The following is a 72,089-nucleotide window of genomic DNA, read 5'->3' on the forward strand; positions in this document are numbered from 1 at the left end:
AAGAGCAATGATGAGTCTTTTCCATTAAGTTCCAGGGGTGCGGTGAATATATTAACTTACTATTGCCACTGCAAGATCAGCATGAGGCAGCACCAATGAGAATGGAGTTGTTTATCCACCCTATCCTAATTGGCCTCCTTAGGCCATTGCCAACAGAACTGGCTTTCTGATTCTAATGAATAATGAAGGTCCTCTGTATCTCCTGCCAGTATCTGAATGGTGGCCCATCCTGGTCCTGGCCAGAACAAGAAGTAGTATAGTTTAATCATGGCTAAGCATCCTCATACAGCACTATCCTGAAATTAACTCTGTAATCATGGCTTATTCCTAACCACTCAGTGAAACAAATATTATTAACATGTGGAAAATGATATCAAAATATTCATATAAGTGATTTTAACAAGTTACTCAAGGCTTCATATTTAAAATATCTTATTCAGTAATTGGATGACAAGTAATTGCATACACGTAACATAAATAGGGTCTTCCAATGTAGATTTTGGTCTTTGCTATAGGTGTGGAGAGAGTAGTTGTAAAAGCTACCTCTGTGTTCTTCCTCCCAGTATCCCACATACTTTATATATAGGGAGTCATCTCTAAAGATTTAGTCTGTGGTCCAAACTCCTTACCGTGTTGTGGCTTTAAGGAAAGCTTGGTGAGTTGGAGAGATGCTCTTGAGAATTAAATATCCAAGCACTTACATTCTATTTTATCATTGTCTTCACTCTTCAGCTCATACATTTGATAGTCTGTTCATAAATTCTCATGATATAGTAGAGCCCTAGCCACACAAATCTTTAGCTTTCTTCACTTCAAATTACTTTTCTCTCTTTTTTCCTTTCGCAAACTACTTTCATACTAAAATATAGATTTTGGTCATCATCTGGAACTGTTGGAAACCTTGAACTTTCTAGCCACATTTCTCATCTCTCTACTTGTTCATTTTCCTTCTTCTCTAAACTTATTCTTTGATTTTAACATTCCTAATCTATGGACCCACCCCTGTTCTCCCAGTCACCATTTTCTGCCTGATTCCTTCATAGTTTTCATTTATCCTTCATGCCTTAGAAAATAATTTCAATAGCATATTCATTAGAACATTCAATTTAGCTACCTTTTAAAAATCAATATTAAAATCAACCCAAATAATCTCTCCCAGTCTTGCTTGTGGTTGAAAAAATTATTTAATGGAGACTGTTGAGCCCATGGTAAGTGTCCTTATTTGTGGCAAGCAATAGCTGCAATGGGATGCCTCTATACACCCACCGGAATGGCCAACATTTGAAAAAGAGTGACAACATCATATGTTGATGAGGATCTGGAGCATACATTGCTGGTTGTAGTATTAAACAGGGACAATCACTTTTGAGAATTGTTTGGCAGTTTCTTAAAAACTTATGCATTCACCTATTTTAGGATCCAGCAATTGTACTCTTAATTATTTGCTAAAGAAAATTGAAAATATATGAGAATAAGACTTGCATGCAAATGTTAATAACAACTTCATTTATAATAATCGAAAATTAGAAACAACAAGAAAACACACAAACTGTGGTATAATAATACAGTGGAGTACATCTCCTTACTAGAAAGAAAAAATGATATACAATGCCATGGATAAATTTTAAACATTATGTTGAGCCAAAGAAGCCAGATATAGAAAAGTACATACTATACACTTTTATCTATATGAAGTTCTAAAACAAGTTAAACCAAATATGGTGAAAGCATAGAATAGTGTTTCCTTGGCGGGGGCGGGGAGGGTAAAGTGTAGGAGAAAAATTTGAGGGGCGATAGAAATTTCTATAACTTTGGGATATTATTATATAAGAAATGCATTTGTCAAAACTCTGCAAACTGTATATTTAAGGTCTGTACAATTCACGTTATGTTTTTTCAATAAAAAAATTTATAACATTGTTTCAAGCACCCCTACCCTTTTGCAAATTTAATCTAGTTACAGGGACTTTCCGTTGTCTTAATCCTCTACTCCTTCAATTTTGCCCATCTATACCATCTTTCTCTACCTGTCTATAGATAAACAGAAACATCTTCTTTTAGAATTATTTTTATTTGACCTACCTATCTTTATGAAATACATTTATATTTACATTTCTGCAAACTTTTTGAAATGATAATATCAATTTCCTTCACTTCTAACCTCATCACACTACAGACTACTGCAATCTGATTATTGCTTCCAACAGTCTATTGAGTCTGCTTTCAATAATTTTATTAAGAATCTCCGAATTTGTACATTTACATTGTCTTTCCTTTCAACTCTTATGCTATTTGATACCGTTGTCTCCCATCTTTTTTAAATTCTTGTTTCCTTGCCTCAGTTTCTTTTCTATCTCGAATACCTTTGCTCTATATCTTTGGTCTTAACAGCTAAATACTAATGCTTGTGTTTTCTTTAGATTCTGCCTTTGGGCCTCTTTTATGCCTGTTTTGAATACTCCTACAAAGCACAAGTACTTTGAACTTTGATGCCATTGACTACTATGTGCCTAGCTTAACTGGCACATTTTGCCTGAGATTCACCCATACATACCAACCAAAATCAAAACTTGAACTCCTTGCCTTATCAGCTAGAAAATCTCTTCCGTCTGAACTATTCCCTTTCCTGCCAATGGTTTCATCAGTTATTGACAATGCAAAATAATAATAATAATAATAATAATAATAATAATAATAAAAAATAATAAACTGAATAAAAAACAAAAAAGAACCACTTTAGCTAACTTGACTCTTCTTTTCCTTCTCTGCACTCTGTCACATCTAACCAATCAGTAACTCTTAATACCATCAAGAAAATATTATTGACACCTTTATTGTCTTCTCTTCTTGATTCTACCTGGTTTAGACTGATCTTCTCTCTAAGCTGCTATAAACCCTTCTGAGTTGTTCTCTCTTTCTCTGTTCTTTTTCTTGCCCAGGTTACATTCTACATTACCAACAGTATTTAAAATTATAAATATTGTCATGGACATTTTTAACTCTTATCTTTTAATGGTTATTCATTCACTATTTGATAAAGCCCCATTCACTTAGCATGTCAAATAAAGATTTTATAATCTGTCCCCCAAAATACATGGCATTGTTTATTTCTCATCCCAACCTCTCCCCTCTTCTTTGTCTACAAAACCTCATTTTACGGGATGTCTGAAAGAGACCTTTTTATCTCATTTGTTCAGGGTTGGGCATGTGTTCCTATTTTGTCATGTAATGAATATATTTGGAAGAATTATCTGGGTGCTTCAGGCAGAAAGTTTCCTCTCTTACTGGAACCACATCTTCTTTTATTTCAGCAATAGAATGCAATGACTTGGGGACATGATGTTTAAAGGTTCTGCAACCATATTGCAGCCACAAGGGAAAGGCAAAGGCCAAGAGAATAACAGAGATGCCAACTCAGATCCATAATGTAGTTGAATAACACCAGCTACATGCCAACTCTAACACAGTTTTTATGTGAGAAAAAGTACCCCCTTATTTTTAAATTCCCACTAGTCAAATAAATGCCTTCCTGAATGACACATTGTCTTCATAGTGGTCCCCTCCTGTCACTCCCTCCCTCAAATCCCATTATCAAGTCTCACCAAAGTCTTTACTGTGTCTAGGGCACAGGGTTACTCATTTTCTATTTTGAATTTATACATTATTTTTATCTCTTAGTCTGAAATGCCCTTCTCTGCCATATGGCCTCTTACTCATCCTTGAACAAACAAAGCTTGCTCCATGAAGCCTTTACACAGTGTTAGCACAGATTTTCTCCATGTTTTCATAACCCGTGATACGTATCTTAATTTTTACCCTCATCTCTTTTTAATGTCATTCGTTATTCATGTGCTTACCTACCCTCTAAAAATTGTGTATCTTGTCATCAAGGACTGTAGCTTATTATTTTCTGTATATGTTTAAAATAATGGTCTGTAAATATTTGTGTAATAAAACAGAAAGGGAAAAACAGTGAACATCTAACTTGTATATATATATATGCATTTTTCTACCAATTTATTCATTTAATCTTGAAAAGTATGCCTGTGTGCTGGTGATCTAAGTTAGCAATAAATATGTTTTTGGTCATGGTGATTGGTTTGGTGGTCTTATGCTACTTTATAGTTTAGCGTAACTATTATTAAATTCCATTTGTAGTTTTATTACAAATTTTACAAACATTTTATGTATATAAATTTTGCACATCTTGTTATTTTTTTGTGCTCAGCTTTCAGATGAAGAAATTATTGATGCCATATGCCAGACACACTTCAAAGTTATTGCAGAACAAAATAAAAAAAATTAATTGATTTTATATTCTAATAAAGAATATATCAATATACATACACGTATAATGCACTAACTGAAGGTATATATATATATAGGGTCATATCACAAATGTTTGTATAATATTTTTCTTCATGATATATTCTATGAAAGACATTTACACTCAAGATTTACAACTCTAAAATGTCTTTCTAACCTATAACACACCAAATAATTCGAAAAATAAAGACTTTATTAAATAAAACATACCAATATTTTAGAGAGAATCAAGAGATTAAAAAAAAATCACCTGTTACAAGAATATGGCATTTACTAAGAAGAGAGTCACCCTTACATCTGCTCCAGAGTAAAACAACACAGCTGGGAAGATGCTTGAAGGGTTCCCCTTTTCTCAACACTGTCAAAAAATTGTTGTGATTTCATAAGGCAAGTAATTCCTGGAAACTGTAACACATTTCTTTAACATATTATGGGGAAAATGCATGATGGGTTTTCAGGAAGTCATTGTTCTCTACCCCCATTCTTCTAATATACAACATACTTTACCATTTGTAACTCCTGAAATCTCAGTAATCAGAATGTTGCTTCTTTTTATTTGTTTTTAAAGATGGAAACAGTATTTCTTTTGATAAGAATGTGGAGTCATAAGAGATGTTTAATGAATGCAGATTGATTGAAAAACTAATATCATTGATTGCAAGAGAGGTAGAAAGTAGAGGAAAAAGAATTTTCAGGACAACTCTTGGATTCTTTTGTTTTTAATAAAAGTGCTTTCTTGTTGTGTTTTTACTGTCTGTCATGTCATTTACCAAACTTGTTTTCTACTTGCTTAGTGCTGTGGAATAACCACTGATGTGGAAATTGGAAGACCTGGAACCTAGTACAGATGAGTTCTTTCACCTGCAAAGGTTGCAATTTTTTTCCCCAGAAAATAGTTGAACTAGATTATGCAGATGTACTCTTTAAGCAATAAAAAACTCAATTGAATTAAACATTTATTCTATGCCTGATTCATGTCTGGACTATTTGAAGGAAACGTTTTTCTTCTATATTTATTTTCTTTAAAATAGTAATCAGAGACAATTTTACATTTTGTTTTTTATCTGCTCTCTTTCCAAGTGTAGACACTGACTTTGAGGGTTTGGTACTGAGTTAGGTAGTTACATTCTCAATCTTTTCCAAACCTTCTCTCCTTTTCTTCCTCCTTATTCTAAACTCTGCTGGTTTCACCAAAAAAAAATATTTTTAACACTTACTTAACTAGAGCTTATAGTACTCTGGTTCTTATGATTTTATGATATTAGTCATAAGAATTAAATGCATCTAGGAAGAAGTTTTATTTAATCAGAAAATGCTTTGGAGATCACTTATTTTGGAGATTCTCTTATTTTTATATATGTATGTATTTTTCCCCAGAATGGTTTTTGACTCTCAACACATTTTTTTGTGTGTGTGTGAAATTATTTATACAGAAGTAATTACTGTCAATAACCAATTTCTGTTCCTGTATCAATGACACACTGGGTGCTTAACGAAGACAGTTTCATGCTCTCTAAAAATAAATACAATTAATCTAACTTTTTCTTTTATTAGGACTAATAAAAAATAAAATAAATTTAAACATTAAATTGAAAAACCCATTCAGAATAATTTGTGCAAGTGCTTCTTTTGTGTACATTTGGTCAGTTTATATTAGACTGCATCTTTTTCTCAGAGCCTCTGTAGAAGCCAACTTTTCTTCATTTATCAATATTTGAATCTGACATACAGAGTCCGAGCAGTTACAGAGAAATAGCCATGACCTAGGTTTCACATTCTTCTCTGTCAATTAAGCAAAGATTTTTTAAAAATTGAAAAAAAAATAACCAGAAAAAAATAGTTCAGTAGTCAGTATTAAATTTTTACCTGTTGGACCCAGAAAGATGATTTCAATAGATAAAGGTTAGAGAATGCATATAATCCCTCCTTTAAGAAAATAAAAACACTTAAACTTTACACTATGCAAAAACATTTCAAGCATTTTTATTTGTTTTATTTATTTCTATTTTTACCAAATTTGGTGGAGACATGTAATTTTTGTATGTTGGTAAACTATGGAGAGCTGCATGAGGATTTTTTTTCCTTAGCTCCATATTTTAATGACGTTACTGTATTGTGGTTTCTAAGAATAACATTTCTGTGCGAGTTGATGTGATATAATAAACTCTATTGGATTTCAGAATGCCTCATTCAGGGGCTGTCTTTAGCATGCATTTGCAATGAAAACTTAGACCAATTATTTACTTTTTCTAAATTTTGTGTTTTTTAATCTGAAAGCTAGAATCATAATGTAACTCCTGGATTTGTTTTTGTAGGAGAAGAAAAGAGTTCACAGACACAGTTAGATACATAGTATTATACATAGTATAGATGCATAATATTAAAGACAAAGGCCAAATATTATAATACTATTTTAAAGATAAAATATTTATAGTTTTAAAAATACAATGGACCCATAAAAAATAAATTTTTGCTGCAAGACCAACCTTCCTCTCAAGAAAGCCATGGAAGTGCTTCTCCTTCATGGTGCACTAGCTGTGCATAGCAATTCCTCATTCTGAGACTGATGTAGGCAGAATGATGCCCCTATCCTCCCTCTCAAAATGCCCATGCACATTTGGAACCTGTGACTATGTTACATAATATGGCAAAAGAGATTTTACAGATGTAATCAAGATCATGGACCTTAAATATAGGTAAACTATTCTTTCTCAGGTCTGTTCAAACTAACACATGAGCCCTTAAAAGAAGAGAGTTCCCTCTAGTTGGAAGTAGAGGGATGCAGCTGAAGGGGAAGTCATGGAGATTCTAGGTATGAGCAGAATCTGAGGTGCCCCTGTTGGCTCTAAATGTAAGGACCAGGGAAAAGTCTCTAGTAGCTAGGAGCAGACCCAGCTGACTGACAGCAAGCAGAGACCTCAGTCCTATGACCTCAAGGACCTCGACTCTGCCACACCCCAAGACACCAGAGATTCTTCCCCCAGAACCTTCAGATAAGAGCCCAGCAGGCCGTCACCTGGACTTTGTGCTTGTGAGAACCAGAGTGGAGAAACCAGCCAACTTAGATATCTAACCTACAAATCTGTGATAAAACAAATGTGTCTTGCTTTAAGCCCTGATGCTGTGGTAACTGCTTATGGCAGCAATAGAAAGCTAATACAGAGAGGAGACTAACTTCCCCAGGATTAACCAGATGGGACTTCCTGCTCCAGTATCTGGGGGCTCCAAAGCAAATCAAACAGCTATTCCACCCATAATCAACAAACAATAAGCAAACAACCTAAATGGGGAGTATTTGTGGAGCACACACTTAATAAAATTAAAACCTGTAGAGAAATATTGTTCTGTTTGCCAAGTGGAGTCCACATAACTAACACCATAAATTTGAGATCATCACAGAGGACTAAAACTCTTCCTTCTGAGTGTTAGGACTATTTCAAATAAAGGCTCAGCTTAAACTCTGGAGAGATTTTAAAGCAGCCTCTTACTGCCTGAATCAATCTTCACAATATCCCTGCATTTCTGTAAATGATGTATCAGGCTTCTCTGCAGGGCCAGATGCTGATGTGGATTTTATTTGCTGGACAGGAGATGATAGGGAACTCACAATATAAAAGTGTCCACTCTGGATTTCGTTAGGGAACAAGTGAGCTATGGCCAGTCTTGAGGTTTAAACAGACACCCAGGCTCAAAGCACAGCTGTTTTTTTCATTTCCAGGTCAGGGAAAAAAAAAAAAAGTGCTGCTCAAAATTGAACAGGTACCTTGTCTACCTCCTACTGGTGTTCGGGCTGCCCTTTGATTTCACCTGGTCCCCAGCTGTCCCTGTATCCTGCCTTCCCCATACTCACCTGCTTTCTTCACAGTCCACCTCATTTAGAAGAGATTAGGACCAAGAGATAGTGGACCTTTTCCATCCATTTCAATCATAGTTAATGTATCTTTATTTCCTTCTGGTAAGGACCCCAAAATTCTACTTGTACAGTGGATTACACTTGTGAACCCATTTGACCTGATTTGGCAACTTGTTTTCCTGTCTCCCACAGTGGATTCAGTCAGACTTTCACAGTGTTATCTGGGGCATGTGTTGTTCACTTGTTTATGGCTATGAATCACTGTGGGGTAAGGACTCATTTTTTATTCCTATCTCAGCGATCATCTGCCCTACTCTGGGTAATATACAAAGTGTACTATACAAAGAAGCACTTTAGTTTTACTCATCCTAAATGTATTGCCTTTTTAATTTCATAGCATCTTTTGCTCAATGCATTATGCATAGTTTCACTTTTGGCAGTCTCAATGTCTACCAGGACACGTGTCCAAAAATCCAGTCCTGGTGGTAATCGATAAACAAGAATAGCCTTTGTAAGAGTCATTTTATTCTTTCTCAGCAACATATTCCTAAAAAAAGGCAGGGTGAGCAAAAACCTTTAAGGCAAGGCCTGTGGGTGTTACTGTCCAATCATTTTCCTCTCTGTTAAAAACTTTTATTTTTAATCAAAGCTTTTAAAAATTTTTTCTCTTCTAGAGATCGATACCCTTCTACACGGAGTGGGTATACTCTTTCTGATACTTACATGAGAAGTTTTTAAAGGAGTCATTTAGTTATTGATGCTACAGTTCAACAGCTGAACAGAATGTGTTTAACTGTAATTGGCTGTACGAAATCACGACTTTTATGTTTCCCGAAGTCCTCAGTTTTCCTAGAATTTCTCTCTCTTATGCCTTTCATTTATCAACTTACCTCTTATCCTGAAATCTAATATAGGGCTTCTCAAATCTTACCTTGCATGTGAATTCCTCGGGGATGATGTCAAGAATCAGATTCTGATTCGGCAGGTCCAGGGGAAGGCCTGAATGTCTGCATTCCTCGTGCTCTCACAGGAGAGGCCCACACTCCTGTTCTGGGCCACATTATGAAAAGTGAGGCTCTGATATGTGTGTTAAGAGCACGAAGTGTAGACTCAGGCCAATCTGATTCTTCCACTTGCTGGCAGAATGACCTTGGGTGAATTATTTACTTTTTATCTATTTTAGTTTATTTATATGTATTATTATCTATCTAAAACATTTGCAGTTAGGATTACATGAAATAATGTATATAAAGCATCTAGCAGCGTGTTCAGCCCATAGAAAACACTCAATAATGGACAGTTTTAGTTATTTCTATTTTATTTCTATCTCTCACCCACCTACTCCTGTACAACTTTTTTTTTCTCATTTACTCAAAAGAACAGCAAGACAGGAAAAATGTCTGTGGAGGGGGCATTCCAATAACAGTGGGAAGGAACTGGGAAGCATCTGTTAACCAGATAATTCTGGAACCGTAAGAGTCTAGGCAGGGGAACTGCTGCCCTTCTCATCTGCAAGGAGGTGAGCAGAGCCAATGAAGTCATTAGGAAAGGTGGCATTAATAAATTATGTCCAGTCCTGATAATGGTGATAAGAGAGGCTTGTGTCCTGAGAAATACCTGCTCTAGATTACTGTTTACAGTCAGGTGCATTCCAGGACAATGTTACATTTGAGGCCAATGTTACATTCCAGAGACAGATCAGACTGGACCAGTGGTGCTTGTTCCAAGGATGACATTGTGGAAGGACTGATGTTGACCCACGGATGCATCATATATGTTTGTCTGGCTCTGTATTATTTATGACACACTTGCATACATTTTGTCTTGCTTCATCCTTACACTTCTGTGAAAAAAGAGGCATTGTTTCAATTTTCATGGATGGAGACAATGAGTTTAGAGCAGCCTCAAAACCTCCGATAAGTGGCACAGCTGCCCACTTTCAGAGCATCTGTCTCCAAGCCCACGGTGTTCCATGCCTCCTCTGCATAGAGAACTGGAACCATCTCAGAAATACAATTTGGTGCTCATAGTCTATAGTAGATTAGATTGCAGTAAAAATTCTTCTCTATGACTTTGTTTATGTGCCCCAACCTCTTTCTATTTACTTTTTCAAAATGGGAGGGGAAAAAATGAAAGAAGGAAGGTGAACTGAAGAATCAAATAATATAGGCAAAGTGGTTATGAAAGGGAGTACTGATCATTGTGGCAGACTGAAAACCCTGGGTCGTAAGCACTGATAGACTTTTTTTTTTTTTTTTTTAGTGTAAGGTAAAGAAAGAGGAATGGACAAACTTTCCTTCTTGTACTTGCCAAATTTATTTCTTATTGCCTCATAGAGAAAGAAAATTTTAGAGTTGGAAACTGGTTCAGAGATCATCTCTGTATGTTGACTCATTTTCCACATGAGTAAGTAAATGGCAGAGGTGAAATGGTCTGACGTAGGCATCCACGAGAATGGCACCTCCCCATTCTCAGTCCATCTCTCTCCATTATAGAAAGCCGTTCCCCTCCTGCCTTCTTTGCTTTCATTCTCAAGGGCAGGATTAAACCCAAAACCCAGAACAAGCCAGCAGTGTATCTATTTAATGACTTTAGTAGTGGAATGTGTTAGCTATTGTTTTTGTTTCTTGTCTGCTGCACAATATTTCTCCACCCATTTCTCTGGATAATTAACTTTGACTGCAGGAAAGGACATGACACTCTGCCTGGACCAATTATAGGATTTCATTGTGTTCTTATTGGGTTGTAGATGAATTACCTGACTCAAATAGGCCAATTAGGTTCTTTCGCTGACATTGATATAAATAAAATGGGAGACAAAGAGCTGCAAGAGTGAAGAACTTGGGTATGAAGGGAGAGTGTGAGTTCGAGGCAGAGCAGCATTATGGAGTGGCTGTTTGTGTCCATGGGACCAGGGCTGCCTGAAACCACCCCCACCTCTTGAGTGGAGTGACCATTGGTTACTTTAGTTGAGTTGCAACTAAGGGTCTTAACTGATATGCTATTCTATTGGCCAATGGTGTCTGAGACAGCCATCTGATTTTCAAGAGCCTTTGTCAAATGTTTTTAGGGTTTTTTAGAGTCAAGCTTCATTCAAAGTCACCATCTTCTCACTTAACATACCCACACTTGGCTACATCATCTTTTATTACACGCATAATCATCATGTTTTATTTTATCAAATATGTTTTCCTGCTAGACCAGAACCATCCGGAGTACTGTGCTCCAAGTTATTTTCACAACTACATTTTTAATGGGCAAAAAGTAAACCCAGGAGGAATAACAAATTTGGATGGACAAAAAAAGTGAGGAAGAATTTGGAATATAGCGTATATTGAGAAGACCATCTTTTCCCAGGGAGACCCATGTAGAGATCCTTGTGTGAAATAAAAACAACGACACCTTCAAGGGGTGGAGTGAAAGAAGTTTGTTGAGAGAGGAGGGGAGTCACCAGAAACAAAGAGATCAGCAAATAAAGAGACCCCCAAAGAGTCTTTGCTTTCTTCTTTATTTGCCCAAAAGCCATTCCTCTTTACAATTTAGTACAGTAGATCTCCTTATATCTTTATATCTATTTTAAATCTCAGATTATCTGAGTATCATTTCTCTTGATCTGAGCAGAGCAGACAAGTTATTATCTTGTTCTAAGACCATTTTACGCTAGATATTAAAAACTGTATATTCATGTTGCTCAGGAAAGGCAATAAATATTTTAATATCAATAGGTTTGTCTACAGCTGGCAAGTTACCTTTGCAGAATTTGACCTGAAATACCATGAATCATATTATCCCTTTTCTTATATATAAATGTCTGAAGCTCACGAAAGTAACATAAAAATATACTGCACCTTCTTATGGAAAATACAACTTTATTGTGCAAAATGTTTTATCTGTTTTACTTTGGTGACTCCAAATGGCTTCATCTAAAGCTTTTTTTTTCTCCTTAGATAGTGAATGATTTATTAGTTCCAAGGCATTTTGTTTCTTGTCACTATGAACTTTAGGTTTTGTTTGAGGAATAATTATTTTTAAATTAATAAATTTTTTTTATGGTGACATTGGTTAATGAAATTCAATGTTTCATCTATATAATTCAAAACTAAATCATATATATATATATTGCATTGTGTGTTCACTGCCCATAGTTAGATTTCTTTCTGTCAGCACATATTTGACCCCTTTTTACCCATCTACCTCCCTCCTCTCTTGCTTCTTTTAAGACTCTCTCTTTAACCTTTGTATGAGCGTTCCTTTTTCTCTCCATCCTCTCCAATATTTGTTATTACTTGTCCTGTTGATTGTAGCTATTCTAACAGGTGTGAGATGATATCTCATTGTGGTTTTGATTTGCATTTCCCTAATAGCTAGCAATGTTGAGCATCTTTTCAAATATTTGTCGGCCATTTGTATTTCCTCTAGGAAGAAGTATCTGTTCAGATCCCATGCCCATTTTTTGATTGGATCATTTGTTTTATTGTTGTTTTTGAGTTGTATGAGTTCCTTGTATATTTTGGATATTAGACTCTTATCAGAGGCATTGCTTACAAATATATTTTCCCATTTAGATGATTGGTTTTTTTACCTTGTTTCATCTAAAGTTTAAGTCTGTGCTGTTTGAAGGAGGAGGATGCACTTTTGTTAATGTGCATAATTCACTACTATTTCGAGGTAGAAACTTAATTGGTTTTAGTACTATAAAATAGCATTATATATGATTTGAAATGTGCTAAATTCTTTGATTTATTTAAAATATTAATTTGGCTGTCATTAAAAATATGTTTCTTTGATTGGGTCATTTTATATCTTTATGAGGTTAATTAAACTGCATAATGGATTTATCCATGTGAAATTTTTGTTTTTCATTAAGATCAAACTTTCAGGGGAAAAGTACATATAGTTATTTAGAGCTAATTTAGAGGAGAGTTTATATTCTCCTAATCCAAGTGAAAAGAGAGAGTGTTCACTTGCTAGCCCCACAGACACACATCTACACACTTGCTGAAAACCCTTCTCCTCACACACATACTTACTTGCACACATTCTCAGACAGGAGTACACTTGCACACTTTAGCCAAAGAAATTGACTTATCTGGTTCTTTTTATTCTCATTAGTCACGTGTTCCTTTTCTATTTGTCATATTTATTTGTTCTCTTTCGCTTCTTAAACATATATATTTTCTGCTAAAATGGGCAGTAGCTAAGGCATGTACACAAACTGGAGAAATTAAATGGATGTATTGTTTCTAGGGCTATTTAAACTGGGTAAAGGAGTTGTGGGTAGCTCAAAAGTACTTCTTAACTTGGCAATAGTTCTCAAATGGAAGAGTAACTGATATTTGAGTGAAAATGTTAAGTGTAGTATGATGTTATTGACTCATATGCAGCAAAAGAAAAAAAATAATTTTGGCTCACCCTTTCCTTCATATGCAAAGGGTAAATGTTTTCCAGAATATTCCTGGGCTTTCTTGAAGTAGACTTCTAAGAAAGAAGAGGTAGGCTTGGAGAGGCTGTATGTGGGGGAAGAGAAAGAAGTAAGCAAAGGTCCCTTAGGAGAGGGTTGAGTTAGTAGAAGATGAGTTTGTGGAGCGTGTGAGGGGTCAGTGAGGAAAACGCTCTGATGCAGCTTAAAGATGTCTAAGAACTGGAGAAGAAAAGGAAGTAGTTTTGAAGCATTGCAGCAGGCTATGAATTGGATCTCTTTCAGTGTTCTTCAAGAAACTCTCATAATGGTTTAAAGATTTTTTTTTTTTTTTTTTTTTTTTTTGTTTTTGTTTTTTTTTTACACTATGGGGAAGAGACCCTGGCTTATATTTGGATATTTTACCTTATAAGCATTTAAAAATTTTTATTCTTTTGAATCCAATTCTTCCTTTTTATGGAAAACAAGTGGAGATCATTTTACAACTTTAAAAAATATTACATTACAAAGTTTATTTAACATTTTTGCAGTATCTTCCCTGTTTCTCCAGCTTTAATCAAAGAAGGATCCTCCCTTCTTTCCACTGTGAATCTCTCCATTGACTCTTTTCCCTAAGCCTGAAAACACACCCAGAGACTTCCTTTACCCATAATGTGGAGGCTTCATTTAGGACAGCTTTTTGCATGCAAGGTGCTTCAGGAAAAGATGGGGTATTTACAAAGCAGACCAGGCACCAGCATTGAAACATAGTCTGGGAAACTGCCTGGAAAGCTGGCAGCTGGTCAGCGCATCTGCTTCTAGGATCTGCCCACATCTCTCTTCCTCCTTTACTGAGAACCATTTTGCCACCACACCCCACCCAGGCCTCCTCTGCTATTCTTTCTCTCTACTCACTGCTTCTAGAATCTCACTACCTTCACTGTTTAAATGCTGACAACATAATGTCTGTTCCTGATACACTCCTGAAACTGCTTTTGAGAGTTCCAGATACTTTCTTTGGTTCTGTCTTTTAACTCTGCGTGTTTGACACTCCTGACAGCATACTCTTCCCTGAGCCTTTGTTTTCTCCTTCACTATGTACTATTCCTCCTCTCTTTCTCAAAATGTGATTGCTGTTTCCTAAGATTTTGTCCTTTATCTCTGCTGTTCTACTACCTTCCCCCTTCCCGCCCCGCTACCCCCCGCAACACACACACTGGCCCCCTTCACCACCATGGGCCCACGGACATGGCTACTACATTTATACTTCTAGTGGTATAATATTTAATATCTCTGGTCACTCATTCACATATTCATTCATTCAAATGCAGTATTGAAAACCTCTGAGTCTAGCATTGGGATAGACACTGGGGACACATTGTCTTTGGAAACAATTAGGTTAGCATAATAGGAGTCAAAGGAGAAATTTCCCTTTGGTGTTCACTACCAACTTTGCTTCTTTTATTTTAGTTTATCCATATTTACCTCCTTATTATCATTTTAAGAGATAATGCCCTTTGTTTCTCAATATACCTTATTCAACTTTAAGGCCACGATTGATTCAAAGATGGCATGGCATTAATTGTGATCAATTGTAGCAGTAAATATTTAGATTCTCTTATTAAGGTTAATTTACCTTCTTATATTTTTATATCAATTGAAAGAAAGAATTCACCTATTTTATTATTATTTAAATAACATAAATCATAAGCTTTGATGCCTGAAAACATTAACTCTTTTAAGTTAGATATCGGGTACATAAGCAGTGACTCAGAATTATGACTTCATATGTCCAATTGTTTATTAATTTTTGTCAGTAAATTTCCTGTCATTACTTCCATCCATTACACTGTACTTTCTTCTATCAAAATTCTTGCTCTCAGCTTCATCTGAGTCATTTTATGATTATAAAATTTGTAAATGGTTAATCATATCCTGTTGGCATAAAATCCTTATTCAGTGGAGGGATTCAAAAGCTTAATATGGTTGAACCTCTCATCCGTATTATTCAAATTTATGATTGGGCAGCCAATTTTGAAAAGACTCCTGATTTTACACAATGTACTATTAAAATGAAACATTTCTTTACTCTTCCTCAAGTATGTTAATGCAAGAAATTAGAGATAATCTAATCCAGCATGCTAAGGATATGTATCTGGATAGGTCAATAAAGACTGATTCTTAATATATTATGATATTCTAAATCATTTCTTTCATGAACAAGAAGAAAAGTAATTACTTACCTTTTAAAGTTATCTGAGTTTTATTTGATGCACAGTTGAATCCATTTGAGGATAAACTAAAATTTAATAGGAAAATTATTTGTTCCTACAAAATTTTAACGATACATTTATATATATACATATATATTCTTTTTTGAAATGACAAATTATTGTATATATCAAGAAAAATGTTCAGGTATCATAAAAATCACAATAAGTAAAATTTAATTTTGCAACAATTTTATAAGAAATAAACACAAAAAAATTATTTTTGGACTCTCTGGGTGTTGCTGTACCATCTTTAAGGCAAAATATAATTCTTATCACCAGTTAAAGAATGTAGAAAATTTCTAAAAATAATAAAGTATTCCCACACATTGTAAAAAGTTTAACAGCAAATTTTCCCACTAGATTCATAGAATGAATTCTCTTAAAAGAAGTGATGATTTGTCATTGGGGCACCTGCATTGGTGGTTGGTTGTTGTAAGCTTTTCAGGCTATTTAGGATCCAAGGTTTCTCAAGATTCTATTTTTAATTTTTATTTTTTAAATAAAAAAAATCACATCTAAATTTCAAAGGAAATATAGAGTACCTGTTCAGGCCCACTTCTTTATGACTTGAATTTCAGTTTGGTTTAGCCTAATTTAGAAGTTAAATATTAACAAGACTGTTTGCCTCTGAGAGTTATAGCTATGTTTTTATCTTCATATTTGATTTTTTTCCTCAATTGATTTCTCAGTTTCTTAGGGTGTGGAAGAAAGAACCTTTCTTCCTTCCTTCCTTCCTTCCTTCCTTCCTTCCATTTGTTTTTAAGTGGGGACTTTCTCTAAAACCTCACCAATATTAACTTTTATTTATTTTTCAAATAATGGATTGCCATAAAAGTTGATTTGAAGAAATTATTCTGCTTCTTAAAAAATATTGAAAAAACATATTATGCAGATATTCGAGATGTAAAAGAAGCATAACATGTCAGAGTTTAAAGGACTTTAGAGACCACAGAAATTCAATAATTGCAATACCCTTAAAACAGATGAGAAAACCGAGGCCAAATGTTTACTGAAATTGAGTTAACAAGGGCTGCAACAGCTGAGTTGACAACTATAGTTGTCAGTCTTTATTTCATTCTACCATTTGCTCCTCACAGTCATTTCTCAGTAATATTCTGTACCACTTATCGCAGCGTTATCATTCTTTTATCATTTACGTATTTAATTTCTGAGACTATGGATATGAAAAACATCCAGTACTATTTTCCCATTTCTCCAAGATATTATCAGTAGTCTTATTGGCGTTTGTCTCTTCAACAATGTCCATTCGACAATGACAGAATAAACATTTTCTATGTTCTTGGCGTTTTGTTAGGTCCTGAGAAGTACAAAATCATGACTATATTTATTGTCTTCTGAAATCATATATATGTGGACTGAAAAATCATTCAAGATATGCTAGAATAATGCCTTCCTATCCCCATGCTTATCCATATTTGGTGCTTCTTTATCTTTGAAAAATGCTCTGCTCAAGAATGCATGGAATAAAGTGTTCAGTGTGGAGAGGCAGGGCTGGTAGAGGTGGGAAAAGAAGATCTAACATTAACAAGTTTCAAGAGGCCCAGGACATTTTTATTCATACTGATTTCATCCTATTCCTCTGTTTAAGGATGGAAGGACTGTGTCTGGGAGCAGTGCTGCTACTCCTGAGTTGATGAACTAATGAGATCTATAAATGTCAGTTCATAATGCATCGATACACCTTAACTTATGAGATTTGAAATAATCAAGTCATGGTGTCTGTGTAAAAATTATTTCCTAAGATGTTCATTATTTCCAGCTCTATTTGCTTGACAGGTAGGGAAGAGGTGAGTAGGAGAAAAATGATGGCAGAAAGGGGTGGTAATGGCAGGAACTTTTGGGGTGTTCATGGAGGGTCAAATTTGGCAATACTTGCTGAGGAGAGATAGGGTGCCCTTGCTGCTGATGCATCATGAATGTTTATTTAACGGGTTTTGAATAGATGAGATACTATTGGTAGTATCTTGGAGAAAGGGGGAAATGAGTGAGTATTTCCTCGTATCCATAGTCTCAGCAAATAAACAAGTAAGTAATAAAGAATAACAACAATACGACGAGTGGCACACAGAAATGACTATGAGGAGCAAATGATAGAAATGAGGACTGAACTAGTTGCCAACTTAGATGTTCCAAGTCTCCTTTAACACGGTCTTTGTGCCTAGCTGAGCATCAACTGTGTTCTGAGGTTCTGTCCTAGAAACACATCTTGTACCTGGAGAACCTCAAGCTCAGTACACGGGTACCACACTTAACTTCCTAAGGGAAAACTGAGGAAAGTTCACCACTCTAAGGGCAAACTGAAGAAGGTTTACCCAGGAAAGAGTATTTGACTTGGATTTGGAAGAATGATAAAGATGAGTGTTCAAAGAGTAGCTTCTTATCAACTTGTATATTGTTTGGTGACTTTATTAACTGTTTTTGGACTATGAAATGATGGTGGAGGGAACCAAACTGAAGCATTTTGAGGAGAAGGAGAAAATGGAGGTAGAACCATAGACCACTCCCCAAAGAAGTCACATTCTTTTGTGTGCACTCAGGGTGCTTATCCATGGGCCCCCGTCACATGGCACAGTTACAAGGTTGCTTGTGGAGGTGTCTCTCTCATGAGACTGGGAGAATGTACACCACCTGATATCAATGCATGCCCAGGGCTTTAGCTGGAGATCTCGCACATGGTAGGCTCTCACTAAATGGGCTTTAATGATGAAATCAAAAACCCTTCCTCATATTTCTTGGCTGATCAAGCTAGGTAAATTTCCAAAAATAATCAAACTTTCAAAAATTCCAACTTCCTGCATATGAGGCCTCTTTCTCCCTTCTTCTCATCTTTTGCTTACTTTCAGGTTCCCAGGTTTCTGCATCATACGAAAACCTTTAATTTGATATACTTAAATATATTTGAATATAAACTTTACAAAATGTTACCCTTGAGGCATTTTATGTCTTATTACTTACTTACTGTCGGGAAATCTCAGACTAAATCTGTGAGAGAAATTTTAAGCATCTTCACGGGACATGAAGGTATGAGAGTGAGGAGTTTGAAGCTGTTTCATTGTAGCAGATTGGGCTCAGGAAATGACCTATGTAGGTGAGGCCATTGCCCAAAACAGCTGTGGCCTTCTGAGGGAGCATCATTTTTGAGTGAGAATCATTTTTAATCTCTGCGTTGCCCTAATTACTGCTCTCCCTGATCTCCACAGCACTCACTTCTCTGTTGGTTTCCCAGTATGGCCTTCTCATTGACTCAGTTCCCGTCTCTTGTGTATTTGTTATTGACTCTGATTAAAACAAAAACTGAGTTTTTATTGACTAAGCTTAGCCTGAATATATATATTCATATATGTATATATATACATATATATACACATATATATGTTATCTAAAGTTTGTACATCTTTTATTAAACTCCCTGAAACCAGCAATATTTACATTATTTAAATTTTTTGTAAAATCTCTGATCCAGATTAGGATTTTTTTGTCCCCAAGATACATTCCATTTCACTCTAGTTTTTGCTCTACTTGTCCTGTTTGATGTTATCTGCGGGAATCCCATGGGATTTTGGGGCTGCTGGAGTTGGTTCACTGCCAAGGCTAAACTGCATGTTCACTAGCTACACTTCCTGGTAAGTTAGTAAAAATGTGGCTTTTGAGTTGAAATGAAAAACAGGATAACATCCCTTCCCACAGCTTCTCCTTCATGTAATTCCCCACGAACACGACTTAGGCCCACATGAGCACTTCCACTTCAAGGCAGAGGCAACGTCTCTGGATACATTCATGCTGAGTCAGCTAAACATTCATGTGAAAAACAAAGCTCTTACCTAGAAAATGGAATGCAATAACTAGTTACCATTTGCAAGAAAAGCCTGAAATATGTTTCAGATTCAGTTTGGTTGATGATATAAGTTTCTTTTCTCACTTACAGCAGCACAGAAAGAGACACTGTTGAATGTAGAGATGGCATGAAAAGTAAGGATTACAAGGAGCAAAACCTACAGCTGGGGCTTAAAGAATCCGATTTCTCCCATCTGGGCTCTAGATTTGCAAACTGCTCTCCACAACAGCAGCAGGCTTGGCTTAACCTTGTGGAATTTATGTGGAATTTATGTTCTTCAAATGGAGTATTTAATTGAGGGTAGGCTGTGGAGTAGGCTGTAAGGCGTGCTTTTCTACAGTGTGTTTCTTTCAGTTGGGGTTCATGTTTTTTGAAATGTTCTCTGCATACCAAAGTGTGTGTCAAGATTTATACTTCATGTGGCTGCTGTGGGGAAACATGAATATCAGAGCAATAAAATTGACTAAATAACCATTTAAGAATCATTCATAAAAATATAGATAAAAAATTTTTCTAACCATCCTTGTAATATCTTTAATAGAAAAGAGCAAATAATGAAGAATCTAACAAACCATTTGAAAATAGCAACAATTAGTTATATTTATAAATTAGTAAATTGACAAGTGTTTCTACAACTCTTCACATGTTCTTTCTACTATGATACTATAAGAGTTTCATAAAAAGTACAGACATCACCTCTGTCCCCAAGGAGTTTACAATCAAATTTAGGATGAAAACTACATGATGTAGGCAAGTGCTTCATCACACGCTAAATTTTATGGTTCATTTAATAAGTGTTCTAGTGTTTCAAAAGAAAGGGAGAACAACAAATAAATAATGTATTTTATTGCTGTGAAGCATTTTTAATTCAATATATTTTATATCAATAACTAGCATATACCAAGGAGCCAGGTGAGAAGAAATAAAATTAATCTATGTCAGCTGTTTCTCTATTTCTCTATTTTCTTAAGGTAAGACACACATTTTTTTTTTGAGAATACTTTCCTAGAGTTGTCCTTAGTAGGCAAAGTCTTTGCTTTGGGACTTAGGGATAATCAGGCTTTGGTGTGACACAGCCGGACACTCCTCCTTATTGTGCTGAGTTTGTAAGCTGTCCAGAGGTGGGTAAAGAGAAAGAATTAATTTTTATTATGAGCTCTTCGAATGGGAATACTTTTTAATATAGACCTAGGGCAGCCCTAACCAAAGACTGCTGACAGGAAAGTCTTCAGTTTCCACAAAAGAAAGCCCGATGTCACCCCCAGGAAGAAAGTCAGACTCAGACTCAATTAATGGCCTGCTCTTAGCATAATTTTAGACCTCAGTATTTTAGAGGAGAACTAGCTTCTGCAGAACATGACATTGAGACTGGAAACCATTTGAAGATCCAGTCATTCTTGCTGTGCCGAGCTTTGGAGAGCAGAGGCTGGACTAAGAGAACAACAAACTCGGAACTAATATTTGCTTTCCTCTATTGAAGGCTTGTCAAAGATGGTAAAAAAATGCGTTATCTGTATTTTTAGTGGCTATTATGATTCCCTGTGGAGTGTTAGTTAATGTCCCTTGACACTTGTTATTCACTAATCCTCAGATAGCCCTCTGAGGAATTATCATTTACATACACATTTGTTGGCTTCCTGTATGTTCAGTAATATGAGCCCCAAACAAATACCAACTTTCAAAAAACAAACTTGACAGTCTTCTATAGAGTTCTCTCAATCAAATAATTATAGCAGAGGACCTATACTCCAAGACTTCCATAATAACCACAAAGTATACTGCCTCGTTTTCGGTGCAGTTTGGGAAACTCTAAAATCATTCAAATTTAGGAGACTTTTTAGCCTTAACTGCATTTTTTATTCCATGTAATACTTGCTTTTTCTGTCATCTGCACAATTTTTAGTGTGAAACTCCACTCTGGCTTATAGTGAGTTCTGGATGAGCAGGGGCATCTTGAATCAGGACACTATGAGCCATAGGACTGTGTGGTGCCTGTTCAGCACTACAGCAGTGTCCAACAGAAGCAGCAAATGCAACAATGTTGGGGAACTGATTTGACTTTCCAGTTCTTTCTTTTTATCTCGTGTTTGGAAGTAATACTAATCACTTTTGAACTAAGTTAGTCTTTGGAATACTTGAGTTTGAAGGGATATGTCAGGAAAGAGTTATTAGACTTCTTGTTAATAAAGGCATTGAGATAGTAAATCATTAATTGAGGAGAAATGGCAGAGGAGCCATAACCGTATGTGTTCATCAAGTTGCTGAAGAGGGTTATGCTTGCTACATATGCTGGTGCAACCTGAGCCTTGCAATTAGATTTTTGATAATAGATGAGAAAGCTGAAGTTCAATGGTTATGCCATTTGCCTAGTTTCACATGACAGACAGTAATTGAGAAAAAGCTGAGAGCAGAATTAAAGTTTCTTCTCTGACCTCTGATTTGGTGCACTTCCCTTTCCTATGGGAGGGCTTCATTGTGGTAGTCCAGATATCGACATTATTTATCAGGATATGAGAAATTTGACTATGTAAGAGCTTGTGTATATTTGTAGTGTGTGGTGTGTGTTGTCTGTGAGTACACACATATGAAATCATTTTAATCAGAAAATTATTTTTTAAGCGTAACATATAAAGTCTAGAAGAGTAGGAATGACTATGACATGTTTGTTGGGCTTTGTGGGTCCCAATCCTAACTCTTCATTAATTTTCTAGGTCAACTTTAGGTAAGTAATATAAATTTTCAGGTCTTAATTTATAATTAAATAAATGAATGTAGTTATAAGCTCTCTTGACTGTTTCTGCTAAATTACAGCATCTTTTAATTTCTATAATTTTTAGGATTCTACCCCTACCTTGTTATTGGGAAATGAACTTAACTGAGTTTGTTGAACTGATAGATGGAGGGCTTTGAAATCCAGAGAGAAACTTGTGTTGTGAGCAGAGTAATGATAAAATGAAAGCAGCATTTTAACTAGAAGATTAATCTCATAAGAATATGCTCTGATAAATGGCTACATCTGAATCATCACATATTGCATAAAGCAAAAGCTATTTTAAGAGATGAACTTTAAAATCAGTTATAAGGATTGGAAATCTGGTGCTTCAGGAATTTATATAGGTTTCAACTTCCACAAAATCCCAGAATTTGGACTGCCCAGATAACTACAAGGAGAGTCCTTATGAGCTAATAGACTGGACTAAGGCATGGAGAAAATATATTGTGAGAAATATTTGGGCCGAATGGGAGAACCATTGAAATGGTGTTAAAGGGAAACATTGAAAGCTTAGATCAGTGGAAGGAGTCAGTGAATGAACTTGAAGAGCTGAATTAAGAACAGAGGAAAAACATGTTAATAGAATTTCAGAGATATAGGGCCCCCAATGGAAATGGACAGAGTACCATAAAGTGTGTAGGTTTCTAGGTGAAGGGCAGCCTCAAGGGCAGGCTCAGAGCTGAATTATATTTCCAATACTTACTTCATGGGGATTCTATAAGACAGTCTAGTATTTTTGTCCTAAGGACTTGTAGCTCTAAAAAATGAAGTATAATGGATATTATTATAATGCTGACACATTCTCCCACCCCACCCCCACCCCACATGCAAAAAATAAAAATAGTATTTCCACATTAAACTTTTTATCTTCACCTTGGGTGTGAGGCAGTTACAGTACTTGGGAAACAAAATATTGCCTTGCGGAAAGTAACTTCTAAGAATAAAATCTCACTATATTTATTCATTGTAATCCCTTATCTCATGTCTTTCCTCTTCCTTTTGTAAAGAGAATTAGGACTGTTGATTGTCTTCTTCTTATTCACTTTAAATGGTGGCCAACTTTTGTGAGTCTGTGTAATATAGTACTGACTAAAAAAGAGAGGAATAATGATCTCAAAGTTCTTGCCTTCTGGTGAGTCATAAACACCCAGGGGTTCTTCTTATCAAATATTATTAATACTATCAGTCTCAAAGTCTGCATTGTAAAAAAGTGGATACAATAATATGAAGTTTTAAAATTAATTAATTTGTTTATTTTTAAAATGGGTTATTTGAGAACCCCTTTGTTCCCTATATGGTGTGGTGACTACCAGATGAATATCATAATAAATCAAGCACACAGCTGAATGCTAATACATACTGGTTGATAATCTTCATTCTGCATATATTATTGTTGAAAAACATTGATGGTCATATACAGGAAATATTGAAATGCACAAAAATGATGCTAATTTAGCAAATTTGCTTCAAGATGAATTGATCAGCAAGTCAATAATTTGCAGTTATATGATACAAATTCTTATATAGCATCTCAAGATATCTTCAGTTCTTCAAAAACAAATGATGAAAAGAGAAAATGTAGTGATGATTACATTCAAATTGTCTTTTCATTTATTGAGAATACTTTCCATGTCCTCAATGTATTATTTTTAGAAAAGAGCTTGCAAAGATCAGCCTGAAAACTCCCTTCCTCTAATTTAGAAACAACACACAAAAACTATATAAATATATTCTTTCTTTTTTCAGAAAAAGGATTACAAGATCAGTTTATGAAAACATATTTGATGTTATAATTATAGTTAAAATCAACTGTGCTCTCTAAAATGCATGCATGTGCATGCATTTAGTAACCAAAGCAAAAATGATACAATATGCAATTTGTATTTACTAGTTGAAAAAACTCATTATTTTTTATTTAATTATTTAACAGTAAATGGAAGCATGTGTACCATTTTTAGATAGAAAAAGATGAAATTTATCTTGAAATGTTATGAATATTATTAAATAGCACTTAAATAAATGATTTCATATAATAGTGAATAATTTTTTGTTTATGCTGTACACTTTTTACATCAAAGTTGTGAAATTATTTTTTTAAATCACTAAAAGTGTTTAAAAGAGAATTCTTAAAGTTTCAAGAGTGAACTTTTAATAAAAATCTGTTAAATTTAGATCAATATGTTTCTTGAGACATGCTAAAATAAACAAATGCAATAATATAAAGATTCCAATAAATAATATTTACCATTACCTATTCTTTAGTTAATGGAATAAAAAGCTAGACAAATTGAATTGGGATTGCTGCTATAGAAATCATCCATGAAACCAAAAGTAATTTATTTATAAAGCTGCATAGAGGAATAAACCTAAATTTATTGCCCTTCTTAATTTAGGAGGATACTGGTTTGAGAAAATTTTCCCATCCCTTAGTAATCTGCAAATATCTTTCCGCCACGTATGGGCTCTAGTCAGTCTTCAAATAAATTTCAACCAATGTTTACTCTACTTTTACTAAATACCAAGCACTGAGCTAGTGTGGTAGAGAATAACAAAATCAAAAACATACAAAAATATTCCCTGTCCTCTGACATTAGGTTCAAGTGTGAGCTGACGTCCCTTATGTATATTTAAATGCAGAATGATTTCCATTTATTTATCCCACAAACAGTATGGGACTATCATGGCCCAGGCATTGTGCTTGGCACAGTAACATAATGATAAATAATAATAACAGAACTTCAGCGGCTTCCAGCATTTGTCTAGTCCTCACTGCAGACCAGGCATGATGCTAAGTGTCTTACATGTATTCATTACTTCATTTAATCTGATGAGGCAAGTGTTTATAGTATCCCTACCTTAGAGATAAGGAAATTGAACAATATAATCTCTACTTTTGTAAAATGTATAGTCTAGTTGGCAAGCCAGAAAATGAATAATAATTGACAATGTGGTGTAAAGTATAGTGAGAATGATGAACACTACCTCAGAAGCATCTCATGTGGTCTATATAAAGAGTCTATCAAAATATCGTAAGCTTGCTGAAGAAGAATAGTGATGCTGTTACTACTTTGTTTATTTAAACATGTATTTTTGGCACAGCAAAAGATTATAAATTTATTTCTAATAATTAGTTCTAAGGATTTTATTCCATCACCTTGAGAAGAATTCATGTTTTAATTCAACAACAAAAAAATGTTGCCCAATAAAATAAAAGCATCAGTCTAGCATGTCAATGACTTAGGGAGTAGAAACTAGAACTTCATTTTTTTTTTTTTTAATAGATCCAAGTCACAAGAAGAAAATAAATTTAATAAAGGATTCTACATGAAATTGCTTTAATGATTTATTTTGGTAGCATACCATCTAGGGACACTGTAGATATCAAAATGAGATAGGGTTTTACAGAGCATGACCCTACTCTTGGTACATAATAGGCGCTCAGTTAGTACTTGGGCTATCACTCATCTTAACTAGCTTAGGCTGCTGTAAGAGAAGACCACAGATGGTGGGGTCTAAACAAAAGAAATTTATTTCTCACAGGTCTGGAGGCTAGAAGTCTGAAATCTAGGTGTTGGCAGGGTTGATTTTTCCTGAGGTCTCGTTCTTTGGCTTATAGACAATTTGTTCTTATTGTGTCTTCTCCTGGCCTTTTCCCTGTGTGAACACTTCTGGTGTCTCTCTTTTTATAAGGATATCAGTCTCCTCAGATTAGGGTCCTGCCCTTATGACCTCATTTAACCTTAATTATCTCCTTAAAGGCCCTATCTCCAAATACAGTCACACTAGGGGACCTATGAATTTTAAAGGACACAGTTCAGTCTATAGCATCCCATTTACCTCCTGATCAAATGTTAGTTTCCCCTGGTTGATTTTGTAACTTGCTTTACAGGTTGAGGCCTCATCCAGTCATTCCTTTATTTTTTTATTCATTCATTGATGGTACATTGTCTCCTGTGTGTCAGGCCATGTGCTAGGCCTGGAGAAACACAGCTGTACAGAGCTCACCTCTGCCTTTGGAAGCCCACAGGACAGAGGGAGGAGCTCACCGAGGCCACTTGGCCACCCTGGAGTGTTAGTGAAACTGAGGGAGTCCAGGCCAACACTGTGTCCTGGGGAGGAGGAGCCAGGCCACGAATGGGAGTGCCAGAGGCAGTGGGTTCAGTATGAGTTCCTACCCCTAAGGCTCCCGGAACTGCCAAAGGTTGGTGTTGCTGGGTGGACCACAGAGTGACGGAGAGAGATGACTCCAGAGAGGTAATGGTGACTGCCATCATCGCACTCCTTTCAGGACATTTTGAGGAGATGTCTGCCCCTGAAGTGATTTCAGGGAAGAACCTTTGGAAACTGACTTTTTATAAATGGTTTTGGCTAATACGAAAGCAAGGAATTTGATATAGAGTTTGAGGTGCAGGAAATTATCATACAAAAGGCAAGGAAAAAGAATAATAGGATGTCTATGAGAACAGGAACAGGTGGTTAATGGCACTTTATGTTTCCCTGTGCATTGAAGTATATTATTTGGCTAAAGCCACCAAAAGTGTTATTGCCTTTCCAGAGATAAACCAGAGTAAGAAACCTTTGCTTCTGTCATCCAACTGTAGTGTGCTTAGGATTCATTCTAGAGAATACTGTGACTTCGCTTTCTTTGTACCCCTGGATTAAGCAGATACCCGCTTACACATTTTAGACAAGAGAAGCAGTTTTTTAGATGTCTGTACATAAACTCTTACAGAGAAAACTGAAGAAGCTGCCTTAGGAAAGCATGGTGCTCAAAGTTAAACACGATGGAAGCATGTTCTTTCACATACTTGTGCATACACCCATTGAATTTCTCTGAGATTTGCTCTGTGCCCCAGAAAGGATTTCCTGAGCAACCTACACCCTGCTGTGGAAGGATGGAGGCCCATATCAAGTCTACATGGCCTCAAGCATTTTGAGGAGAGTCATGGTATCAAGACATCATTTTGTGACTGATTTGAAGAAGACAATACACTTTCATAACATGCAATATTACCCTTTTTGAAACTGGATACAGCATAATTTAGAAATCTCAATACCCACACTGTTTCATCCATTTAATAGCTAAAGACATGAAAACTATAGTTAACAAGCAACCAATTTAGAGATTTTAACAACTAAAAAGAGAATAGATATTTTCATCACCATTCAAAGATTTTTGGTCATTACTGATTATTGAGATAAGAAAATGCTCTCAAATATGAAAACTAGGTAATTTGGAATCCATTCTTTTCAATGCCCCAGGCCTTATTAGAAACATATACCTGTTCCTTTGTATTTTCTAAAAATGACAGAGCTACAGATTGAGAAAATTAAGCACATATTTTTGTTGTTTCTGTCATTTGGTGCTGCCTGAGAATGAATAATTAATTTGTAATTATATTTTAGAAAAAAAATCAACAATTACATACATTATTAAGTTTTTGATAATAATAAACACAGAAGTTATTTAAAAATCAATAAAGAAATGAAACTTACCTCAAAAATTAGTTTTGCTTTAAGCTTGATTAATGAACAAAAACCCTGCCTTGTTGCAAAATTCCTCTGTATTACACGAAATATTTTCTTTCTTGAATTAATTGAAAGCATTAGCTGAAGAACTACAAAAGCAGAAAACAGTGCTCGTGACTTTAATAGCGGCAGCACCTGAAATTGCAATGTATATTTTTGATTATTGACTTATGCTTTCATCTTTGTCTATCATAAGTTTAACAAAATAACATAATTGTGTATTCTGTTGTCCTAAACAAGAGATTTTGAACCTTGATATTTCTGACATTTTGACCTGGATAATTCTCTGTTGTGGGAAAGGCTGTGTTGTGCATTGTTTAGCAACAGGATGTTTAGCAACATCTCTGCCTCTACCCACTAGATCTCAGTCGCTCCTCTCCCAGTTCTGGCAACCAAAGCATCTCCAAGTATCCCCTGGAAAGGAGGTGCAAAAATCACCCTGAGCTGGGAACTATTGGGAACTAATGGGGGGCAGGGGGAATCACATTTAAATAATATAATATCCTCCAAATATTCTTTTTTTCTAAACATTAAAAACTCAAAGCTGTAGGATAAACAAAAATGTCATCTCAATTGGGCAAGACACCATAATATATAGACTCAGTTGCCTTAAGATTTAGTTGTATCTGCTCAGGGCTCCTTTTTCAGGTCCAGAACTTCCTCTTTCTGCTTTGCCGAACTGTTAGTACAAAACTATACGGACAGAGTCACAATTTGTTCCAGATTTTATTAATCCCTGAACTGTTTAAGTTTAAAAGATGGTTTCTGACATAAAAATACTTTGTAAGGTTGTGCTCCTTGAATTTCCTCTGACTTTACAGAGACATTTAGATATTTGGTTTTAAGAAGCTCTCCATGTTCTGACTTAATCTTGATATTTGTTTCGCAGGCATTTTCTCCTCTCCTACCTGGGATGTTGTTTCCTCCAAATTATTGTGTCATTGTTCTGCTGAAAGCATCACCCAAAAGGGATCTTTCTAGTAAACCAATATCAAAATGTAGACAAAATTATCTAATTTGAGAGTTGGTATCTTCACTGCCTCCAGGGGTCTTAGCGTTAAATCTTTTTTTTTTTTTTTTTTTTTTATTGAAACCAGCCATGAAGTGGAGTTGAGAAATGCATTAGTAATTGGTATCCCCATAAAGAGAATTCGCATGTGAGTGTTTCATGCCAAATTGTAAGTATAAAGGTAGATTTAAAGGAAACATTGCCATCTCAGTCTTAGATGCATTTAGTCTAGGTAGTTTCACATGCTGATGAGAAAACAGCGCACTGTTTCTGAACAAAAATATTTCAGAATAAAAGATACTTTCAGGGGAAAAAAATCAAAATCAGGGCAAGCAAGAAAGACAATATCAGTGGAGAGATATCCATTTAAAACACTGAGATAATACAATCATCTCTTAAGAGAAAATAAAATTCACTTTCCAAGTTTAGGTGAATGAAATACAAGTGAGTTATCCCTTAGTCTCTTGAGGAGTTTAAGGAGAGAACGGTGTCTGACAATTTTTTTTTTTTTTAAGAATTTGATGTTATGCTCAACAAAATAATTAAGATGCCTTTTTAAATTAAGAAGAAGAAGAGAAATGTGTAGGCACTTAAGTGTTTGCTATATGAGAAGACCATGGAAAATAGGAAATAAAAAACATTTCCCCATTGAAAAATGATCTGCAAAGAACAAGGCTATCTATGTAAGAAGATTAATAAAGAGGCTTAAAGAGCACGGTGAGAGGCTACAAAGATCTCCAAAGATGTGTCAGTGTTACTTAAAACTATATCATACAAGTCTGCAGTGCATGGTAGAACAGGAAAACAAGACACATATGCAAAATCCCCTTCTAAGACCTAATTGCTCAACTACTGTCATGTCAACTGCATGTCATATCAATCCTCTTAACTATGTAATAGTAATTGCATCGAAAAAGCCTCCAGACATAGAAAATGAGATTACACCTATTTTACAAAGCAAAAAATAGAGCCAAATTGCATAAGTACTCCTACAACTTCTACAATTAAGTAAAGACAAAATGATCCCCAATGGTCGCTCATGAGTTATGCTTTCATGGTTGTAAAAAAACAAATGTACAAATAAAAATTTTTACTTTTTATCTGATCTGCGAGGGTTGTGTAGGCATGTATGTACACGCACATGTGTGAATGTGTATCTGGGGGGAGGAGGATGGAGATTGTGAAGCAAACTTGTAACATTTTAGCTTCAGTTGTTACAACAAAGCTAGATGAAACAGTTTTCAATGAGTTACTAGGAAAACATGAAAGCTGATGGATAGAACTCGCAAATCCTCTCAACAGTAACAATTTGTAGTTTTCCTTCTAAATGAGAAAGAAAAAAAGAAAGCTTTTATTAGGAGAAACAATCATTGTACTTAGAGTGATTATAATACTGTGCTGAAAAACAGTTTTAGAAGAGGGTGTTAGAAAGAGCTTAAATGAATTTTTCTCTGCATGGCACAATGTCAGTGAAGTGCGAGCTGCAGTCTCCATTACCATGAAGTATAATGAGTTTTGCCAGCTTTTCCAACTCTAAATGGAGACAGTGAGAACATGCCTAAATTGGTACTTCTGCTACTCCCATTTGTGGAAGAACCAGTATATTGTAGCAATAAGATAATTAAGAAGTGCCAAGGAGGGGATTTCTGTCAGAGATGAATAAATATTTTAGCTTGCCTGGTTGGTATTTTTTTCCCTTTATTGAACTTGAACCTGGCTGAATTTAGGACAGTAGAACTTAGTAGACCAAACACGGGGCTTCTAGGTATAATCAGGGTCTCCATTCAAAAACTGACAATGACCAATGAGCTCAATGACATAGTGGTGTGGAAAATGGGAAACACAGTTCATTGTGGGTCATCTTTCTGATAGCTTTTAAATGGGGCTGAGTCTAGTGACAACAAAGAAACATTGTTTGAGAGAGTGAGCACAAATTTATTCAGCCTCAAATGATTATAGCAAAATTAAGAATGCAATTTTCTTCAGCCTCAAATGATTATAGCAAAATTAAGAATGCAATTTTCTTCTGTTTTATTATTTTAGAGATGGGGTCAGATTACTTACTTTTAAAAAATTTTGTCAGAAAGGATTAAACAAGAAGTCATCCATTTGTACATTCTCTAGTTAACACCCAATACAAACTACAGAAGTGGATACATATTCTACAGGAGTGCTTAAAAAAAAAAAAGAAAAAAAGACAGTGCTTAGAGAATTCTCCCTCTGCTTTAAAAGAAAAGAAAAGAAAAAAGAATGCGTAAAATGAACTGCGAAAATAATACTGAGACATGACTTGGTGTGCTTTTCATGACTGTTTTAGCATAGTCTTTTAGAAGAAATTATAGGTGATGCCTCCATTCCTGTGAAGAAGACTCGCAGCTGACCTTTCCCCCAGTTGCTCCAGACAGGTCCACACCTATCTCTCCTGCCACAGTGCTCACTACAACGTGGAACATTTCTGGAGGAAATGACAGGTACTGAGTGTACCTGTCTGCATAGGGTCATCATCAATCTCTAGGAACCAAAGCAGGAGGCACTGTTGACTTGTTGACCTCTTGGTAGAATTTCATGGAGTTGACCTCTCCTTTCTTGAGATGTTTTCTTTTTCTTCCCTTCTGTGACACGCCTTGTCCTGCTTTCCTGCCTCTCTTTCTGAAATTGCCTACATTTCACTTGCTGTCTTATTTTCTATTGCTCATAACTTGAACATCTATGTTCCGTGGGAGCGCATCTTGGTTTTCTTCTCTCATTGCACATGCTCTTGAGTGATCCTCATTCACACCCATCACTCCAATTGTCACTGCATGCAGGTAACTTTTTGGTCTGTATCTCTACTGTCCCTTCACTTGAATGTCCTACGAGACTTCCTTCTTGGCAAGTTTAAAAGAGAACTCATTGTCTGTGTTTCCACATCTGCTGCTTCTTTTCTAATTTTCATATTTCCTGCAGAAACTCAGCCGTGCCGGACTTTTTTCTTACTCTTCCTTTTCACCTATCCGCTTTCAACAAGGCCTGTAGGCTTGACTTTTTAGTGTCCCTTGGCTTCATCTATTCTTCCCCATTCCTACTAAATTTCCTCTAGATTTTCATCACTTCTTGTATTGATGACTACAATATTCCCCTTTTAAGACTTAGAAGACTTTTCTTTCTGATCCCTCCTTAATTAAGAAAATTCAGAGAGATAATGAGATATAACCAGAGGCATAATCTGCAGTGATCTCCAGTAAAAGTAAAAATATTTAAGTTTTATATTTGATTTTAAAATTTACTTGCATTGTGCATTCTTCTCTATGTTGTACATTCTAGCCATGTTAAATATAATGTTTTGAAATTCCACATGACTGAGAAAACATGAATGTTCTGTGAAGATGCTCCATTTGATCCCATGGTTTTGTTACTCTCAGCCCACTACTAACAAGTTTTCATCATAAAAATAATCCATCTGATCTTCCTGTTCCAACTCTCTGCTGCCAGTATTTTCTTCACATTTTTGCTAAGGAAGTTTACATGTCTGATCATTATTAATTTTTTTTCCCAATTAAAAGCATTGCTGATTTTCAGTAGTTCTCAAGATGTTTCAAGATGTTCTGACTCCTTAGCTCTTTTATCACATTCCTCATTTACTAAAGACATTAAAGAACTTTTGTTTTTCTGTATCATACAAGTTGATACCTCATGCCAATGTTGTTCTCTCAATGTGAAAAGTTCAACCACCCACTTCTTTGTCCTTCTAATTTCTACTCATTGTTCCGTATTATCTAAAGTATAGAAATTTCTACATTATTATTTAAGCATGACATTTTTCCATTTTAATTGTTTGATTGCAGGATTTTCTCCCTATTTTACCATGGACTCAATGGAGCTTAAGATTTACATTTTACTAGACTTTCTATTAAAATTTTTGAAAGATAGTGGATACTCAATATATATTTTTCAAAGAAAGAAGAAGCAAAAAAAAGGAGAGAGGAGGAAGAAACAGAGAGAGAGGGAGGAAGAGAGACAGAGAGAGAGGGGGAGAGAAAATCTTATATTCTGCCTCCCTTTTTTCCTCTTCCCAATTGTCTTGGCTGTTGTTACAGGGCAAGAAATTATGTCTGTCCTTGAAATTAATTACCTAATTAGTTTACAGAATGCTTTATTGAACACATATTAATCCAGGCATCATGCTATGTGATATATACAAATAAGATAGTCCAGGCTTAGAAGTAGCTCTATCACTTCTTTCCAGGGTGATATTAGGCAATTAATAAATTCCTATGTGTCTAAGTTTTCTTATTTATAATTAGAGGATAATAATAATACCTTCCTAATAGGGTTGTCACAGAATTAGGTACATGTAAAACTGCTTAATAACATGTCTCAAAACAAGTACCTTCAAAATAATTTTCTCTTCCTCCCAACTATCTTTCTTTTATTCCAAACTTATGAGGATATACCAAAGAACTGGTGATAGCATAGGAGGTTAGAGAAATCCATGTCCTCCCTTGTAATAGCTCATAGTACATTTCAAAAGCCATGTTCATCAGGATATGAATGCGTCTCTGCCACTCACTACGTGTGAGTGGGATTTGGGACAAGTTAATTAACATCTCTATGTTTAGTTTCCTTGTCTGTAATATGGGATAATAATGACATAAATCTCATTGGGTGTTTCAGAGAATTAAATAACTTGGTACTTGCATTACCATTAACATCAACAGTACAGGGGTATTATAAGCATTTAATAAGAGTTAGCTGGTATTATAACCACCAGCCTAATTTGCCTTGAGACTTCTCACCCTATTTGTCTATTTTTTAAAAACTTATTTATTTATTTATTTTTTTACAATATATGTTCCTTTCCTTTCATGTTCTTCCTAATGCAGCATGGCCTACCCCATGGCCTTCTCCTGGTCACTGTTTTTTATGTTCAGTGTTGTCGCTGTTTCAATTGACTAGTTTATGTACTTAATTTATTTCTCTAAATTATGTTACAGGTCAGAATGGAGAAGTGTTGTGAAGAGTATTAATTTTTAATATTATTATCACCTATGACTCATTTAGTGTTAGCAGATGTGATAATCACTATGACACTTCCACACGATCGTTTCTGGATCCAAAGCTATCTTTTCCCAAGGGACAGGGTCTCAGTTTGTTCCTTCTTTCTAGATATGGAAGTAGATGTTAAAGTGCTGTGTTAAGTGGTATAGAGGGATTATGAGGCCTGGCATTGGGCAGAGGACAGAAAAAAACTCTGTGTACAGGGTCAAGGAGGCACTGAAGAGGAAGTGACCTTTGTTCTGGGCCTCCATTAAAACCTACTGGAAAAGCATTTACAATGCTGATTTGTGTTGATAAAATTAGAGGGAAAAAAAAAGTAAGAACTCCCAGAGTGAGTCATACGTAGATCACTTGTTCCTATGAAGAGATCCTGACAACTTGTGTCAAAGGTTCACTGCTGATAACTCAAATGGGTGCAATACCAGAAAAAGATAATCTGACTAGATCAGTGGTTCCCAGATATTTAGACTTTTTTTCTCCTAGAATTTTCAAATAACAGGAAGTGCCCTTTCCAAATAAATCAATTAAATAAATAATCAAGAACAAGAATTATCTTGGATTCAATACCAATTATATGTGGATTTGCATTTTGTTAGGTGAAAATTTGCATTTTGATAAGCATACATTTGAAAAGTAGTAGTACATATCCGGCACAAAGCTTACAGTTTTTTTTTTAATCTATATGGATTCTTGGATCTCTTGAAATAACTTCAAAGTCCCCAGGGGTCCCTCTCCTACACTTTAGGGTCTATTGATCTAGATTTTAATTACCATGTTTTCATCAAAGGTTTTGTTAAAGAAATTTACAAGCTACAAGAGTTGTACGATTTTAATATTATGAAGTGTTTACTAATTTTGTAAATAGTTTACTTGTTTTACAATCCACAGAAGCAACTATGACCAATTAGTTGATAAATGAGAATTACGAACGGGCATAATTTGCTTCTATTTTATGAGCATATCAGTGCTATTTGTCCCTAATAATGGTTATGGTTTTATAAATCAGTAACAAATCCCCTGCCATCTTGTGAATTTTCTTGTCTCTTGCAACAAGGTAAGCACAGATGGTAGATGACACATGAGGCGAATTGCTCGGCAGGTCAGCAGTGCCTGAGTGATCTGTTAGGTGTGGGGATGTACAAATCAAACAGTACATTTCCGGAATGTCTGAAAATGTGGGCCACATGTGGCCAATGAGATATTTTTGAAAGCTGACTGGCTGACTGTGAGATATACTGATCCAGCCAAAAAATCAAGGACTGTGGATGAGGTTGGAGGTGGAGAAGAAAAAATTTTATGACTTATAGAAATGGATCACTCTCAGAGGAAAGTTACATTTAAGTTTGGGCCCTTGATTCTTGTGCTTTATGTTGCTCATCTCTTTACCTCCTGAGCCTCCCAGGGGTCAGTTCCCACTCAGCCTGACTAAGCCCAGACCTCCAGAAGCAGGCCTGAAGCAGAAATAAATCTTTGTCAGGGAGTGTCTCAGGAATGGAGCAAAAGAGCAGTATGACAATGTGGCTCTTTGCATTTCTTAACAGTGTGGGCTCATCAGTGATGAAATATAATGTGGAAAAAAGTGTGTGCTCAGTTCTTCAAGAACTGAGTTCATAATCAACTTTTACAATTTATTAGCTTTGTGATGTAAGGCTATTACGGTGTGTTTCTGAGCCTCCATTTCCTCATTTCTAAAATAGATCTGTTGCCTCTTTATGGGATCAGTGTGGATTATGTCATCAAATAGAAAGAGCTCATCCAGCCAGAGCCTCTAGCAGAGCCTAACACTAAACACAGAGAATTGCAGTGAAGAAATATTGGTAATTTTTTTGATGGATGGCACCATCCAGGAGAATAGGAAGTTAATGCTCAAAAGCCCAAAGTCCCCAATGGAGTGTAGGTTACAGATTATGCAGGGCGAAATCACAAGAGACATGGATTAGTGGGTTCAGGGTCATGCTGGGAGCTGATTGGTTGGAGGTGAGATAAAGGTTATAAACAATTTCTTTAGGCCTTAAGGACAGTTCTGAGGTTTGTTATAGTGTCTCTCTGTCTAGTTTCATGGGAAAGTAGCCAGGGGATTGTTACACTTTAGGGCTCAGGGGCTGAAGCATAACTTAGGACAAGATGTTATCTTTAGCCTGCCAGAGGTCTGGACTTTGTGACCATTAGTAAGGTCCAGGCTACCATCTTTTGCAGCCTCAGGGGTTGCTGCTTATCCAGGGGAGAGTATAGGTCTCTGAGGCGGGTGGGAGAGAGAGAGAAGAGGAGAGGAGAGGAGAGGAGAGGAGAGGAGAGGAGAGGGGAGGAAAAAATGTGTACCAACTGCCAAGAAGAACCTTGTGGAGCTGGATTAGAAATAACAAAATAGTGTTAACGATTCTTTATGAAGGTTCTTGAGTCATTTGCCTGTTACGGCATACTTTCTTTCCATCTGAACCACTCTTAGGCTTCCCTGAGTAATGAAGAACTACAGAAAAAAGAGAAACCTACCAAAGAAACACCACATCCACCCTTACCCTCCTCCAGCCTCAGCTACTCCAGAGTCACTCAGAATAGTGCATGCATTCCTAATTTAAATCCATATTCCACTTTTAGATTTGAGACTCTCATCTTCCCTCAATTTTCTCCTTTGAAATAACGTCTATGTTTTTCACACTATCACCCAATACATGCTGAGGTGTGGGGAATCTGAAAATGTTAGCTTTGTTGACAGGTTCAAAAAGGCAATGTGCATTAAAAGACTGAAATCCAAAGGCCATACACCAAGGGTATAGACAGCTTTCAACATATTGGTTAAAGCAAGGTTTCTGGGGCAAGACTGTTCGGACTGGATTTCAGCTCTACCTCCTGCTAGCTGTGTGACCTTGTGCAAACAACTTGTGCAAACAACTTATGCAAACAACATAATCTTTCTGTGTCTCAGCTCCCTAACCTGAAAAATGAGGAAGATAATTATACTATCAACCTCATAGATTTTTCATAAGAATGAAATGAAATTAAAGCTTTAAAAGGCTTAGAACAGAGTTTACCTAGTGTAAAGTGTTATTATTAACAATGATATTGGTATGATTTAAGAGTCCCTGCCATTTAAGAAATAGTATATTGCATCAGGGGCTATAGGCTGCAGATATGTGGGAGCTCATCTGATTGTGAGGTTCAGTCTGAAGAATCACACTCTTCAGTTACTTTAAAAGAGTGGTATCATGTGGGAAATTATCTCCATGCAATAATAACCTTTAAGTATAACCCTAGGAAATTGATCCTAGAGGTCACAAAACAGAAAACTCATTGACCAACTTAAAATGCTCATAGACCATGGTTCATTAATCAGTTTAAAACACACAACTAGAATCAAGAGGGAGGTTAGGCTAGAGTGGAAATATGCTGCCTATATCTTGGTACATGCACTGTTCATGTATTCTCTCTCTCACTCACCTCGGTCATTTCTGTGGATGGAGTGATTGAGGTCTGAACAAGGTGGCCTGGGTCAATGACACACAGTTGTTCTCTTGGAAAGATGAGGGACAAGGGAGCCTGGACAATAGTTGTAGATTGCCAATCAGCCTGCTGGGCAGCTAGAGAATTTATCAGTCTTTCTGGGACAGAAGAATATGAGTACAGAGTGAGTTTCATCAAAGGGTGGCTGAGTCAAGACCTCATGAAAAGTAAGTGGTCGTGTATATTTAGTGTGTCCTGACTATGAAAGGCTTCTTGTATATTTGCTGTGTTATATCTCATCCATATTTAGAGTCTTAAATATCTAGCAATTTGACAGCTCATGTTCATTTAGTACCTCAAGAACATTAGGTATCTATTGATCTTCCCACTCTTTTCTGTTTAATATCCATTGTTCTATTTACTCACTACCTAACAAGCTTATGGGTATCATACATCAGATTTGTCCTTTTCTATAGCAGAAAGGAAGCTTTAACCTATATGAAAAATGCATATGTGGAGCTTATCTATTGGGTGGAAGGTTTGAGGAAATATTTAAAATGTGTGGTTTTCAGCCTTCAAAAATGGCCTCTGAGCAGATGTCAGGGGCACTCAAAGAGGTCCTAAAACCAGAATTATCTAACTTGGGATCCATCTATCAGTTTACATGCAGCCCAGCACATGATAGGCTCTGTATGAAAGTTCGCTGAATTAATGAATGCCTTAACTTTGCAAGCATGAAGGACTTATCCTAAATGGTATTTCTATAGCTATTTGTGAATTTCTGTATGGTTTCATGTCAAATGTCTTCTTCAGTTTTCACGATACTACTATGAGGTACGTAGAACAGGATTTACTATGCCTATTTAACAAATGGAGAACTGAAGTCCTGACATGTAACTGGCTTAAAGTTACATATAGGAAGTCCCAGAGGAAGCAAATTCTAGAACTCACATTTTCTGATTCCTAGTTCTTTGGACCACGAGTCCTCCTACTATCTCCTGTACAACCCCAGCCGCAAAACAGAAACTGCGTGTTACCTTCAACTGGACCAGTAGAATCTCATGACTTCTGGTATGTAAACCATGAATAATTGACGGTGAAAGTTTAGCACAGTTATTAGACTCAGATCAAGATGAACCAACCTGCTCCTTGGATTATGTGATTATTTATTAATTCTAATGTATATCTATCTTATTATATCTCTTATCACTGGTCTATAAAAATGTCCTGGAATATGTACAACACTGCAGCTTATCTCTTAAGAAGAGTCGCCTACGTTTATAGTCATAGAACTTTGAAAAATAGGTTTGTCAACTGTAAGGCATTAGGAAACACAGTGTCACTTGTTTTCAACTTGATATTTGGAAAGTTCAGCCAAAACCCGAGACCCTGACCAATATTGCTGAATGACTGCCAGCCATATATATAAGTCTTCCAGAATCTTCCACTGTTTAGATATTTTGGACAACAGAAGCACTTGGCTATTCTCAGAGCCAGATTTGCTCTATGTAACCCTGCAAGGGAATTCATTCAAACAGGATGTAAATTTGGCCATCAGCACCCCAAGAGGAAAGTGAATTAAATAATAGTAGCCCATAAAAAAATCCTTTCTCTAAAACAATGCTAAAACTATTCCTGGAGGATAAGTTTATAATCTTTGTGACTCAGAGGAGCTAAAAACAAAACAAAACAAAACAAAAATATAGGAGGATACAGCCAGGTGTTTTCTGTGTCTTGGAGGTTGACCAGTATCAGCTACTGGAGCCGACTGGCACACAGATGACTATCTCCAGCTCCCCCTGGGCGGCCCCTGACTGCCTCTATTCAGACAGACTTCTATGGTGGATCCTGGTGATGTCTCAGGATTTGTTTTCTTCCTTTTAATCGCCAGCTGTAATCATTGACTACAGTTGTGAGGAGGCTGCTCTGAATTTAGTTTGGATTTCTCTAATTTTAGACACATTAAAGAGCCCCAGGAAGGGATTTGTAATGGGTTACAACATTTTTTCATTTTTTTGGCCAGTGAGTGTCACACAGCTGTGTGGATGTGTTTGTGTGTGTGTGTGTTTGTGTGTGTGTGTGTGTGTGTGTGTGTGTGCGCGCGTGCATGTGAGCGTGTAGGCAAAAGCTAGAAAGAGAGAGAGGATGAGAGAGAAAAAGAACATAGAGAAAGCAATGAAGTCATTTTCTGCCAGTCTGGTTGCTTATAGAAGCTATAATAACTTTAATGTTTTTCAATAAAATGAGCAGTGAAAGTTTAAGTAAAAAATCAAGTTAAAGTACGTATTCATAATAGTGTGCAGAATTTTTTCTCTAGATATTTAGTAAATTATAATGAATTAATAAAATAATAGAAAAATGACAGAAAATGTTTCTTTATAAAATTCTATGTAATGTGAAATTATAGCAAACAATTTAGTTTTCGGATCTTTGATAATTTTCAAAAGCAATAATAAATCTTATGTCTGGTAACAATTAACCCCATAGTGGGAATAATGGAGTAAGAGAATCTTGTTTTTATTTATGACACTGAAAAAAGGAAATATTAACTAGAATACCTTTGAATATGTATTCCGGCTTCATATATATTTGAATCATCAAATTATCTGTGTGACTACTTATGAATATGGATATATATATATATATACACACACATATATACACACACATTATTTTTATTGATAATAATATAGCAAGTTTGTTAAGTAATTTGCAGGAAGAACAGAACTAGTAAGTTACAGAACAGAAATTCTAGAAAAAACTACCTTGCATTGACTCTTTTGGAAAAATACATTCTTTTGTTTATTCAAATTATTTTAATTCGAGGAGGGTACTATAAATATCAAGGATAGTTAACAAAACTATCGTGCTCCTTTCATGTAGAGTTCCTTCAATAAGCTTATATTATGACCTACCACAAAATCTATTTAAAATTTACTTCTTTTTGTTTTATAAGATTTTTATTCTTAATTTTACAGTCAACATACACCCTATTTAATGTTATTTCAATAGTGTTAGAAGTTGAGACTCATTTTAATTTTTCCTTTTTGAAAAGAGTGAAAAATAACATGATAGCCTGTTCAGGATGCCTGCCATGTTGATCTGGGTGCACGGATTCCAATGGCCCTTGAAAATTAGTCGAAATTTTCTCTCTGGTTAAAAAAACAAACAAACAAACAAAAAAAAACTTCCCTATATTTCGGACATGTAAAAAGTCATATTTGCATTATTATTTTTCAAATTCTTGAGTATAAGGAAAAAAGTATGCTTATTACACCTTCTCTGCATAGGAAATAAAGGTTAGTTTGTTAGTGAATCAGATATCTATGTAAGTGTTATTAAAGCAGATAATACATTTAGGGGAAATTCTCTCCCACTGTCAGAAAACTGAGGAATAGGCATCTAGGCTAAGACTTCTCTGATCATTTCCAGTTAAACCAAAAGATCTTAAGGTAAAGTTTCTCCTAAACATGTTGAAGGCAAATATTGACTTGTTTTCTACTGGCAAGTTATTATCACATGAGATGTGAACATAGTTATATTTTTTATGACAGCTCTATTAATTGCCTTCTTCTATTATAAAGTAATACTCTCTACACAATCAAATTATTAAGCAGCCCAAATTCATGCGTAATTTGTTTGTCATCTCTTTTAGTGGCATCTTGACGCTACTACAAATTGCTCAGTTGATTTTAATGCTTTTCTTCAATTAAAGTAGAATTATTAAATACTTCAGGCTTTTATTTTTACTTTTCCCCTGATCCAATTGTCTCAGTGATACTTGGGCTGTGTAGCATGAAATTGTCAATCACAGTTGCCAAAATGTGTGTATATAATGATACCTTCTCTTTGAAGTGCTGAAAGTACCTTATGTTTTCTGCCAGACTCTCCTGATGCCTCAATGCCGAGAACTGGGCAAGGTTAATGAGCTATTTCAAGTAGATGTACGGCAAGCAGTGAGTAAAGACTGAAAGTTATAAACATTAACAAGGATTCATTAAAAGTTGGCATCGAAACAGATGCTACAACATTTTCTTTATCCAATAATAACAGTATTACTTATGAAAATCGAATGTCTCATGTCTACCATTTAATTATTAATTCAAGATGTAGTGTGTACTATATATACCCAGTATTTCTTCTGTAAGGTGAATGACACTGTGTCTTCTATCATCTTTCACAATCTATACATTCTATTTTTTAAGCCATCAGAGTTTTAAAAATCAGTCTTTTTTCTCAAATTGGGGAAATAACCATGATAGGTGGTATTATTAAATCAAAAGTGAATTGAAATCGATGATCCAATTCTTTTTATTCCTTTTTAGTATCAGAATTCCAGGCAATCCTCAATCAGCTGTCTCTTCCTCCACCAGTTAACCTTCTAAATGGTTCACAGACATTATTTACAAACCTCTTGGATGCCAATGTATCTGATTCCTCTACACTTTGTAGAGTACTGTACTTGCTTTATGTGGTTCTGCCCATCCTAGCTATTTTAAGTGTTTCTTTAGAAGTCAGGTTATCTTCTGCCATCCCTACCTACATATCTTACCTGATTAGTGGTGACTGAGAGTTGTTCTTGTTTTGTTTTGTTTTGTTTTGTTAGAAGCTGTGGCTCTTTTGGAATTTCCACTAGTTTACTCAAGCATCCCAGTGAAAAAACATTGAATTTACTAAGGTAATGTAGATTCAGGGCAAGACATTTAACTACCATTCTCCTCTTCCCATCCTAAGTTTATTTCTACCCCTGAGTTCCTTCTAGAAGGAAAATGGCAGGCAATGCTAAATTAGACCATCTCTTTCCAACTCCACATTGTGACTTGTTGCCATGCTTTCCAGCCCCGGATCTTTACAATCAAAGTAGTTTATAAATCATTATCTTCCCTATCTATTTCCTCCAACCATTCTCTTCCTCAGGTGATTTTGTGCCCCTAATGGCACACTTCTCCAATCAGCATACCAAACCAAGCACTGCCTTAGCTAGGTGTTCTAAATAGTATTTTTGTTTGTTTGTTTGTTTGTTAACTAAGAAGTGAGAAGTTTGTTAAAAAATTAACCTTTTATTTGGACAAAAAAATGTGTAATAAATTAGATCATATTATATTTTTTGTCTTGTTTTTTGAAAAAGTTTTGATAAAGCTTCCATAGAGACACCAATGTATACTAATGGAGGATAAGCTAGTTTCATGAAAGCCTGAAATTGGTGCTATGATTTTGATCTAGGAAGCCTATTTCCTGCCCCATTTAGCTCCTCAAACCAACTAGCTGGTGTCATTTTTAAAGATATATTTATTTGGCCTCCATTTTCTCATGAGGGTAAAGACCAGTAAGTTCTTAAGATGTTGTTAGCCAAATAACATCTTAGTCTGAATTTGCCAAGAGTGGAATCAGTGAAGAAGCCAGTACCCCAAAGATACCTGCATTTCTTATTTCTCAATGGACAGTGCTGAGAAAGGCTTAATCCATATTATAGATATCTCCCCTCAAAGGCAGCCAAAGGCTTCAGGCTGACACTCCTGTGCTGGGAACTAAGGAAAGGTTGAAAGAGGTAAAAAGAGACTGATCTCCCATTTTAAGAAACTGTGGATTACAGAGGTTCTCACAGGACTTCCTGCAGGAACTATATCTGAGCTCAGAAGGAAGAGCCAGCATTTTGATACATGCCAGGCAGACATTATTGACAACAGTATATATTAGAGAAATAGAAACAGAGAGGACCAGACCTTTGCCCAGGAAATGAAGGACTTTTCCTATTTCTCTCTCCTTCCTTTCTACTCCACAGCTGGAAGAGATAAAACAGTTAGAGGTAGGAGAGAGAGCCCCAGTCCTCCCACCCCATCTTGTAGTTTCTATAGATTTTATTCTTACTTGTTTGGGGAAAGGAGAGTAAAAATGCTTTGTATAAAATACAAGGCCATCTATAGGGAAGACAGTTAGCAGTCATGTAATGGCCAGAGGAGAGAAAGAGCAATTAAGAGGATCGTTTTCTTAACTATGTAAGTGTCTAACCAATGTGCTGTATACTTGAAACTAATAATAAAATAAAATTTTGAAAATACAAGGCCATCTAAAAAGAAAATGTACCAACTATTAAATACTAAAATGAAACTATTCACATAACTCAAAGTGTCTTAAAGTATATACTTTGAACTGAAGGCATTAAGGGAAACACCTACTCTGGGAAAGAGATACTAAGTGTCACACAGAAGGGGATATTTATTAAAAAAGTAAAATCATTTCTTTATGCCAATGAACAGACTTCTTCCATATTGCGATTACATTACTTTTTGTGTTATTGAGCACTGACCTGGCACATCTTAGGTGCTGTAGCAAACAACATATATCTGTGAGTCACACTTTTGAAATAAATTGTCAATTCTTTATACTTTATGTTTATTCTGTAACATATAGCACTAACTATTCTAGCATATCCATGTTGGATTGGCCAGGTTAAAAAATATATTCAAAATGATTCTACTTATACAAAAATGAAAATGGCAGAGGCAAACTTGGGTTCAGTTTATCATGAAATGTGATTTGAGATCCTATAAGAATAAAAATAAAGCTTCTTATGCGAGTATAGGGATAAGAGCCTGAAAGGAAAGGTCGCGAGTTGGCTTCAAAGTGTAGGATATAAAATATTACTAAATGCTGGTTGAGCTATTGCTAGTACGAGTGTTGAAGTCTATTCTGTTGGTCAGTGGTCAGCAGACAGAAGAGACTGCTATCCTTATTTGATCAAACTAGTTCATCCAGGCTACATTGAAGAAAGATTTAATAATGAATAGCCCCTCCCCGTGTAGTTATATATATATTAGTTATATATAAATATTAGTCATATAGTAGTTGTTATACATTTCCCATAGAGAGATACTGTAATAAATATAGTTAAATAGTTAAAAAGATGGCTAATAAACACTGATATTAAGTGAACTAGTATGATTTAGTATTAAATTTATCTTAGATTTATCTCCATTAATTTTAAAATTGACACTATAGACTAAATTCTATGCTGAAAAGAAAAAGTGATTCAACTCCAATTTTTATCTAGAAGTTTTAATTTGTAACTGATTGCCCATACCAATTGTGTAATTTCTTATAAGCAAAAAACCAGTAAACAATATAAATATCATGTTGATATTTATTCGTCTAATTAGTTGTGTTTCCAAAAATCCTTTTAATATTCAATATTAAACATTCCATAATCCTCTAAGGAAGAAATATCATCACCAATCATGAAATTAAGCAGAGCTTACAAAATTACATATTTTTGTATTTTATGTTTTAATATGCATAATACGTATTAGGTATTAAAAGGATTTGTATATAAGTGATTTTTAGAACCTGTGTCTTATAACTGAAGAAATAACCATTATAGTTTTCATAGAGAACATTTAATCTTATTGTTTTTATATCTCATCATGATGAAGTGTTTTAGATCATTAAAACTCTTTTTATGCCCCACCGTCTACATCTAAGATGCAAGCACGCCATTTAACTGGAGTGTATTATTCTGTGTTCTCCACAGGCCTGAATGGAAGGTCACTTTGACCTGCTGCACATTTTTACTTAAGAACTGCTTTTAACAATAAGCCACTAGTGTACTTGTTTCTGGGCTGACTTGAGTTTTTGGCACTATATGAAAAGCATTTGGAAAGTGTAAGTAAAAGCCTTCCGTTTCAGGAGAAATAATGGCCCCATTTGCCATGGAAACTGGAGGACTTTATGAAAATGCACTCAACTGTTTTCTGTAGTGAGCCTAAAATTATTCTAAAAATAAGTTGTATTCCTGGCATTTGCTAGCCAATGAACAAAGATTTCATCTCATAAGGCTTTCTCTTTTAGAGAAAAATGCCACACCATTTGAATATTTCATTTTTCCTATTGTTTCAAAGGTATAGAAAAATATAAGTATTACACATAGTAGTAAGTTTTTAATTGAATTAAACTAAATGGTTTTTGAAGGGCATAATAATGTGAGTACTGCCTCTAACACAGACTGTAATTAAAGAGACCAAGTATAACATTGTTCTTCAAAGTGAGAATAAATGGTATTTAAACTTTTTTTCTGTCTTTTCTACAGGTTATTTTTATTTATGCCATGGGAAACAAACAAAATAAAAGACTAAAAGATTACGAAAATATTAGCAGACAGATATGAGTGAATAGAAACAAAGGACCATTGTCTCTGACCAGAAGTCCTATGTTACATCCCATCATTGAATCAAGATCCTTTAGTTGTTTATGTGGACACAGGGGGTGAAGTTATGTTCTGCTAACTTCAATGTGGGTGCCCTTTGCAAGGGAATCTATTGCTTAATTAAAGTCTAAAGAGACCTCATACCAGGAGGCAAAAGCTGACAGGCTGAAACTGTGAAAGAGCAGAGTAAATAAATTTCTCAAAATGAGGTGCTCCAAGAGGCAGATAAAGTTGAGACAAGATTTGCATTTATACTTACATGTCCTCGCTGGCTTGAGAACATATTAATTCGGTCATAGAATCATACTAGACAGATTAGGCCATTGAATAACAGAAACATTCATTTACTCAGTTTTCATTCAATAAATAAATATTGAGTGCCTGTATGTTCCCGGCACCAAGATAGCTGCTAGGAATAAAGCAATGACTGATTCTGGCTTCAAATATGTATTGTTCTTTGGTGGCAAAGTGCCTAAGAACTTCACAGATATTATTATAAGGAGAGAAAATCACTTCTCTAAAGCTGCTTGAGGGTGACTAATTTACAGGGAGAGGTGATTATAGAAATTTAGCTCATTGGCTCCAATGCCCATAACTCAAGGGGGTATAAACATATAATTTATTGTTCACACCAGGACGCTTTGAGAGTGAATCAGGATCACAGGTGTGAACTGGGACTCCTTAGTAGATCACCACACATATAATCTCTCTGTATAATGTATATTTTTGGGACTAACTAAAAAGTTGTTGTTGTTTTTTTTCTGTATAATTTACTATCATTTAATTGGTAGGGATTCTTAAGAGTTTCTATTTTACAATTTGATTGGTGATGCATAAATTACTGAAACAGCATGCAGTTAAAAGCCTGGTAATAAAACTTACTGACCCAACTCCAGATACTGATAGCAGAGTGATTCAGCTGGGCAGACAAGCTTGCGTTTCAGAAATATGACTCTGCCTTAGTCAACATTTTTATGAAGAGTTAGGTGAAATTATGGCAGACCTACTCGTCATATGTGCAAATAACCCAACGCTGAGAAACTTAACGAAACTCCTGGCTCTAAGAAGTTCTTAATAAACCAGAACAAAGACCACTTTTAAATTTGGTACATTATGGGAATAGATGTAAGATAATGAACTCACATTTAAACAAGCAAACAAAATCTACTGTATAAATATGACAAGTAAGAAATGCGGCTTAATGGCAATATTTGTCAAAGAACAGAGGCATTTTAGCGATTAATGCTAACTCTAGAATGGTAGTGTAAAGCTTTGGCAGAGATTTTATAGAAAGGATGCATGCTTTAGCCAGACGACTGGGCAAGAGTATACCTCCCGATCCTGAGAGTCTTTATTCTGGAAATGTGAGAGAAGAGATTGTATCTTATTTACAACTGTCCCCTAGCTATAGAAGGCATCTAAAATGTGGTTGTTGAATGAATCAATAGATATATTATGAACAATGAGAGCTTAAATGAAGTTGACAGATTTTGTACAAGTCTGTACCATATTTCATTAGTGACCTATCTATTTCCTTCCCTGAGATCTTCTTATCCAATTTCTCTCACTTTTGTGGAGTATTGTCATTACCTTCTTTTCTAAATGAAGTTAGAAGATTGAATATCAGAACCAAGAAGATCTAATCATTTTGTGAAGGCAGGTCTTGTAAATCAACAGTAATTTTTTTCTCACTATGTTAAAGCATTATTGACATAAGAGTTATCAAGCACATCTAGAAGATAATCAGCAACCTCACCTCACCTAGTGAACAGACGAGTTTGAGCAAGGTTTTCCTGAAATATCTTGTTATCCACACCCATATTTACTTTTATTTCTCCTGGAGGCACAATGTTGCTCACAGATACAGGCTGAGTGTTTATACACCCAGGAGAAGAAATGGCACGTTTATGCTTTCTAGCCAATCCCCACCCCTTCATGAAATTGAGAGTCACTGGTATACTCCTTCTGCTCATTTTAAATCTTATTTCAATTATCCAGTTGCTTGAAAAAGCAGATGACTAGGGTTTGAATTACCTTGACTCCTCAGTTCCACTGCTTAAATCCACATGATAATTACCATTTGGTCATTGCATTTTACACTATGCTCAGTGGGACCTGGTCTAAGAGGAGAAATCTTTTCTTTTCCATGATCATTTAAAGACAGAGTAGCAAAAGCCTATGCGTGAAAGAGGTCGAAAATTATTATGCGCGCGCACACACACACACACACACACATAAAAAACTAGAGCATTATTTAATATATAAATTCTGCATTACAGAGTATTATAATCTATAAATAACAATCTATAAATTAGGTCCTCTAATTCTAGAGATAGAACTCATTATAGGTATTTTTAATTAAATAATTTAATTTACATAGTTTAAACTATTTCTCAATGAAAATTTTAGAGCAAACTCTGCTGCTAAGTAAACTTACTCAAAGCAGTTCTACTATGCCCAAGATTATCATTATTTAATGTGAACTGGATTTCTTTTAATTTTTAAATTTTTTAGGTAGACATTATTTTGAAGAAATGATACATTTTCATCACTATATAGACAACCTTGTTAAAAAAGCCACATGTTTTTTAAACAATTTCAAACTCTAAATTTCACAGCTATGGTAAATATATGTGTGCGTGTTTACACTGTTCTCATTACTAAATGTTGTAGGCTGCTTTCTATACAGTTCTGCCAGAGAATATCCATTCATTTGGCAACAGTATATTTAGACAATAGGAAAAGGCAATTTATGAAGCTGAGCTCTGAAATATCCCATTTTTGCTTATGAATGGAAACTCCTCTCACTATTTGCTAGGAAAACAAATCTGGATACGAGCTTTGGCAAACTAATGAATGTGTCTGCTCCTGAAACAATTTTTTGTTTTGTTTCGTTTTTGATTTCAAGTAAACTTATTGGGCATAGATGACAGGTTAATAAAAGGAACCTAGCAAGATGCTGATCATTTCTAAGCATGTTTAGTCTCTGGAGTTTGGAAATGCTCACTGGCACTTCTTTTAAATCTGTAGAAACGGTATCCCTCAAGTAAGAGACATTTGTATTTGCGATTTTGGTAAACTAGGACTCTTCAAGAAATTAAAATAGAAACAGGGGTTCTATTGGATTGTAGATTCAATGTAAATTTGCAGTGGCTAGGCCACCACCAGGTGGGGATATGATAGAAGAAATTCATCTGCAGTACACAGTAGGTGCTCAACAATTACTTTCAAACATTGTTTAAGATGTCCTAATTTACTGTTTTGTTTTGTTTTCTTCTGATAGATGTTTCTTACCACTTTCTCTTTAAAGATGTAAAACAAATATAAACGAATACATGAATAGAATAATTTCTGTCTTCGGAAGAAACATACATATTTAACACAGTTCAATAGGCAAGAGCCAACTAAGCCACATGTTATAAACATTTAAATTAAAATCTGCATAGGGTTTAAAGCAAAGAACTTGGTACTAAATTTCCTTTGAAGAATAGAAAATTTTCAGATACTTTTAAATACCATATTAGATGGTCACCTGTGTGACTTTCAGCAAATTATTTAATCTCTGTGCATTATTTCCTCATCGTAAAATGGAGCAAATGATACAGCCCAATGCATAAGGTTATTGTGAGGATTAAATTAGTTAATATAAGTAAAGTGCTTTGAATAGTGGAAAATAATAACAGAATTTTACTGAGTAATGTGGCATTAAATGAGACCTCAATTATGCAATATCATCAGGAATTTAATTTTCTCATTTTGAAGATGTTATGGCTAAGCGATAACCTCTGAAGTATCAAAACCAATGTAAGAAAATTGATAATCAACTTCCTAAATGAATTATTTATTTCATTGACTCGATACTCTGACACAATTTTGATGGACAAAGGTTATTTTATAAACATCAAGTATTTTATCATAATATTCCAATGCTGATATGAATTGGAGGAGCTCTTTGCTCTTACACAAAATGGCCAATGATGCTGTAATTTTAGGTTTGCTGTGTCCTTTTTTTCTTTCTCCTTCTTCTTCTCTCCTTGAAACTAATACTATCTAAGACTGTCTCATAGCGGCATTGTATTTCCAGAATTTCCCCCAATATTTACTAGGAAATTGAAGGGGCCTTCATATGACACCAGGTAGTTAAGTCTGAAAATATGTAATGTTAGTTTTACCCACAATTCTAAGTCAACAGGCTTCTTTCTGAGGAATTGTTTTTCTGCTTTGAAGAAGATACACTCAACGACTGTTATTTCTACCAGTTTACACTTTTCCCAGTTCTCTTATCAGAACTTATGAGTTCATGGCTTTGTTTTGGATGGTAGACATTTGCGAATATGTTTTTTGCTAGCTATATGGAGGAAAGAGCTTCTGGATTTCTTTTTTGACACAGGTGAAAAAAAAGAACAGTTCACAAAACGTGATCATCAAAGTTGGAAATTAGTATTGTCTCTTTACATCAGCAAAATTATGTTCGCTGTGGATAGTCTGTTCCAATGGATGCTTATTTATTTTATAAAGGCATTGTTGAAGAATCTGCCAAAATTTCCCCAGTACTAAGTTTCAGGCAGTACAGTGAAGCAGTTAAATAGTATGGAAAAAAAAATTCTAGTGATCAATTGCAACTAGGTGGACTAGGGCCCCTACAGGACAATCAAGATGCAGGAAGAGATTAAGAAAGCATTTTCCATCTGAGCTGTGCATCACCAAGAAATTAAAAGGCTAGTGTCATGAAACTTCTTTCTTAAATAGCTTTTAAGATCCAAACTTAATTCAATCATTTGTTTTCCTTTTCTCAACTTCTAGCTTTAGCAATAGTGCACACACAGGGTGTTCCATTAGATGGTTCTTTTGCATAAACAAAATTATGAAATAATTCTTAGTTGTTCTTTCCTCAATGAAACTTTTCAAAGTGGTCCTCTGTATAATTATCTTGTAATTTCTGAGTGTGGGTCACTAGAACCTCAAACTGGATTTATAGAGCAAGATTCAGAAGAGGAGTGAGTTGAAATGAGTGAGATATGATAAATGCTGCCTTAACCCCAGGAAGGCTGAGAGTCAAAGAAAAAGAAAAGCTCAAAACTACTAAATATCTAAACCCTAAACTCCTTTCAAACCAATGATAAGAGTGATTTGTAACTAAGAAACCAGGTTATGAGAAAATGATCTTTAAAGGTTCTATAAAGGCAGGTGATATAAATGTCTCTGTTAGAAAATAATTTTAGGGAAATATTTTCCATCCGGAATAGCAAAATAATTTAGCTGTTGAACTTCTTCTACCTCCATTTAATTTAAACTATGTAAACCCTAAATTGTCCTAATTAAAGTCTGTCATTAACTTTGAAATCTCAATTTGGCATACAAAATCTGGCATAAAGTGACATTAAATATTTTTATCCAGTCATAAATTATCAAATTACTTCATGAGATGTTTCTAAAGAAAAACAAGATGAGCTAAGGCAATAGATTAGTGATCTGTATGATTTTTGATAAGCATATTATGCAGTTGCAAATTCTATGTCATTTATTTTTTTAATTGGCAGAGAAAATAAAACATTTCTGTAGTTTCTGGGCATAAAAAATGTTCTAGAATCTCTGCAATTGGCAGAGCAGGAGCATAAGAAATGCATGTGGGGGGAGAGATGCTTAGTTTATGAAAATTCTGAAGTTGTACATGTGGTACAAATATAAGAGCCCCTCTCTCTCTTACCCTGAGGAACTATAGCATGCTTACAGCCAGTACTTTCTTAACTCATACTACTGCTCTCAACATTTTTATTGATAACTATGTGTTGAATAACTCCATGCACAAGGTCCTTTGAGAAACATAAATGTAACTAAGTCATGTTATATTTATAGTATAGCTAAAGGGGAAAGACATATATGTACATGAATAATAGCTCTAAAACAATATAGTATGCACACATCTAGTTCAGACTATGAGGACAGTAAATACTATTATTGTTGATTGGGCAAAGCATTCTTGGGCACATATGAATGGCTTTGAGCCTGGGACACTATTTTACGAAGAGATAAAGAGTCCTCATAGTTTGGGCTGAGCTTTTCACCTTGTATTTTTTTCTGTTCTGGACTCAATGTGAACTCTTTTGTTTTGCTTAAGCGCAAGTGTCAATGGCCTGCGAGTCTGACCCCAGCTTTCTTGTCCCATGAGGAGGGATCCTCCAGCTTCCACTGCAGCAGGAAGTGGGAGATGTCATCAGCTGTAGAGTGATCTGCTGGCCATGTGGATAACCAAATTGCAAGGGAATTGGATGTGTGCACTCTCTCTGTCCTCTGCTGTAGTAAATACTGGACCACTTGAGCTTGGCGTGCATGTTGTTTGTTCTTAGCAACGTTGAATCCTATGCTGAACTCTTTCCTGGGTGGCACTTACTTGCCTTTTAACCTTGCCGTGCGCTCATATTGCATTCAAATCCACGGCACAGCCAGACCACCCATTAGCAGAGAAACAATCAGAGTCTGGAAGTAGAAGGAATAGCACTCAGTGTCAATAGTCTAGAGAGATTCATTGAGGAAGCAGGCTTTGAGCTGGATATTGAAAATGAGTTGGATTTTGATAAATAAATAAATACTCAGAGGCCTCTCCGGTCACATGTTTGGCATGTAGAATTGTGTAGAGTGGAGATCAAAGGGCTTGCTCAGAGGCTGGAGCTAAGGCTTGTCTGACTGGAGTGGAGAATTCATGTAGCAAAACAGTGGGTCGAAAGATCGGAAAAGCAGATCAGAATTGAGCTACGATGGCATAATCATCTTGAATTCGATTTCCTAGATCAGTAAATTACAATAGAGAAAATATATCAGGGAATCATTTTCAAAAGACAGATGCCCAATTATCACATAAGATTTTCAGTTGGAGTATAAGTTTAAATTGAGAAAGTTCCCCAAGATGGATGTCGATTCACTCTAATGATCCTGAAAATTCTTAACTGCTGCTGTAGCATGGACCCTGACCCATGAGAGTGGAAGCAAATCAGAAGAATATCGGTCCTGCTACAGACCTGGGTAAGGCAGTGGGGGGTTCTAAACTCTGAGCTGTGGAATGACGCAAGCAATGTGCTTCTTAGAAAAACTGATAAACTACAGCAGAAGGATGAAAAGGAATAAGGTATGCAATCCAGTTTGTCTTTTTGAAACCATGATGTATTCAGAGACTCAATTAGACTTATAACAGCTGGAATATAAATAAAAGGAGACACATGAATAGATTTGGGAAATGCATTAGTGTTAGAGAGATGAGAGAGATAAAGTTCTTTCTGAAGACTGGCGACTATTTACTGGAAAAACCTATGATAACCCTCACAGAAATAGCAATCATGTTTTAGGCATGTTCAGATAAAGGAGAGTTATATAAGGGTTAAAATACAGTGTCAGACCTGGATTTGAATCTTGATTCAGCTTCTTTCTGACAGCTGTTCTTGCATATGTTACTAAACCAATGTAATTTTTTTTCCAACTGTCGAATAGAAATAGAATAGAATGTGTTCCATAATGTTATGAGGTTGTGTTATCTCCAGAGAAACAGAACCAATAGTTGTGTGTGTGTGTGTGTGTGTGTGTGTGTATATGTGTGTGTGTGTTTAGTTCTATTCTGAGTCCAAAGGCCTGAGAACCAGGAGAGCAGATGGTATAAGTCATGGCCTGAAACCATCACTCTTAGAATCCAAGAAGAGCCAGTGTTTCAGTTCATATCTGAAGCCAGGAAGAACCAATGTTCCAGCTCAAGGCAGGAGGAAATTCCCTTTAACCTGAGGGAAGATCAGCCTTTTTTTTTATTCCATCTTCACCTTGTTGAGTAAGGCTCACTTACATTAGGGAAGGCAATCTGCCTTCCTTAGTCTACTGATTCAAATATTAATCTCATCCAGAAACAATAACTTCACAGACACATCTAGAATAATGTTTAACAAATATCTGGGCATGCCATAGAACAGTCAAGTAGATGTACAAAATTAAGCATCACAGAGGCCAAGTTATATAATTCATGTAAAAGGCTCAGCAAACTATGCTGCACAGGTAGTGTGTTACATATAGTAAATATTCAATAAATTTCTTTTTTTGAGGATGATGATAATGGCAACTGTGAGACAAAAATCCTAAAATACCTAATGGTCGGTTTAAGGTTTGAGAGTGAAACATTTTGAGTCATTCTTTTATACTAAGATGTTAGACTCATAAAATGAGAATAATAAGATTTTTAAAAATGAGTATAAAATCATTTTCTTGAATAAGAAAAGGAAGCTCAGAGTAAAAAAAATGACTAAGACCTGTATTGAAGTTTCCAGAATCAAGGCAAGGTCAATAGTGCTGTAAAAGAATGTAAAAAGAGAAAAGGACTTATATTTGAAAATTAGCTATCATTGGTGACCTTTGCAAGTTTAATTTTAACTGACTTGGAGTGATTTAGAAATGTTTCCAAGATCCAGAGGCAGTCAAATATCAAGCTACATTCCCACTAATCACCATTCTTAGTGGAGAAACTTACAATGGATATTGTATTTGTTTCCATGGACTGGGTAGCTTACATACAGAAATTTATTTTCTTATAATTCTGGAATCCAGATGGCCAACATCAAGGTGTCAGCAGGGTTTGTTCCTTCTGAGAGCTATGAAGAAGAGGCTGTTTCATGCTTATTCCCTAGCTTCTTATGGTGTTTGCTGACAATATTTGGTGTTCTCTGTAGTTGGTGTGTTTCCTGTGTCTTCACATCCTCTTCCTATAGGACATGTTGTTTTCACTTTATATAACATTCTTTTTATAAGGACACCAGTCGTGTTAAATTAGAGACACATCCCAATGCAGTATGCACTTCATGTCAGCTAATTACATCTGCAACACCTTATTTCTAAGGTCACGTTCTGAGGTGCGGGAGATTAGAACTTTAACATGAATTTTGGAGGGATGCAATTCAGGCAATAACAGATATGATGTGTGTTTTCAAATATTTAAAATGTCTTTAGAAATAAGCTGATTTTTGTGCATTAGTACACAAGGTAGAAATGAGAGATAAGGAAGGAGGGAAGGAAGAAGGGACGAACTAAGAGTGGGATGGAGGGAGGATGAGAGAATTTCAGCCATGCAAATTTTCTGGTGCAGAAGGAAACACTTTTTCAATCGTAAGAGAAATCCAGTGATAGCCTATGCTTTCTCACAAAGTCTAAACTATCTAGAGCAGTGGTTCTCAAGTGGGACCACTCTGCCATCCTCTGAGACATTCAACAATGTCTAGAGACATTGTTCATTCAGGAATGCTGTTAATCGTCCTACAATGTAGTGAATAAAAGCCCCACATGACAAAAAATGGTCCAAACTGTCAGTAATGCCACAGTTGAGAAACCTTGCTTTACAGAGCATTTAGAAAGGAACCTTGTAGAAGACATTCCTACACCAGCAGAGAGTTTCAGGTAAACAGTACTAATATATATTCTAATACCAAGATTCTGTGACATTGACATTTATTTGGAGTCAGTTCATTTGGAATTGTTTCTTTTCTTTACACCATGACATTGTGATTGTAATAATCAATGCTATCAGCAATTATTATCTCCAACTCATGTATTTAACCACCACCTTAAATTGTCTTGATGACTGATTCTTGTCTCTAGTGTTGAACTTACTATCTATTCATTCAACCAGTAGATGAATAGACTACATATACATGCCTTGTTCTAGGTCCTAGAGATACAGATGAGAATAATGCAGATATAAGCCTCTACCTACATGAAACTTACATTCTAATGAGGGATGTAATAACAAATGAATGAATAAGTACAGTATATAATAAGTCAGGGTGATGAAGCTAAGGAGAAAAGTGGATCTGACAAGAGAATCACAGAAGTGCCAAAGAAGGTAGTAAAAGATGGCATTGTGTATAAGGGGACATATAAACAGAGATCTAAAAAGGAAGTGAGGGAGTAGTCATATCTGGGAGAACAGTTATTTTTCTATTGCTAAACTTCTAAATGAAAGAGAGTTGGGGCCATATCGTGCTTATTTAACATATATACATAGGGCTATACACATGGAAGGTAGACTTAATAAATGCTATTAAGATTCCGGAGAGGTCTTAATAATATTTTTCTATGTTTCAAAATGTTCTTTTATTGGTTTCAGGTTTTAGAATTCCAGTGAGAAAAGACTGTTTGAGATTCAAGAACTCATTTCTGGTCCACAGTAGAGATACTTTACTTTGTCTCTTCCTTCATTACTGAGTTATACTGACTAAACTGTTACCGACTCTGCAATCCTGGTTTGTCAGTCTCTTGCAGGCAGACCTAAGCCTTTTTCAACTCACAGGTATATGTTTAAAAAATCTCTAATGAATAAAGGAAGGGATTATAGTCATAATGACAGATTTTTCTGTTAATTTTTCTATTGAAAAATTACATGCTTACATGAGTAGAGAGGGTGAAATGATACATCCAATATCTATTTTTAGTAGTTGTTAAAATTTTGGGCAGATTTTCAAGTAATTTATAGAAATGTGACCCATGGAATAGTAAGTGGTTACCACTCATTTCTGTATATTTTTTAAAAGTGAAAATTAATGAACATAAGTAAAGCAATCTTTTAGTTATGGAAGACTGAAATGATTACTAGGAACCCAGTATTTAGAGACATTCTTCTCCCTGACAATGCTCAAATACTTCTGGAATGGGTCTGGATGTCATTTAGTGAGAATTAATTAAGCTACAGTTCTTGTATAGACAATCAGCTCATAAATATCATCTAAAGAAATGTGTGAGCCTGTTTCTCTCTATTTCTTACCTTGAGAGTTAGACTTCCTTTCATAACATTTCCCATTCAAGATTTCCATGAGTATATGTTGCAACTTAGTTCTATTTATGTGCCATTATTCAGAGTGGAGGGGTGAGGGAGAAAAAACTGACAGTATGATGTCTTAAAGTACCCTGTACTCCCTAAGGATGCTACATTTCCTACTAAGGACTTATTTATTGTCACCCCCTATAGAACTTCAGAGTATTTCTCTCTCTAAAGGTTTATGCCAGCCTGACCTCTCCCTTGCAGGTCGCCGAATCAGACATTTCAGAAGGGAACTGCGCTTCAGAAATAATACGTGCTTTGCAGGTAAAATAAATGTAGTCACTGTGAAACTTGCATCTGGGCAAAAAGTCTTAAGCAAAATATGAGCTATTATTATTATTCAATAATTGAAAAAATGTAAACAAGATAAACATAATCTTGAAAAGACCTTTTTAAAAATCAATACGCAAAAACGTCTGGTGTAAATTTTTGTGATTATATGTGAAACTCAATTCAGGAATTCAATTTCCATACTTTCCATCATAAACATCAATAACTTACATAATAATGGTCTCAACTATTAGTAATAAAATTTTTGAAGTACATCTTCTTCCACTTTGTGCATGCACTGACCTTTGCCAGAGTGAGAAGACTTTAAACAGTTTGCCCCCATCACTCCCTCAGACTCAACATTATGGACAACTACACATAATTTAACGTATCCTCCATCTGAAGTCCATTCTCTACTCCACTGACATAGTATTAAATTTCTTAGTAATGCATAGAAACCACTTTATTCTGCATGGTTGGAATTGCTATTTTATGTTTGGAAATGTATTATGTGTCAAGAAGAGTGTGAATAACAAATACTGTGTTTCTGGCCAACTGGTATTCATATACTTTAAAATCTGAGCAAATATCATGAGCATTGGGATTGATTTCTCCAAAACATAACGAAATCTAAACTTTATACCTGTGTGCCTGTAAAATGAAGCCCTCTGTGCTATTCATCTCTTCAGTGTTTTCCTTCTAACTAGACTTTCTATTCCAAGAAAATTGGCAGGTAGCAAATAACCGCAACGGGCATTCAAATAACAAATCAATATTTGTCCTGATTTAGAAGGAAGATCACATCTATATCAGTGCAGTAAAAAGGCTTCAGATAGTTTAATATTAAATGGGAACAAAATCTAGGAGACATGCTAAATAGGAAAATGGTATGCCGGTAATGAAAGTGCATAACCAGTTATTCAATGAAAAATGCATAGAATTTTGGAGGTGAAACTTCAGAGGTGTGCTGGTCCTAACACCCTGGATTACAAGTGAGATAATCAAAGTTCAGAGAAAGTCTTGCCAAAATAGAGTTAGATAGTTCAATGTGACTGCAGGCCAAGCCTCCTGATACTGTTGTTTTTCATTCTATCATTTTTTTCCCACTGATTTTTCTGTGCTAGATGGTGACAAAATGAACAACTTGTATCTAGAAAAGGCTCTAAATTGAGAAAAATTTTATTCCCAATTAAGAAATTTCTATTTAACCAAGTTTGGAAGATAAATTTTTCTCTTGCTCTGTGTGTGTGCGTGTGTGTGTGTGTGTATGTGTGTGTGTATGTATCTGTGTAGCACACTTAGTGAGATATAACTCACATTCCATACAGTTCAATGTTTTTAGTATACTCAGTAATAGTGTTCCACCGTCACCATGATCAATTTCAGAAAAATTTTTATTCCTATACACATTAGCAATTATTCTCCATTTCCCTCCTTCCCTGCAGCTCTGGTGACAACTAACCTACCTTCTCTCTCTAAATAATTGATTATTCTGGAAATTTCATATATAGAATCGTATAATATGTAGCCTTTTGTGAGTAGCTTCTCTCACTTAACACAATGATGTTAAGGTTGATCTATGCTGTAGTGTGTATCTGTACCTCACTTTTTAATTGCTGAAAAATATTTTATTGTAGAGCTATTCCCCATTTTATTTATCCTCTATCAGTTGCTGAGCATCTGGGATTTTTCCATCTTGTAGCTACTATGAATAATGCTCATGTGAACATTCATATACAGTTTTTGTGTGGATAGATTTTTGTTACTCTCTACTATATATCTAGAAGTGTAACTACTGGTTTCAATTCTATGTTTAACATTTTAAAGAACTGCTAGACTGTTTTCCAAAGGCTCTACACCATTTTACATTGCTACCAGCAATGTATGAGAGTTTCATTTTTTCTACATCTTTACCAACACTTGTTATTATTGGTCTATTTGATTATAGCCAATGTAGTTGTTAGAGGAAGTCCAACATGTCACATCATGGAGAGGCTGACCTAGGGCTGTTCAGGGCAATCAGAGGCTCTTTCTCTGTCCTTGAAATGTACTGTATGCTCGCCATTTCCACATTAGGAGGCATTTGTAAGGACCCAGCCATCTGAGAGTAATGTGTTGTTGAGATCATCTGGATGATGTACGTGACTAACGTGAGTTAAGGTCTCTATATAAACCTTTAAGATTCCGGTAGGTGGGTGTGGTGATCTATTCATGTATGGCCACCCAAGAAAAGCCTCATATGTAAGTTTCCTTGCTTATTAAACACACCATCTACCAATCTGGAGAAGCCTGACTCTTTCTTTGGTCTCTCCTTGACCTTTGTGTATGGAGGCCAATTTGCAAAGCAACTGTAGTAGATAAGCGATATCTCAGTGTGGTTTGATTTCCATTTCCCTAATTACTAATGATGTTGAGCATCTTTTCATGAATTTATTGATCATTTATATATCCTTTCTGGAGCAATGTCTATTCAGATTGTTTTGCTCACTTTTTAAATGGGCTGTTATTGTTATTTTTATTATTAGTTGAAAGTTATATATTCAATATATGAGTCCCTAATTAAATATATAATTTGCAAATATTGTCCTCCATTCTCCAGGCTGTGTTTTTACTTTCTGATGGTATCCTTTGAACCAAAAATGTTTTAATTTTAATGGAATTAATTTAACTCCTCTTTTATATACATATATAGTTGTTACCTGTTATTTTGCTGTCATCCTTGGTTTGGATTGTAGGTGGTAAGTATTCATTCTTAAGTATGATGGTGGCTGTGAGCTGTTTATAGATACTCTTTATTTGACTTAAAAAGTTGCCTTCTCTTTCTAGTTTGTTGAGTGTTTTTATTATTAAAGGGCATTGGATTTTGTCAAATGCTTTTTCTGCCTCTAGTGAGATTGCCCTGTGGTTTTGGTCTACTATTCTATTGATAAGTAGTATGAAGTTAACTGATTTCACATGCTATAGCAACTTTGTACTTCTGAGATAAATTCTACTTTGCCATGATTCTCTTTTGTTCCTAATATCATCTCCCTCTTTTTCTTTCTTACTCTAAAGGCTTGTCAAATAAGTTGATGTTAAAAAAAATACAAAACTTTGGTTTCTTTGATTTTCCTTATTGTTTTCTATTCTTTATTTTATTAATTTTTGCTCCAGTCATTATTTTCTTTCTTCTGGTTGGTTTAGGTTTAGTAAACTCTTCTTTTTTTCAGAGTCAAGGTTACATTATTGAGTTAAGATCTTTGATCTTTTTTAAATATAAGTGTTTACAACTATAAAGTTTCCTCTAAATACTACTTCCTAGAAGTTTCGATATGTTGGATCTCCATTTTCATTCATCTTAAAGTATTTTCTAATTTCTTTTATGATTTCTTCTTTGACTTATTGGTTATTTTAGAGTATGTTTGATTTTCAATTTTGATTTGAATTTTCTAATTTTCTTTTATTATTTGTTTCTAAATGCATTGCATTGATGTCAGAGAACATACCTGGTATGATTTCAATCCTTTTAAATTTATTGAGGTTTTTATATGGATTTCCATGAAACTTATGCTGGAGAATGTTTAGAATGTTTCATATGCCCTCGAGAATATATTTGTGTATTATCTGAGATAAATTTTTATACAATGATATGATAAAATGTATAGATATCGAGTACACGATTCAATGGATTTTGATGAATGTGCACACTTGAGTAACCACCACCTGAATCATGATGGATCATCAACCCTGAAAATTCCTTTGTGCCTTCTTCTGAGACAAATGCACCCCCAATAGATAATCATCATCTGATTTCTATTACCATATTTTAGTTTGACTTGTTTATGTGTGCTAAATACATGGACTTGTATGAATTCTTATGTGTCACACCTTTTTATCACTCTGCTTAATGTTTTTAAGATTTATGCATATTGGTGTGTAAATCATTTTATTGTTTTTATTGTTGAGTTTTCCACTGTATGAATATACCACAATTTGCTTATTAATTTTCTTGTACATTGGCTTTAGTTTTTAGGTTTTGCTGTTGTGAATAGAGTGACATAAACATACTTGTACATATCTTTTTTATACACGTATTTGTGTTCCTGTTGGATAAATATGGAGAAGATTTGCTGAATCAGAGTGTAGGTGTAATTTTAGTTTTATAAGGAACTGCCAAACATTGTTAAGTCATATTAATTTATACACCCACAAAAAAATGTATGGGAGTCCTATTTCTATATATATTCACAACTTTAATGTGCTCATGTGTTTTTCTATTTAGTTTTATCCATTCTAGTAGGTGTAAAATGGTATCTCATTGTGGATGCAATGCGAATCCCTGATGATTAATAATGCCAAGCATTTTATATCTTTTTAGACATATATTTTCTTTTTTGAAGTATTTTTTCAAGTCTTTTGCCTAATTTTTATCAAGTTACTTGTTTTTTTTTTTGCTACATTTTGGATATAAATCCTGTAAACTTGTATATATGCATTTTAAAGGTATTTTCGGAATCTGCAGCATGCTCTCACGTTTTTCTAATTCTTGTATTAATAAACAGAGATGTATTCTCTGCTTGATGAAGTGCACTGGATCAACATTTTTCATAATGTTTAACACTTTTTGTGTCTCCTTAAAGAAGTATTTCTTACCCCAAAAATATGTACGTATTTTACTATGTTTCTTATTGAAGTTTTATACATTTTGATTTTACATTTAAGTCACTGATTTATTTCAAATTATTTTTTGATGTTAGATAGGGGTCAAGTCATTTATTAACATACATTTATCCAGTTGTTCTAAGGAAACACTTTTTTTCTGTTGAATATCATCGGTGCCTTAGTTCAAACTAAATTAAATATATTTTCATTTGTGTTCTGTTCTGCATCTATTCCGTTCAATCGATCTATTTCTCTATCCATGCAAACAAACAATACTCTTTTGATTACTATAACATTGTAGAAAGTCTTAAAATCAATCTTATTTGTGAGTCTTACAACCTTGCTGTTTGTCAAGATTTCTTTGGCTTGATATAAATCTCTTGCTTTCATATTTTATAATAAACTTGTCCTTTTCTTCTTTTTATAAAAGTCAATTGGCATTTTGATTGGAATTGAATTGACTTTATGAATCTGTTTAGAGAGAGTTGACTTTTATTAATACTGAGTCTTCAATGCATGGACATAGTGTATTTCTCCATTAATTTAGATTATCTGTTTCTTTATTTGTCAACTGTGATAAGTTTTGTCCTTCAAAGAATCTGTCTCTTTTATCGAAGTTGTCACATTTAATGGCATAAAATTAGTCATAATGTTCCCATATTATTCTTTTAATAGCTGTAGGATCTGTCATCATTTTTTCCACTTATATTATTGATATTATTATTCATCTTTTCTCTCTTCTCTTTTGTTCATCAATCTTGTAAGACTGTTTCAATTTTTAAAATATTTTATTCAACTGACGTTCAGATATACTAATTTTCTCTTTTGTTTTCAATTGGCCCTCTGAATTCTTTGCTTCATCAGGAGGGAGACCAGATTATGAGTCTCTAAACTTCAGGGTAAAGACTCTAATTGTCTGGGTCTAAGACCGGTAGTATTTACTCCCTTTGATACCACTGGAAAGAGTCTCACCATGTGTACTTTAGCAATATCCATATGGCCAGCTATATTATTGTTTAAAAAAGACAAAGGAAATAAGGAAAAAAAAATTTGCTACTTCATCAAGGAGATGGCTATATTTCTTCATCCCATTGTCATAAGGCTTGTCTCTGTGACTTGCTTTGGCGAACAAAATGCATACACCAATTTGGCAGTTGCTTTAAATGTCATGAATAACCACATCTCTTTCCTCTTCACAAGATAGAAAATATCTGTGATAGAAGACACTCTATTAACTTTGGTCCTGAAGTGAAGATGAGAATGAGCAGAGGCCCCCCGAGGAACTGTTATAGTGAGGTAGCAGTTCACTGACTAACAATCAATCAAGCAAGCAACAACAACACAAACCTTTGCTGTTAATTTGGAGTTGTTACCACAGCATGATGTAACTTATTCCAAATGGTCAGAATCAGTTAATGACCATGAGTTCTGGGGTTTACTCAGAAATGAGGTAATGAGCCTCTCACCAACTCTGTGCTATACTTCATTTTTTAGAACAGAACTATTTGGTGTCTGAGACCATTCTCTTATGAAAATGTTCTGTAGAATTGTTGGCTCTCATCTCTCAACTCATTAAGGCTCAAACCAAGAGCCTAATGTGGGAAGTATAATAAGCATTGAAACTTTTTTGTTCTTATTTACCTGCTAAAGTGAGCAATTGGGTTTGGAGAGTATGTTGCTTCTCTGGGATTACTTATCTTTAGGTTGAAGCAAAGCATAGATAGTTGATCTGAAAGAGATCTCTTTGTGGAAATATTATGAATAAGTAAAAAAAAAAGCAGTGTGGTATGATGTGCTTTCATGAATATCATTGTGTTTTCCTGAAAATACTGTAATAAGAAAGGAAATATAAAAACAATTTTTTTTTTTTTTAGATCAGCGGCTTCATTTCTAAAAGGTAGAACACATATTTACTCTAAGAACAGATTAACCATTATCTCTTCAATAAAGCAACTTATCTCAAATATACATAATATTAAAATAAGAATTTAGAATATGAATTTTCCATTCACATTTTTTAAAAGCAATCTCTATTTTGCTTTTTTAAAAATCAAGAGGAGTATGCAGATAAACAAAGTTTGTGGGGAAAAAAGTTTCAATTATTTGTTTCTCTAAATTCAATAAAAGAAAATAGTTTTATTTTAATAATGTCATTGTTTACCAACGAGGCTATCCGTAGTGACCTTTTGCTATTGGTCAATGTAAACTATAAACCTGGACTCTGTCCAGTCATTAAATTTTTAATACTTCTTTAACAGTTATTATAGTTTGATTTTATCATATTATTAGTATTATCATTGTCTTATCATAGTATTATTTTGTCATAGTTTTTTCAAAATTGCCTTCATTTTTGCTTCTAAAAATAGCTGATACATAAAAACCATTACTATTAAACTATATAATAAATGTTAACATATTCACTGTTTATAAAATAAAATTCTATTATACCTTCTTAATGTTAATTTTATTCTTTAATTTCCTTTAATAGAATCTGAAAGAACAGAGTGTAACATAGGTACAATGTAACTCCTTTTGTTTTGCTTACAGCTTAAAAATTACAATATTTAGAAGCACCTTTTATCATATTAACACTCCTTAATTTATAATTCTTATAATTTGATGAAAATACATGCACTCATTTCTAAGTTATCAATGTCCCAGAATATTGTATGCTTTAATGTTTTTAATCAACAAGGTATGTTTAAAAAATTATATAAATCAATATATCTGGTTATATTTTCTTCAAGTTCTCCAAGACAATTTACCTTTGGACTGAGACCAACTCCTGAAATTTAATCTGAAAAAGAATTGTTTTGTGTAAAGGCTATGAACAAGAGAAAAGAGAAGAATATGCTATGCTTTTATGTACACCATTGTTTCCCCCTGAAAACACTACAATAAGAAAGGAAGTTCACAGAACATAAAGCAAATAATAAAAGGAAATGCAGAATGTTCCCATATCCTCACTGTAATGCTAGTGAATGAAACAGGAAACATGATGGCATATGATTACTCGACTATATATACTTTTGTGTGTTGAAATGTGACATCACTTTCCAACAGAGATTCCCTTTACTAATGAGCGTAAATCTATTTCTAACCATTTTAATCTTCTTAAAAAAAATATTTCTGTAAAGTGGTCTTCAAAGTGAATTGTCTTTGGAGCAGGTGAAACTATGTTATTTTTTCTATTGTTAAATCAACGGCATTGGTTTTAGATACTTCAGGTACTATGAAAGCTTCTATGTTTTTGTTTTTTCTGGACAAAAGGTAATTATTGAGTAATTACTAATCAGATTATAAAGTAATAAAAGATTTCATTTTCATTTAAATACAAAATCTAAACATAGCCAACCTGTTTGTTTTTACTGATTCAGATTATCATAATGGATCTAATCAATGTGTGCTAATTGCCTATTCTACAGCAGGAAATCTGGGAAAAGACTTCAAATTGCTTGGGCCTAGTCTCCTCGGCAACAAAGCATAGGAAACATATAGATACCTCAGTTTTCATCTGAGAGGACCCCAAGGAATTCAGCCCTCCAGTAAACACCAGATGTTTGGTTTGGCTTCCTTAAATATAGTTTTTCAGAAATGCATTCAGGTAGATTCCAGAGGCGCACAGGGGTATTTGCACAGCTTTTAATATTCACCACATTATCACACCTTTGTCTTATAGTAAAAAATATCATGGATGTGGGAATTGCTTGAGGCTAGAGCAAGTGGTTTGAGAAAGGAGAAAAGATAGCTCTTGAATAGTGGAAACAGCAGGCAGTGCAAGGGCGAGAAGGCTTTAAAGGCTGTATCTAGGAAAGTTATATCTTTCCTTTGGAAATTAAGGACAGTTAATGTATGAGCCAGAGCTTGTACTCAGGATATCTTTTATAATTTTCTTTTCCTTTTTAAATGCTCTTGCTATGGAATAAATATAGTTTTGAAAATGCCAGGCTGTCTTGCAGTCCTAAGGGATTACTTGATCCAATTTTAGAAAAAAATTTAAAGGGGCAGAGGCATTTAACATTGAGAATAAGATTTCTGGTGGTAGCAGGGAGTAACTACAATGTGAGAAATTCAAGATGAGTAAGGAACCCATAGGAGTTGTCTGAGATAACTCTTGCCACCATGAGGATCTCATCCCAGCTTTCTTCCCTGCTAAACTCTTAATCCTCTTTGTTTTAGAAATGAATGCCATTTTTTTTTCTAAGTTATGGAAAATAGTTAAGCGAGACCTCTTTTTACTCTACAAACTGTAGAGTAAATGACTAAAGTAGACAGTGTGGTATTTATTGAGTTCAATTTTTAAGAAAAAAAAAAAAACTTTCAACTGAGGATATCATATTGTATAGCAGGATAACTTTAAGTCCCAAGACAGATGCAAAGTGAATTATTTTCCTCAATCCTAGATGAAATTGTCAATTTACATGATTTGTCTTCAGAAACATGTCTTCCCCTGGTCTTGCTTTGTGGCTTCTCAGAGCACTCCAATTATGGTAGTTTCTTTTTGATCTGCCATTCTAGAAAACCTCCCATTTTGGTTCACCTGCTTCTTTTACTCCAGGAAAAATGTATTAGTGCTATTTGCCATTTCCTCTCTGCTTAGAAACTGTTACCTCATCCAAATAAGCTTTATGTTTCAAGAGAAATATTTCATGTATTCACACAGACTAGGTAATACAGCAAGGACAGCATGGAAAATCCTTTCAGTCAGTGACAATGATCCAGTGAAGAGTCTGCTCAGTGCCAATACTGGCTGCCATTTTCCAACTTATCTACCAAGTTTTTGCTTGTGTGAGGTTTGCGGGAAGTGTAAGTGGTATACAGAATTCCTTCCTCCTATTTCAAGAAATTTTGACATCTTTATGCATTCTTATCATCTATGGTCAGATTTAAGAGAAATTAGGTGTAACCCATTTAAATTGAAAGTCTGTTTCAAAATATGAATAAAATTGTTATTCTCCACAAATATGTCATAACCTTAACACTCTGGAGTGTCCCATGTGCCAGTTCCCAAAACTGACCAAAGATCCTTGTCCCAGAATTTGTTTGTATCATTTGAAATGAGCTAAACAGTAATTGTTGTTTGAGTAAAATCACCAGTTTTTATCATTTAAACATATTTGTTTGAGAATGTTCATTAGTTAAATTTTTCTTTCTTTAGTGGACAAATGCAAAATGTATGGTTCATTTTGCAGCTCCCTTAGGTGTTCATTTTTTTTTCCTAAGAGAATTTCTTCAGGGACCAATCATTATCTGAAATTTTTAATTAAATTTCTATGATTCTTAAATTAAAAAAAAATTATGCCAATGTATTTGGGAGTTTTTGATAATTGACACTATGTTTATTCTTTTAAACGAAGTATATAAATACTTTAGATTTTAAAAATCTACCTTTGACTCACTGTTTAGTGAACATTGACACAAAATGACACTGAACTATAAGCCTTAAAATGGCAGAGAAAGTGTGTTCCCAGGCCATAATGTAAGGACTAACATATTATAGATGTTCAGTAAATACGTGTGGGATAAAAGAATGCGGATGAGAGAGATATGCCTACAAGGTCTGAGAGCTCTTTATTTCTGAAGTTGGTTCTGTTGATACAGCTGGATGGATACACTTGCATTTGCTGCTTCTTTATTGTTCAAGTATACCTTTGATAGCACACCTCTTGTCAGAAAGGTCCACCTGCCCAGTAAGTAGCAAAGTGTGGATTTTCCATTAAGGGTACAGAGGAACTGCTATCCTCAGTTGGAACTATCAGACAAGTTCTATACTTTATTTGGGGTAGAACATCTGAGAAAACAAGATCAGGAAGCTGATAATTTGTTTTAAGTGTAAATGTCCCTGGTGGAACCAAGTTTAAAACACTTATACCTTAATTCTCAGGATAAATACTTCAACTAGAGGCAGAGCCCTGAGCCAAGTTATCTTGCTAGTTATTGCTGAAGTAATCCCTGAGGAAACCAAGATCCAGACTCTATCGAGTGGTGTAAAGGGTGATGTCAACACCTTGAATTAAACCTTGAATATATATGTGTATGGTCCACCATAGAGAAAGTTTTGTTTAAAGGTACGTGTAATATTATGTTTTCTTAGCCGTACAGGTGAAAATAAATAGTCAAAAGTAACTCCATTCTTAGACTAATGACATTTCAGGATATGGATATGGACGTGCTTCTAGCTTGTATTAATTCTGTTTTCTTTTCATACATATGTGTAAAGTAACTGGCAGTGGAGTGTGTGTGTATGTGTGTGTGTGTGTGCGCGCGCGCACACGTGCGCATGTGTGCATTAGTTTCTTTGGTATAAAAGGTGACCTGTAGGAGAAACACTTTTTATGTAAAATTATGGAGAAATAAATATCAATGAAATTCAAAATCAACTCTTTTGATTTTTAAACTAAGCATTTATGTGACAAAACATAGTGCATATTTTAGTGTTTTTGTGTACTATAACTAAGAAGGTATTGGATGGTGAGTGTTTCTCTTGGCTCAAAGTTAGTATCTAAACAACTTCAATGCCAAGAATAATTCTCAAAAATGTGACCATTAGTCATTGCATTTAAAAATCCATATGTGGTAAAATTCATTTAAGAGAGACATGTGTTTTAAGAGTTATCCAATTCAAGTATTAAAAAGACAACCTGGCTGAAATTTTACTCTTTCTTTTGTTCTTTTTTTTCCTCATCCATCTGAAAGCAATAATGTATCTCTTTCAATACAATTTTCTCTTATAGAAATATTTCTGCCTGACCATCTATTGTGTTTAATTAACTAGATTTTCTAATATATTTTGCTTACATATTTTTAATTTATGTAAGATTCTCTGTTAAATTTAGGCCAAAATTTACAGTTAAGGCTCATATAACTAATGCTAATTAATAAATGCTCTTTATTTACCAAAACTGAAAGAGAATGTGATGGCAAGTGAGAGTTATTTTTTCTTCCTGACAATGTATGGATATTCCAATATTTACTGAAGAAATACGGCTTTTTCCCAGCCACATGTAGGATATCTACAAGTGTTTGGAAAACTTGAATGATTACTATATGATATTTGGCTCTTTTTAGTTTTGGTCCCTCCTTTACTCTATAATTGGTGACTTAATTTGTAATTTTACTGCTCAGTGTGAGCACCCATGAACCAGGAATTCTATGATTCGTAGGCCTTAGAAGGATGCATAGGGCTTAAATCTTTCCTGTAATTAGTCAGAAAGAATATTTATCAGTGCTCATGCAGCAATCACAGAATAGATATTACCAACCTATGAAGTAGAACTGCAAACATTCTTCTGTACACAGGGTCTGAGTAGGCTGGTTATACAGAGTAGGTTAGCTATGCTGTGGCAAGATTCTAGCAGATCCAGTAGTAGGGTTTTGGTGGGTTGACTAGGAGGGGATATTAACATATTCAGAGACAGAAAGCCATAGTGGTGAACCTGAGCCAAGCCCTTGAGAATAGCTCTGGACGTTAAAACCTGGAGTGGACACAAACACCAAATTTAAAAATCAGAAGAGAACCAAGTTGCAAAAGAAGCATATTGGAAACAAATAAGCAAGAGCTTAAGAGATTGTTGTGAACTGCTTACTGGATTAAGCCCTCATTTGTTGTAAATGTATGGAATGCAGCATGTTGGGTTGACACAGAGTGCTATTTCTCAATCCTGGTTGCATACTGCAATGACCTGGGGATCTTAAAAATATCTCAGAGGTTCTAACTTAATTGTTCTGGGATATATAACCTTGAGTTTGGGATTTTTGAAATTCCCTCTGTGATTCCAATACTCAAACAAGGTTGAGAACCACGGCACATAGGTTTGAAAGTAAATCATAACAAAAGCATTAGTGGTAGTAAAAAGAGAAACTAGGAAGCAAATGGAAATCAATGTTTTAGCATGATTTGCCCCAATGTCTTTCAAGAGCGACAGGCTGAACTGGGAGCCTTTGGTGTAGGCTTTCAGTCAGATTCTGTATAACTCCCTTGTGACAAAACTAACACAAAAAATGATAATTGTGAAAAAGTTAAAGGTTTTTAACCAATGAGCTGCTGTAACCAATTGACATGTTTAATGGTGTTAAATGAGAAGTATTATGGCCTCATGATTTCTCTTGTTAGGAAAACCTGTTTTCAGTTGGGTGCCCCTAGGAGAAGAGCTTCTTCTTGCCAAAAGGGTTATACTGTTTGTCATTATTTTAGTGTTAATGAAACACAATTTATGTGGCATCCAGTTTCTATATATAGTTACAGGATGCCCACTTGAATTTGAGATTTCAATAAATAATGAATAATTTTGTAGTGTGCATTTCTTGCAATATTTGAGATATCCTTATACTAAAATATTATGCACTATTTATTAAAATTTCAAATTTCACTGAGCACTCATTTTTTGTTTGCTTTTGTTTTTCAAAGTCTGGCTTCTAGATATGGAAAGAATCCATAGCTAACTAAGTGAGAAACATACAGAGATAAAGCTGAGAGATGGATACACATTCATAGAAAAAAAAACCTCATTCTGAGGACAATAATTAATGGGTGGTAGGCATTTTTTTAGATTGTGTTTAGTAAATCCAAACTCAAAATAACTCAACACCACAATTCAATGTTAAAATTATCTTCGAATATATTCTAAGCCAATTAGAAAGTTCTGCTATTCCTTATAAGATACCTGACATAAAAAAGTAACCATTCAGGGCCAACCTTGTGCTAGAAAAAGAACAGCATGGAGCCCACAGACAAGTATCCACAGAACCTGCAGAACTCAATCAGAAGAGAAAGAAGCAGACACCAAAGAACAGGCAAAACTAATCTATGGTGATAAAAGTCAGAATGATGAATGACATAGTCCCCATGGAAGGGAATTGATTGATAAACGGGTATGAAAGAAATTTCTGGAATGAAAGAATTGCTTTATATTTTTATTGGAGTATGGGTTACAAGGATATATGCATTTATCAAGACTTATTAAAATGTTAATTTAAGATTTGTCTACTATGCTTTAATTATAAAACAAATTTAATAATTTGGAGGACTCCGAGAGAGAAAATTGATAAATGGATTGAATTTAAAAGTGGAGAGCATTTCTAGTAAAATGTCACCAGGTTGTCCTACTCACAACAATATGAATGGCTTTGATAAAGACAAAAATGACATTCTCATCAAATTTCAAGAAGAAATTAAGCTGAATAATAGCATGCAAGTTAGTAACTAAACATTTGAAAAGATCTTGAAAATGAAGCAATGCATTCTGCCAGATGAAATATGCTTGAGATAAATTAAAGGTTGAAGGTTGTAGATTTGAGGAGGGGAGTGCTGTTTTATAAGTATAGGTGTTCACAGTAATTCTTAGGAATTTTAGTTTGAAAAATGCACTTTCTTATAATTAAAAGTGTGACATATTATCAGAGAAGCTAATATGGTCTTACATTGGGGTGTTTGAAGAGAACCCCGCTCTTCTGCCTAAACCTTCTGAACAACTAGGGTGGACAGGAGCACGTAGATGGAAATTCAGATAACCCCTTCACTCTGGATCAGGGCTAGGTTGTAGGATTGTCTTGGGCATGCGGTAGCAATGGGTTTCTGATTCTGAACTACAGCATCACATAGACTTACCCACACACTTCCAGAAAGTCCTGCAGAACTACTGGCCTCTCATCTGAGGGCAGCCAATAGCTTTACCACAAAATCTAACATGACAGAGAACAGAATTCTCCCTCAATGCAGGCAGATAGCCTCATAAGGAGGAGGAGGCAGAGTGAAGATGTTCAGTTCCTCCCCCAACATCCAATCTGATTAGATACTTTGGCACCAAGGTATAATGTAAGAACGAAGACAGAGAGAGAAACCAGAAGTGGTGTAAGAGTGAATGCTCCTCTACTTTGAAGGACATATCAGGATTAGGGTGTGTTTGCACTTAACAATGAGCTGCTTTAATAATCAATTAGCTATGAAAAACAATGAGTATGTAATAGATTAGATCTTCATACTGCAGTGCCTCCAGCAATCTACTAAATCAAACAGCTCTTGATGTTGTTTTTCAAAATTTTTGAATACAGTTAACTAAAATACTTGTAAATATGTAGACCTAGCCTTTAAATGAAAAAATATCGATAGTAGCAAATTTAAGGTATTGGATGATAGAAGAATGAGGTAAATCTCTGTCACATGTAATTATACTTAATTTGGATATTCATTTAAAATGTGGGATATATCTTGTAGTGGAAAAATCAATTTAATAGGGGAAGAAACGTTAAATTGTGAAGAACAACCTACTGTTATTGAGATGACGACTACATGGAATCAGGCTTTAGACCTAAATGGAGGTCCAAGGAAGAGTATTTTTTCCAATTATCCCTCTAATGATGGAACTCAGCATATATCACATTAGTTACACTAACTGCATTACTCCTTCCTAAAAAAGAGCCTCTTGCCCTAATTGGAATGATTCCTTCAACAACCTGACTGGACACATATAAAAAATGGAAAATAGTAAGACTTTAGCAGATATAACTGTGATATAAAAATAGGTTGTTTTCAATGATAGACTGTCAGGTCAAGAAGTAATGAATAGAATCAACAAACACTAACAAAAGGAAATCACTAATATGGCTGGATATGTATTGATGTTTTACACACACATATGCGTGTACAC

This window comes from Pteropus alecto, unplaced genomic scaffold (genome assembly GCF_000325575.1).
Source record: "Pteropus alecto unplaced genomic scaffold, ASM32557v1 scaffold13, whole genome shotgun sequence".
Lineage (NCBI taxonomy): Eukaryota > Metazoa > Chordata > Mammalia > Chiroptera > Pteropodidae > Pteropus > Pteropus alecto.